The following is a 72,089-nucleotide window of genomic DNA, read 5'->3' as shown; positions in this document are numbered from 1 at the left end:
TACTGGCTTTTTAATTACTCAGAATCAAGTTTTGCTTTTTTTTTTATCTTTTTCCTTATATTGTTGCGCTGTAATAACTGTAAATGAATGAATGAGAATATTTATCAAAGGTTTACCATATGCCAAGCATTTTGTAAGTGTTGGGATTGCAAATTGAAAATTTGATACAGTCCCTGCTCTTGAGGAGCTCACACTTTAAATTCAACAGTTATTAAATATAGTCAAACAGTGAGGTGGTTGGCAATACCCAGAGGCATTAGATTATATGCAGTGTCCATAGAGGAGTTAAAAGGCAGAAGCAGGCCGGAAATGGGTGAGGCCTTCGCCTCATCGGAAGGAATGGAATTATTGACGTCCATCTTGCTAAGGAAAAAAGGCAGAGAGGGAGGCATCTCTGCTGGTGGCCAGTTTTCTTGCCTCCAGTAATCTCTAGTAGGTTCTGGGACAGAGCTAGGTCAAGGGCCCTCCCTTGCAAAGAAGGAATGGAGGGTTATGGTGTGTGGCTTCATTAATGGTGCCAGTCTTACTTTGCAAACTGGTAAAAAAGAGTTGGGAGGGCGGGACATTCAATGTTAGGTGGAGTTTGAGAAGACAGGAACAATAAGAAGGAAAGGCAATAATTTTTATGGGACAAACTGGGCTGCAGGAGAACATGAGAGGGGAATTCAAAAGAGGTAGGAAGACTCCAGTGTTTCTGCTTACTTTGTTCTGCAATAATTCTTGCAAATCTTTCCATATTTTCCTCATTCCTCATATTTGTTATTTCTTAGAATAATATTCCATTATAGAGTAATATAGTATTCCATTATATTAATAAATCATAATTTATTTAGTCATTCTTCAATCATTGGGCACTGAACTTGGTGTAATTATGCATGGTGTTTCAAAAGTCTGGACACATAGGCAAAAATGCATATTTTCAAGAAATGAATGAATGAAATTTTCAACATTTTATTTAATTGGAATATTAACAAATAACATCTTCAATATGATTTCCATCATTTGTGATACAAAGGTTGGTGTGCTTTGCAAGATTCATGTGAACTCGATGCAATAACTCCACATTGCCTTCAATTTTAGCACATTCACTCTTTATGTGTTCAATCAAGTGTGTTGTGTCTGTGATTTTCATTGAGTACACCTTCTCCTTTAGCATGCCCCCAGAAAAAGAAGTCAAGGGGGCTAATGTCTGTTAATATAACAAATATTTCAAAATATGCACTTTTGCCTGTGTGCTCAGACTTTAGGGACATCCTGTACAAGAAAACTAACTTTGTGTTTCCATTTCTTTGCTGAAACAAAGATCAGAGTGATGAATCTTGCGATATATATCAAGGTATGAGCACTTTTGTTACTTTTCTTGTATGATACCAAATTGATATTTAGGGTGATTGGACTAATTCTGTCTGAGTTCTATAATTGTTCCTGTTTTCTCAACTCCACTGAACATTGAATGTTCCCCTTTTTTTGTTATGTTTAGTTTTCAAAGTAAGTCATTTGGTATCATTGAAGCCACACACCATAAGCTTGCCACTCTTTCTATGCAATTGTAAAAGAAATCCCATCTTTTCAATTTGTAAATTTTTATCTTGTAAATTCACTTTAATACATTCTAGCAATTTATGTTAACAAGTCCATGTTTTTAATTTTGTTAACAATTTGTATATCTCCTTGTAGCAACAAGCTTACTTAGATCATTTCCACCTCAACATAATTTTAAAAAAATTCAACTAATTAGATCATGCCTTTTGGAGAATAGCAACTCTGAAGAAGATAGGAGTTTCTATCAGTGTGAAAGAACCGGTCTGGGTGGTACAGAAGACTTCAGACATCCTAGACTGTGAGAATATTTGGCACCTAGAAGCAGGGGAGTGAAAGCAGGCAAAGAGTTTAGGAAAGGAAGAGAAAGAACTATGTTCATTTCTTCTGTGCTTTCCCCTCCCTTCCCTCTCTCTTTATGATTCATATTACATTCCCAGATTTCCTTATCCTCAGGGACCTCTAGAGCCTTTACTGAATGCTGAAGATCAGCTGTCCAAACAAAACAGTCATTTAATAGCCTATCAATTGAATCTTTTGGCTCTGTGACAAGAAGCAAATCTCAACCCATCCCCATCCAGATGAGGCCCAAGCATCGTTTTGAACTAGAATTTTATTTTTTTTCCCTTGATGTCCCTCCCAGACATTTTATTTTGGAGAAAACTCCAGTGCAAATCAATGGCAGTTCCAACTACAGATAAAATTAGTCATTGAAATCTTAGTATTTCCCTCTGTTCAGTAAATATTACCTTGAATCTTTATTACTTTAATGAGTCAAACAATTGAGCATCTGTGCACTGAACAGTGCAGATCTTGGGATATAAAATCAGTTAAGATGAGGCTCTTGCTCTCAAGTAATTTACCATATCTTTGACGAAACAATACTGCTGCCTAATGACACAACAGAATGAACAATATAAACAGAATGTTAATAATAACTGATGTCTTTATAGCATTTTAAACTTCTAATGCACAGTGATTTCCAGTTCTTTCTGACTTCTACTTCAGCACTCTATCCATTCCACTATACTATATGTCTAACTGAACATAAATGTAATACAGTGTGTGGTTGGACTTTGAATGTTTTAGGAATTAGGGGGTAATTATTGAAGAGACCATTGGAAAGTTTGTACATTTTTGTTTGTTTGCTGTCTCCCTGATTAGATTGTAAGCTGCCTTGAGAACAGGGTCTGCCTTTTCCCTCTTTTTGTATCCCCTGTAAAATATAGAATCTGGCACATAATAAGGCTTAATAAATATTTATTGACTGACTGAAGACTGGAGTGGGTAGACATCAGACATGGAAGAGGTAAGACTTAGGTTTTATCTTAAAGGATAGGTATGATTTACATGAGATTGGGAAATATTTTAAGTTGGGTGGAAAAAGACAAACCATGACTGAAGAATGAAAATGGGAATGAGTATGCTATGATTATAAGGAGGTTGTCCTGATCTGGACTACTCAGGCTGCGTGTTGGAGATTCAAAGAACATAAGGTTCACTTGGTAATGTCCTAAGATGATCGACAAACTCTAGACTTCTGACTGTATACTTCCCTACTAAATAACAGAGGCTATGGGGAAAAGGATAAGAGAATACTCACTTAGTCTGTAATCAAAGACTTTATAGCTGTAAATGACCCGAGAGATCATCTAGTTCAGGGGTGGGGAACCTGCGACCTCAAGGCCACATGTGGCCTTCTAGGTCCTTGGGTGCAGCCTTTTGACTGAGTCCAAATTTTACAGAGCAAATCCTTTCCTCAAGAGGATTTGTTCTGTGAAGTCTGGGGTCAGTCAAAGGGCTTTATTTGAGGACCTAGGGAGCCACATGTGGCCTTGAGGCTGCAGGTTCCCCACCCCTGATCTAGTTCAACCCTCCCACTTTATAGATGAATAAGTTTATAGGTAAATTGACTTGCGAAGATTTTTATCATAGTAAATGGTAGAACTGAGGTCCTCTCATTCAAAATTAAGGGATCTTTTCACCTCACTATTCTGTCAAGTTAACTTTAATAGGAACTGTTTCCCTTTTTTGGCCCCTATAAAAATGAATAAAAAATATACTGATAAAGTTTTCCCTAGAGTACTTTGGTTGATTTATTGCATGAGGGAAAATAGTCAAAAAATAGATTATCATTGGAGCTCCAAATGATTAATACATAGTTTGAGTTCTTATTTTTATTTATTATTTACTTAGTTACCATTTTTATCCTGGGTCACTTTTCTTTGAACACAGAAGATGAAAACTAAATAAGCTTCAGAAACAGGAACAGTCTCAGCAGAGCTATAAATAGAAATTCTTATATTTGAGGAGGAGGGGGGAACAATTCATAGTATTTCAAGACTATCGGTCTTCAGTGGTGGAAGTGTGAAAGATAGTCTGACAACAGGAGTATTTGAACTGAGAGAAAGTGACCCATCCCTCACAGAATCCGACCTATACCCCTAAGGGGATTGAAGCTGAAGTTTGGACCTTGGAGAAGGATATTTTAGTGATAGGATTCTGGGAGTGACAACCTGAACTGGGAGAGGAAATGGGGTTGTGCCTAGGCTGGTGAAGGACTATAAGGTATAGGGAAGACAGACTCTGGACTGCTATGGGAACAAAATACGCACACTAGGATGTCTGCATCCTGAGGCAAAGCCACAGTTACCTCACCCCAGATAGAGCTCTGGCCATAAGGAAAGACTATGAAGTTTGTGTCTTGGTCTACTTCTTCTAGGTCAGGCCTGTAATATCTCTGGGTACACCTAGGATGCACCTCTAGATCTGACCTTTTCAGGGGAGTTTCATTATAGGACTTCTTCTCTTCTCAAATTTTAAGACCTTTTGAAAAATACCACTCGTCCAAATAAAAAATTTTCTAGAGTCCTAATTTCCCTGAGGATCTTCAGACCGCTAATAAATCTGATAAATCAGTCTGTGTTGATAAGATAATCAGTGATTTAAAAAGCATTACCCTTCCTAAACAGTGTGTTTGTATTTTTTGATAGGCCTTTTAGAGACAATGTCCTAACTCCAAAGAATAATTTTAATTACATGAATTTCACTTGCTATGCTTTGGGTGTAGGATGCCTACTCTATTAAACACACTGGACAACAAGTCAAGTTAACAAGCATTTATTAAGTTTCTATGATGAGCCACATGCTATGCTGAGCTTTGGAGATACAAAGATGGGCAAACAACAGTGCCAGCTCTCAAGGAGCTCACTGTGCAATGGGCAAGACAACAAGCAAGCAGCTATGTATAAACAAGATATATAAAGGACAAATGAAAGGAGTATTCCAAGGGGGAGGACATAAGATTAAGGAGGATTGGTGTGATAGGGCCAGTTTCCCTTTTATCCACAACATATCAGGAGGGGGGGCAAAAGAAGACAAAGCTGCCCCCACCTCCCAGAACTTAATTGTTTCTGGTTTTCCTGAAGCATCTTACTGGTCATGTTAGGGCACACAAAGTCTGAGTCATGTGAAATCTAGGCTTCTCAGACTTGGTGGAATTCTGAAGATCACATGAGTCACCATGTCCTTTATCATATCCTACCCTGATGACTCGACACATTTCCATTTGGAAATGGGAATGAAAGGGCTTCTGGAGAAGCTAAGTGCCACTGCATCCTTGTTGCAGAACCTTGCTGTGTTAGGGCAAAGTGAACCTCCTTTTGTTAGCTGTTCAAAGATTCCTGAGTGCCTCATTTCATACCACATCAAATTTAAACTTAGTGAGTGCTAGTGTTAGAACCACCTCAAAGACCGTGGAAAGTTTCTTTTAGAAGTTAGGATTTTATTCCCTAATTGATAAATGGTCAAAGAATATGAACAGGCAGTTTTCAGAAGAAGAAATTAGAGACATCTATAGTCATATGAAAAAAATGCTCTAAATCGCTATTGATTAGAGAAATGCAAATCAAAACAACTTTTAGATATCATATTTTTCCTGTCAGATTGGCTAACATGACAAAACAAGAAAATTATAAATGCTGGAGAAGATGTGGGAAAATAGGAACACTGTTGCATTGATAGTGGAGCTGTGAACTGATCCAGCCATTCTGGAGAGAAATTTGGAACTATGCCCAAAGGGCTATAAAAATGTGCATACCCTTTGACCCAGCAGTACCACTTCTAGGGCTATATCCCAAAGAGATCATACAAGTGGGAAAAAGACCCATATGTACAAAAATATTTATAGAAGCTCTTTTTGTGGTGGCAAAGGATTGGAAATCAAGGGGATGCCCATCAATTGGGGAATGGCTAAACAAATTGTGGTATATGAATGTAATGGAATACCATTGTGCTATGAGAAAATGAGGAACAGACAGACTTCATAATAACCTGGAAAGACTTATATGAACTGATGCTGAGTGAGGGGAGCAGAGCCAGGAGGTCAATATATACGATCACACACACATAGTATCTGTGATGACTAACTTTGATAGACTTGGCTCCTCTCAGCAATACAAGGTTCTAAGACAGCTCCAAAGGACTCTTGATGGAAAGAGCTGTCCACCTCCAGAGAAAGAACTTTGGAGTTTGAATGCATATAGAGGAAAACTATTTGCTCTCTTTTTTCCCTCTTTTTGGATTTTGTTTCTTCTTTCTCATGGTTCGTTCCATTGGTTATAATTCTTTACAATTTGACTACTGTGAAAGCAAGTTTAGTGTGAAGGTATATGTAGAACCTATATCAGATTGCATGCCTTCTTGGGGGGAGAGAGAAGACAAGGGGAGAGGAAGGGGGAGAAAATTTGGAATTCAAAACCTTGTGGAACTGAGTGCTATAAACTAAAAAAATAAATTAAAAAAAGTTAGGATTTTAGCTGGGACTTGAACGAAGCCAGGGAGGCCAAGAGACCATGGTCAGAAGGGAGAAAATTCCAGGCTTTGGGCACAGCTTTTGAAACTGCTTGGCATAGGAAGGTGGAATGTTTTGTATGAAGAACAGTAAAGAGGCTGGTTTAGTTGGTTCAACCAGGTCATTGGTTCAGCATTTGTAAAAGGGGGTAGAGAGAGAGGAGAATAATATTCATGAAGACTGGAAAGACAGGAAGGCACCAGGTTATGAAGAACTTTGAAAGGCAGAGGATTTTATATTTCTTCCTAGAGGTGATAGGTAGTCATTGGAGTTTATTGAGTGGGGATGGGGTGATATTGTGAGATCCTTACTTCACAAAGATCAGATTGTTAGCTGAACAAAGGATAGACAAGAGTGGTAGGACATTTAAGGCAGGGAGACCCATCAACAGGCTATTGCAATGAAGTTATTGCAACAGTCTAGCTGTGAGGAGATGAGGGCCTGCGCCTTGGTGGTGGTAGTGTAATAAGAGAAAGATAGGTACATTACTTTTTTGAAATGAATGATGCTACAAAGGTAGAATTAACAGGATATAGTAAAAGCTTGGATATGGGGGGAGGGATGGGCCAGGAACGGTCAGAGAGTTGAGTCAAGAGTGACACCAAAGTTGTGAGCCTGGCTAACTAGAAGGATGGTAGTGTCCTTTATTGTCATTAGGTGGAAGGGAGGATTTTGATGAAAAGATAATAAATTCTGTGTTAGGAATGTTGAGTTTAAAGAGGTATATGGGTCATCCAGTAAGAGATGTCCTATAGTCAGTTGGAAATGTGAGAATAGGGGTAAGGTGAAAGGTGGAGATGGATAAACAGACATGATAATCTTCAGCATAAAGATGATAATGGAATCTATACGAGCTAATGAACTCACCAAGAGCAGCAGTATGTGCCAAGGGTTGGCAAATAAAGACATGTGTACTAAATGTAGCCTGTGGTCAATTTTTGTATGGCCCTCAAAATGAAAATGATTTTTTACATTTTTAGAGCTTTATTAAAGATAACAGTCGAAAACCATATGGGGGCAACGGGCCCTACTTTGCTGAGCCCTGGTATAGACTCAGAAGAGAAGAGGGGTCCAGAGAGAGGTTGTTAGGATGTAGGAGTGACTTAGATGAAGATCTAGAAAAGGAGACTGAGAAGGGTATGATCATCTCTGTGCATCTGAGGAGGGGTGGAGGAGTAGGTCATGGGAACTAAGTAAGTGAGGAACTGGGAGGGTAGGGTGTTTGAATGAGTATTATTATGTGTGTTGAAATCTCCAAGTATGAGGGCAGGAGTTGAAGAGGAAAAAAGACTCTGAGCCAGGCACTGAATTCCTTGAGGAAGGAAAGATAGTGTCCAAAAGGTAGATGGACATTAATTACTTGTGATAGGGGTAGAAAAAAAGCCTTTGGGTGGGGGTGAGAGAGGCAAGAAATAGCATATAAAGCAGCTATTTGATTATTGGGGAATTAGCATAGGGTCAGGTAGAACACCCTGATTACAAAGGGGAACAGTAAGTGGCAGTGGAATGATGGTTTACCTGATGTATTTGCTTTGCCCAGGCTCATATTAATTTATAGGGGTGGGATGCCCTCCATGACTCATCTTTGCAATACTTTTTCAGTGCTGCTATTCAATATGCTCATGGTAGCATATTGGCCAGAGGACTAGACTTCGGGTCAGAAAAACCTGAATTTGAATCCTGACTAAGAGGTTTTCTAGCTAAGAGGACTTAAGGTAAGTTCTTAATCTCTCTGCCTCAGTTTCCTCATTTATAAGGGAAAAAATAATAATATCACCTACCTCACAGGGATGTTGTGAGGGTCAAATGAAATAATATGTATAAAGTTCTTTGCTCTTTAATGATCTATGTGGCTACCTACTGCTATTATTATCAGGCACAACTTGTTAACTTCATGTATATGTAAGTATAAGACTAATGAAGTGAATTTGGAATGTTGTAACAGTTCAGGATTATTTGCTATTTAATGCAAAATATCATAGATCACTTAAATATTGTGAACAGTTAAAAATAAAATCCACCTAATATGATGGGTCATCAATGTGAAAAATATGTTGTTAATTTAAGCAAATGTAAATAGTTAATACATCAAGAATATTCATATTTTTAAAAATAAAATTTGGAATCTGAATAAAAAAAGCCTTTTCCCCTCCAAAAAAAAGAAAGAAAGCCTTTGAATAGCAACAGGTTTTAAGAGGAAGCTTCAAAAAACACACCCAGGACAAGAGGCATCAAAAATGCTCTAAAATTAATTGATTTCATGAAAAATTCAGTAGTGGGGGAAGAAACCCCCCAAAAATTCCCAGCCGGCAGTGATGAAGTGTAAGCCAGAGACCCTGGTTTATTTAAAATGTGTGGCTGGAGCAGCTTCCATGAGAGCTAGAACAGGCCAGGAAGGAGATCATGGAGGGTGTGGTTGATGGAGGAAGCTTCCCCTTCCAATAAATTAAGCTAAGTGCTAAACTCAGTTGTTTCTATGATGATGAAAGGGTATAAGTGCTGTGAGTAATCTTCATATTTTCTTACACTGGAATAAAACCCAGGATTCCCCTCCCTAAGTAATCCTTTAGATCCTATGACGTGTATCTATTTATTCATATATGTATATATGCATGTATGTATGTATCTTGTAAACAATTAGCTGTAACACATTCACCATAATAAATACTCACGTAGCCTCTTTATTTAATGAGTTGGCTATGAATATAGTATTTCATTAAATTGAATCATAAAAGTTTGTGGAGGAAATGGCATTTCCATTTCCATACATCTGTTTCAAATGACACTGTCTTTGGCCCCTGTGACTGGGCCACTTGGTCATAAACCACTTCAGGCAGCATCCTCACCAAATGCAGCTCACTGTCTAATCATTTCCATCCCAACTTGTTGGAATTTTAAATCAGGAAGGTTTCTGTGGTGATCCCATAAAATGGTCTGAAGCCAAGGTTTACTTTGCAGAGCTAGAAGGGGCTCCAGAGGTCACATAGTCCAACTCCTAATTTTTTAGATGAGAAAACTGAAGCCCACAGAAGCCAAGTAACTAATTTGTCCAAGGTAACCCACACAGTAAGCATCAGATAGATTTTAATCCCAGGTCTTCTGGTTCCAGAGCCAGTGAATTTTTTCCCCTTTCTGTACCATTTTATATCCAGGGCCAGCAATTTTATGCATGCTTACCTTTTGTTGTTGTTGAGTCATTTCAGTCATATCTGACCCTTCATGACCCCTTTTGAGGATTTCTTGGCAAAGATACTGGAGTGGTTTTCCATTTCCTTCTCCAGCTCATTTTACAAATGAGGAAACTGAGGCAGATTTCAGTGACTTACTCAGGGTCACAAAACTAATAAGTACCTGAGGCTGGATTTGAACTCATGAAGATGAGTCTCAGTGCTCTATCTATTGTACCACCACTGCCCCTTTATACATACATACATACATACATACATACATACATATGTATATGTATAAAATTATGTAACTATTTGTGTAGGTATACATATACATAGATGTGTGTGAATCGGAAAAAGATGTGTGAATTTTTCAGAGTATATTTAATGAGTTGGCACATCAGTATAAAGGAGATGAAGAAAAATGTAGTTGGTAGTTATCTCACTTCTTTAAAATATACACACACACGTGTGTAAAAGGGCTTTAGTTAGGATATATTTGGCTTCTTTATAGCACTGAATAGTAATACTCATCAAAGTCTCCAAGAGCAGTCAGATATTTATGTGCTCTGCCTCCTAAATATCACAGCGAGCCTAATGAAGAATTTGAAAAAAAATCTTTTGAAAGAACAGAGAGATTCATAACTTCAGAGTCGTTCTCGACTTTCGACCCTTTTACGGCCTCTTCTCTCACCACCTGTAACTTCTCAGGTGCCAAGTCCTGTGGATGTTTCCACTCTATCACCTCTTCCATATGCTCGCTTTTCTCCCCTCTTATGGGTATTATCCTAATTCAGTGTTTCATGGGCCTCTCACCTAAACCAATAGCCCCTTATTGGTCTCTTAGTCTTTCCCTTCTCCTATTCATCCTCTACTTCTGCCAAATCGCTATTCCTCTGGCCCCCATCTAGCTGTGACACTACCCTTCTAAACAAGCTTCAGTGGCTCCCTGTGTCTTTAGTGGTCTCTAGGACAAAATACAAAATCCTCAACAGGGTATTTAAAACCTTTCACAGTCTGGCTCCAGCTTCTCTTTCCAGACTGATTTCTCGTTATCACTCTTCACACGCTCTATGTTTCAGCCATGCTGGCTGATTTGATGTTCTTTGTATAGAACATTTCTTTTCCCACTTCTGAAAGTTTGCATGGGCTATCTTCCATGTCTAGAATGTTCTCTCTCCTACCTTCCAACTCTCAGAATTCTAAGCTCCATTTAAAGCTTAGCTCAGATGCTACCTCCTTCATCAGGCCTCTCTCTATTCCACTCCAGTTCTGTGAGTGCTTTCTCCCACACACTTATTTAAAATAAAATATTAATTACTTTGCATATATTTGTATTTACTTATCTGTGTATATATTGTCTACACCACCCTGGCAGAACTGCAAGATCCTGGAAGGCAGTGATTATTTCATTTCTGTCCTATTTCCAGTACCTAGAACCAAAGAGTAAGTAGCACACTGCATAGAGAGTGCTGGATTGGATTTTGGGAATATCTGCATCCAAGTCCTACCTCAGACACTTATTAGCTGTGTGGCTTTGGGCAAGTAACTTAACATATCTCCATTTTCTCATTCCTCTAAATGGAGATAAATAATTGCAACCTCAGAGGGTCATTGTGAAGATAGAATGAAGATAACACATGGAGAATGCTTTGCAAACCCTGAAGCATTATATAAATGCTAGCTATTATTATGAATAAATGGTTGTTAAATAGATTTGAAAGATCAGAAAAATAAAGAGTTGAAAGGAATCGACTATCTGTAGAAGCAGCTGGGTTTAATTCTGGACCATCTCCAACTTTGCCAAATCTCTGACTATCGCACAAAGAAACATTTTTATGTTTAACATTGTGTACATGTATGTATCTGTGTGGTAGGTGCACCCACGTTCTTTATCCATAGATGGAGTTCTGCAGAATGAAGTAAATCTATGAGTAAGAGTAAGCTGGTGGTTCTCATCCATAGGCATGGATACATTTACCCAAACCCTTAGACAATGTGGTTATATGGTCACGGATTTTTTTAGACAGTTGCCAGTAGCACATCTGTCATCGTAGACTTTGTAAGGTATGAAAACAATATATTTTAATATATTCACATGAGGCTAAATCTATATGTGTTTACAGACATGCTACATCTCCTGTCTTTTGTGCTTTGGCAAGAGTTTTCAGGATTTTAGTGTTCTACTAAGTGACTTGCATCAAATTATCTTTTAAAATTACATACATAATATATATTATTTTCACTATGCACTTTAATATGCATGAAGGATAATACTATAAAGACTAGTCAAGGCTGGAATTTGTGCAGATGGGGCCTTTTATCTTCCTGCACTTCATTAGTCATGAATAACACATGCCCATCTAGGCTTTTGGCTTCTCTCATATTTTAAAGGGCTCCCAAACATACACACACTACTATTTTGTGAGCGCTAATGAACTGTCATTTTATATTCATGAAAACTGTCATTTGTCCCCTACATCAGTAGTGTCAAGTAAGTAGGTGTCAAATAAATAGAAATGAATACCTGCAGCTGTGTATTGACTTAGAAAGCCACAAATTATTATTATTTATATTTTACTGCATTTTTAATTATTTTGTTAGACCTTTAAACTAAAATTTCCATTTTGCATCTGCTGTCCTGCCTAGCTGCAGCTCCATGGAACTAGATACCCCTCCCAAGATAGGCTCATCACTTTTAAACTCATCACCGTGCTACCAACTCAAGCCTTGATGGACAACACATCCCTCAAGCCTCTCTCCCCTCTGGCTGGGGGGTTGGGGGCAGAGGACCTAACTCCTGGATGCCCTCCTCTTTATTTTTTTTTTACAGCCTACACAATTTCTCTTTATTGCAGCATCTATTTCGTTTAAAGAGGGCAGAAACTGACCTCAGCTCATTCCACTTTGCATTGGCTACCCTGCCTGGTCTCAGCTCCATAGAAGATGCCCCAGTGATGGGTACCACCTGGTGTCCTGTCCTTCCCACTTCCACTCCTGTCTCCTTTTGTGTGTTGTCTCCTCCCTTTCATTATAAGCTTCCTGAAGGTAGAGTGTCTTTGTTTTTACCAATCATATCCTCAGCACGTAGCACAGTGACTGGCACAGTGCTTAATAAATGTTTATTGGATTGGATTTCCTAATTACATTTTAATCTGGTTTAGCCCATTCTAGGGAGTTTTGCAGGCCAGGAAACTGTGAGATAGAAAATTCTGTCTATACTTTTTGAGTTGAGGCAATCACTCAAGTCACTTTAACAATGAATAATACAAAGGATTCTGAGTAGCATGGTAAGATATTATGAACTGGTATAGAGTGAAGTGATCAGAGCCAGAGAAACAACATACACAATGACTATAGTAAAGTAAATGGAAAGGACAAAAATAATCCAAATGAGTGCTGGGATATTATATAGACTAATGACCTTATCCTTGCAGAAGAGATGGGAAAATACACCTCATTCCCTTCTTTAAAAAAGGTGAAAGATTATGCATATGGAAAATTGCATATATTATCAGTCTCTGTGGATGTGTTGATTAGTTTTGCTAATATTTTTCCTTCCCTCTCTAAAAAAATTGTCACAAGGGCTGGCTAAATAGATATAAGATGAAGGAGGCATATTTTTAGAAATCAAGATAATATAAAAGTATATCAAAATTTTTTGAAAGGAACTGAATTTTCTTATTTTTGTACATTAAAAGTTTGAATCCTTCTAATGGATAAACTGAACATTATTTATATGACAAAGCTAAACTTTGAAAAATAATTTTTGTAACACTATTTCCAGGAATATCAGAATCTTTATCCTATACATTCCAATAAAAATGCTAGATCATGACTATTGCCTCTTGTTAATAGATGTTCAAATTTCTTTTTAGCTGTATGGATAGCATATAATCAAGCTAAAAACATTAAAAATCAAGATGTTAGAATAGAAACAAAAACTCCTTAAACATATTTTTCTTTTTCATAAGCTATTTTGCAGAATAATAACTTAGTAGGAAAGCATGCAATTATTAGATATTTATTTTTTATAAAATGACAGACTTTCTTACATACCTTATACTTAATTAACCAGATAATTGCTTTAGTTGATTTTGTTTTGACCATGGAGAACTGATCATAGAGTTTTAAGTTTCTTTCATTACATTTAGGATAAGGTTGCAGCTGAGGATAGAGTAGCTAATATACAATCTCCATAACAAAGACACACATATATTCTAGTTTTACTTATAGAGATGATGAATTAACGTTCTAGATTTTAAGGTTAGAAGTTTGAGATGGCTTTCTTTTTTTGTTTTGTTTTGTTGTATTGTTAAAAAAGCAATCACTTCAAATTACTGAATGTGAAGTGGAAATTCTTTTAATTTACAATAGTAATGTGTCCATTTGTGTAGCGGGTAAAAGATGAAATGACTGAGGTAATAAAAGTTCAATCTTCCAAGCATATTGATTTATTAATCAATGCAGGCCAATTGCCTAACAAACTGGGACCAGATCTCCTCAGCTGAGGCTTGGACCCTGAATACAGAGGGAGACAGATTTTTATACATTAAAAACAATAAGGCCAGTTAATTAAAAGGAAGCAATACAGCATTAGGTGATCTGCCCTCTAATTAGATGAAAGATTAGGGACTTTCCAAGTTGGGAGGGGAAGAGTAAACAGGTGTAATTCCGCGAATTCAGAAAAAGAGGGCTGCACTTGCCCGAAGTATCTGTAAATAATTAAAAGACCATGGGAACGATTATTGGTTGAATAGTACAGGGCCAGTTTTCAGATAAGACATATGGGCTACTTGAGATATACAATTATGAGAAAGTTCCTTGCGTCAATCTTTTGGGTCTGACTGGGTTTTTGGTCAGCATGACCTACGTCCTTAGTTAAGGGTCACTAAGCAGCAGGTGGAGTCAGTTCAGCTTCCCAGCCACAAAGGGCTAGGTTCCAACAATATAACAAGGTTTTCTCCTAATTTGCACAATGGAATAAACTTTTCTCACAAGACAGAATTCGGACTAGATCCATAACTGAATAGAAATGGAACTGAGCTAGCTCCAGAATTGAGTCACAAGATGTAGTAAGGATGGTTCACTCAATTCCCACAAGTAACCACTTGCTCACCTAATCCCCTCAATTTTCTTTAATTTTACCTCACATGGGACATTAACAGGCATCTAATTTTCAAACTTCAAATCCTGAGTTTTTTTCCTAAAATGACTGGTTTTTATTGAACACTTAGAGATACCTATGTCTCTAAGCAGCAACTTCCTGGAGCCACCTCAATCTAGCTCCCAAGAGCTGATTTTCAAATTTTCAGTGTGACCAGTGTAACCACGCTTTAGAAATTAGCAAGCACTACAAATTAAGAGATGATTGACTGTATTATTGATTGTTTAGACTTAAGAAAGTGATGGAGAAAGTGTTAGTGATAAAGATTAAACTTAAAAGTGTTTGACATACTTTTGGGGGGTGAAAGCAGTTGTTCATTCATTTTAGTTGGGTTTAATTCTTCATGACCCCATCTGAGGTTTTCTTGGCAAAGACACTAGAGTGGTTTGATATTTTCTTTTCCAGTTCATTTTATAGATGAGATACCTGAAGCAAATAGGGTTAAGTTACTTGCCCAGGGTCACATGACTAGTAAGTATCTGAGGCCAGACTTGAACTCAGGTCTGTCTGACTTTAGGCCCAGTGATCTATCCACAGTACCACCTAGGTGGTAGTACTGGTGGTTGTGGTGATAGTGGAGAAGGAATTGATTCTTAAACATTTATCAACTCACCACTTTCTATAAGTCATATTTTATCAGAAAAATATGTCAACAACTGTTAACACCGGTAGAACAGGCTTGTCAATGTTCCTCTTTTCTACTGTCCATTAGTCTATAATTCTTTTGCTCTGAATTCTTTCTTTTCCAGAACTCTAGTTTGTCTAATTTGTTATACTTCTGTCTTGCTTCTGTATCAGCACTTTTCATGCTACTTCCTTCACATATATTTTATAAAGATATTTTGCTGGAAGATTGTGGCTTGGATTTATCAAGGACATACAACCTAGTTTATTTCTTAGTTACTCTCAGCCACATTGTCCTTCTCCAACGTTAACCTTTTTCTCTTTTCCCACCAACAGAAACTCACTACCTTCAAGACTCCAAACACAACTCCACCAATTATCTGGCAGTGGTAACATGTAATTTCCTTCCATTATAGAATAATATACTCGAGTCTTTTTTTTTCTTCCAGTTTTTTAAGGTTTTAAAGTTTTGAGTTCCAAACTCTACACATCCTCGCTTCCTCCCTTCTCCTCTCCCTGAGCAATCAGATATAGGTTATACATGTGCAATTAGGTAAAACATTTCTCTTTTAGTCACTTTGTACAAGAAGATTCAAATAAAAGAAAAAAATGAAAGAAAAAGTGAAAAATAGCATGCTTCAATCTGTATTCAATCTAGAGTCATAAAATGCTTCATCGTTAGTACTTTGGGATTGTCTTAGATCATTGTATTATTGAGAATAGCTAATTCATCCACAATTCTTCATCAAACAATATTGCCATTACTATGTACAACATACTCCTGGTTCTGTTTACTTTACTACACATCAGTTCATGTAAGTCTTTTCAGTTTCTTTTTTTCTGAACTGACCTGCTTGTCATTTCTTATAGCCCAATAATATTCCATTACAATTTTATACCACAGTTTGCTTAGCCATTCCCCAATTGATGGGAATCACTTTGATTTCCAGTTCTTAGCCACCACAAAAAAAGAGCTGCTATAAATATTTTTGTATATATAGATCCTTTTAATTTCTTTGGGTGGGGAGGGGATGTCTTAGGGATCTAGACCTAGCAGTGGTTTTGCTGGATCAAAAGTGTACACAGTTTCTAACCCTTTGGCCATAGTTCAAAATTGCTCTCTGGAATTGGATCAGTTCATATTTCCACCAACAATGCATTAGTGTCCCAGTTTTCCTACATTCCCACCAACATCCAACATTTTCCTTTTTCTCATATTAGCCACTCTGATAGGTGTGAGGTGATACCTCAGAGTTGTTTTAATTTGCATTTTTCTGAAATATAGTGATTTTGAGCATTTTTTTCATGTGACTATGGATACCTTTAATTTTTTTTTGTCTAAAAACTACCTGTTCATATCTTTTGACCAATTGGGGAATGACTAGTACTTTTATAAATTTGACTCAGTTCTCTATATATTTGAGAAATGAGGCCTTTGTCAGAGATACTTGTTGCAAAAAATTCCCCCCCCCAGTTTTCTGCTTTCTTTATTATTTTGGTTGCATTGGTTTTGTTTGTGCAAAAACTTTTTAAATTTTATATAATCAAACTTCTCTTTTACATTTTGTAATGCTCTCTATATCTTCTTTGGTCCTAAATTTTTCCCTTATCCACAAATCTAACGGATAAACTATTCAATGCTCTTTTAATTTGCTTATGATATTGCTTTTTATGTATAAATTATATACCCATTTTGACCTTATCTTGGTATATGGTATTATATGTTGATCTATACCTAGTTTCTCTCATACTGTTTTCCAGTTTTCCTATTAGTCTTTGTCAAATAATGAGTTTTTGTTCCAAAAATTCAGATCTTTGGGTTTATCATATACTAGATTACTATGGTCACTTACTATAATTTGTATCTAATCTATTCCACTGATCCATCACTCTATTTCTTAGGCAGTAGCAGATTGTTTGGATAATTAGCACTTTATAATACAGTTTGAGAGCTGGTATGGCTAGACAACCTTCTTTCTCATTTTTTTATTGATTCCCTTGATATCCTTGAGCTTTTGTTCTTCCAGATGAATTTTGTTATTATTTTTTCTAGCCCTATATAATTTTTGATTTTATACACACTGAATAAATACATTAGGTAACATGATCATTTTTATTGTATTGATTCAGCCTACCCGTGAGCAATTATTATTTTCCCAATTGTTTAGATGTTTGTTCATCTGTGTATATATAGTTGTGTTCCTGGGTTTTTCTTCCACAGATAGACTCCCAAGTATTTTATATTGTTTACAGTTATTTCAAATGGAATTTCTCTTTTTATCTCTTACTGCTGGATTTTGTTGGTAATATATAGAATGCTGCTGATTTATGTGGGTTTATTTTGTGTCTTGCAACTTTGCTAAAATTGTTAATAATATCAAATCATTTTTTTAGTTGATTCTTTAGGATTTTCTAAGTATAGCATATCATCTGCAAAGAGTGATAGCTTTGTTTCCTCATTGACTATTCTAATTCTTTTAATTTCCTTTTCTTCTCATTTTCCTATAGCTAACATTTCTGGTATGGCAGTAAATAACAGAGGTGATAACGGGCATCCTTGCTCCACCCCTGATTGTATTGGGAAGACTTCTAGCTTATCCCCATTACAGATAATGCTTGCTGATGGTTTTAGATAAATATTACTTATCATTTTAAAGTAAGTTCCATTTATTCCCATGCTCACTAGTATTTTTAATAGGAATGGGTACTGTATTTTGTCAAAGACTTTTTCTGTATCTATTGAGATAATCATTTGATTTCTGTTGGTTTTATTTTTGATATGGTCAATTATGCTCATGGTTTTCCTAATACTGACCCAGCTTTCATTCCTGTTATAAATCCTACCTGGTCATAGTATATGATCTTTGTGATATATTGTTGTACTCTTTGCTAGCATTTTGTTTAAAATTTTTGCCTCAATAATCACTCATTTGGTCCACAATTTTCTTTTTCTGCTTTGGCTCTTCCTGATTTAGATATCAGCACCATATTTGTGTCACAAAATGAATTTGGTAGGATTCCTATTTCACCTATTTTTTCAAATAGTTTAGTATTGGGGTTAATTGTTTTTTAAATGTTTGGTAGAATTCTCTCATGAATTCATCTGATCCTGGGAATATTTTCCTCAGGAAGTTCATTGATGACTTATTCAATTTCTTAAGTATTTTGTTTCCTCTTCTGTTAATTTGAGTAACTTATATTTTTGTAGATATTCATCCATTTAATTTAGATTGTCAAATTTGCTGATATACAATTGAGAAAAATAACTCCTAACAATTGTCTTAATTTCCTCAATGTTGCTGATGAATTCACCCCTTTCATTTCTGATAGTAGTAATTTGTTTTTCTTCTTTCCTTTTTAAAAATCAAATTAACCAATGGTTTATCTATTCTTTTCTTAAAACCATCTTCCAGTTTTACTTATTATTTCAATAATTTTCAGTTTTACTAAAATTGTCTTTGATTTTCAGGATTTCAAGTTTGGTGTTTAATTGTGGATTTTTAATTTATTATTTTCCAGTTATTTTTAGTTGCATGCCTAATTTATTAATCTGCTTTTTCAGCTTTTTATTGATGTAGACAATTAGAGATATCAAATTTTCCCCCAAGTAGCACTTTGGCTGCATCCCATAAATTTTGACATGTTGTTTCATTGTTATTTCTTTAATGAAAATATCTATTGTTTCTATTATTTATTCTTTGACTCACTTGGTTGTTTTTAGGATTAGGTTATTTAATTTCCAAATAATTTTTAATCTTCCTTTCCTTTCTCCATTATTAAAAGTAATTTTTATTGCATTATGATCTGAATAGGATACATTCTGCTTTTCTGCACTTAGTTGTAAGGTTTTTATGTGCTAATACACTGTTAATTTTTGTGTAAGTGACATGTGCTGCTGAGAAAAAGGTATATTTCTTTCTATTCCCATTCGTTTTTTCCCCAGACATCTATCATCTCTTATCTTGCAACAAAATTTTATTCACCTCCTTAACTTTTTTCTTGTTTATTTTTTGGTTAGATTTCTCTTGATCTGAGGGGGTAAAGTTGAGGTCTCCCACTAGTATAGTTTTATTATCTATTTTGTCCTGTAATTCATTCAACTTCTCCTTCAAAAATGTTGCTCTACCATTTGGTGCATATATGTTTAGTATTGATATGATTTCTTTGTCTACAGTACCTTTCAGCATGATATAGTTTCCTTTCTTATCTCATTTAATTAGATCTATTCTTGCTTTTGCTTTGTCTTTCTTTGAGATCATGCTTCCTCACTTCAGCTGAAGTATAACAGATTCTGCTCTAGCCCCTTACCTTTACTCTGTGTCTGTCTCTCTGCTTCAAATGTGTTTCTTGTAAACATATTGTGGAATTTTGGTTTTTAATCCATTCTTCTATCTACTTCTGTTTAATGGGTGAGTTCATCCCATTCACATACATAGTCATGATAAGTAACTGTGTATTTCCCTCTATGCTATTTTTTGCTTGTTTATCTCCCTCTCTCTTTTGTCACCTAACCCTTTCTCTCCTCACAAGTGTTTTGCTTCTTATCACCACCTTCCCCAAAATAACCTTCCTTTTATCAGTCCCCCCCACCCTTCTATTATCTCCATCCATTTTTACTTCCTAATATAGTAAAATAGATTTCTATATCCAACTGAGTGTGTATGTTATTCCCTCTTTGAACCAATTTTGATGAGAGTAAGGTTTAAGCTTTACCTGCCACTCCTCCCACCCCATCTTCCCCTCTATTATAATAGCTTTTTCATGCTTCTCTTATGTGGGATAATCTATCCCTTTCACTCTCCCTTCCTTCTTTCAGTTCAATTTTCTTTTTCACTCATTTATGAGGTTTTTTTGGGGGGGGGGCATCATCATCAAAGTCACCTTATAGCCACACCCTATGTATATATATACTCCTAGCTGTTCTTATAGTAATAATGTTGTTAAGAGTTATAGATATTACCTTGCCATATAGAAATATAAACAGTTTATCCTTACTGAATTTCTTATGTTTTTTTTTTCTTGTTTCTTTTTTGCCTTTTTATATGTCCCTTGAGTCTCATATTTGGAGGTCAAAATTTTTTCTTCTTCCTTTTTTTTTAATTCCATACTTTATTATTTAATATTTTTTAGTTTCAGCATCGATTTCCACAAGATTTTGAGTTAGAAATTTTCTCCCCATTTCTACCCTCCCCCCACTCCAAGATGGCATATATTCTGATCACCCCATTCCCCAGGCAGCCCTCCCTTCTGTCACCCCACTACCCCTCCCCCATCCCTTTTCCCCTTACTTTCTTGTAGGGCAAGATAGATTTCTATGCCCCATTGCCTGTATATCTTATTTCCCAGTTGCAGGCAAAACCAACTTTTTTGAGCATCTTCTTTTAAAATTATGAATTCCAAATTCTCTCCCCTCTTCCCTCCCCACTCTCTCTAAGAAGGCAAGCATTTCAGCATAGGCCAAACATGTATGATTATGCAAAACACTCCCATAAATAGTCATGTTGTGAAAGAATAACTATATTTCCCTCCATCCTATCCTGTCCCCCCTTTATTCAATTTTCTCTCTTGACCCTGTCCCTTTTCAAAAGTGTTTGCTTTTGATACTTCTTCCTTCTAACTGCCTTCCCTTCTATTGTCCCCCTTTTTTATCCCCTTCCCCCTACTTTCATGGGGGGTAAGATACCCAATTGAGTGTGTATTATTATGTATGTATTATTCCCTCCTCAAGTCAAATCTGTTGAGAGCAAGATTCACTCATTCCTCCTCACCTGTCCCCTCTTCCCTCCCAACAGAACTGCTTTTTCTTGCCACTTTTATCCCTTTCTCCCTCTCTCAATATATTCCTCTCTCATCCCTTAATTTGATTTTTTTTTAGATATCATCACTTCATATTCAACTCACCCTGTGCCCTCTGTGTATATATATGTATATCCCCTTCAACTACCCTAATACTGAGAAAGGTCTCATGAATTACATACATCATCTTTCCATGTAGGAATGTAAGCAAACCAGTTCCACTTTAGTAAGTCCCTTATGATTTATCTTTCTTGTTTACCTTTTCATGCTTCTCCTGATTCTTGTGTTTGAAAGTCATATTTTCTATTCAGCTCTGGTCTTTTCACTGAGAAAACTTGAAAGTCTTCTATTTTATTGAAAATCCATATTTTGCCTTGGAGCATGATACTCAGTTTTGCTGGGTAGGTGATTCTTGGTTTTAATCCTAACGCTTTTGACCTCTGGAATATCATATTCCAAGCCTTTCGATCCCTTAATGTAGAAGCTGCTAGATCTTGTGTTATCCTGATTGTGTTTCCACAATACTCAAATTGTTTCTTTCTGGCTGCTTGCAGTATTTTCTCCTTGACCTGGGAACCCTGGAATTTGGCAACAATATTCCTAGGAGTTTTCTTTTGGGGATCTTTTTTCAAGAGGCGACCTATGGATTCTTTCAATTTCTATTTTATCCTCTGGCTCTAGAATATCAGGGCAATTCTCCTTGATAATTTCTTGAAAGATGATATCTAGGCTCTTTTTTTGATCATGGCTTCCAGGTAGTCCAATAATTTTTAAATTCTCTCTCCTGGATGTATTTTCCAAGTCAGTGGTTTTTCCAATGAGATATTTCACATTGTCTTCCATTTTTTCATTCCTTTGGTTCTGTTTTATAATATCTTGATTTCTCATCAAGTCACTAGCTTCCACTTGCTCCAATCTAATTTTTAAGGTAGTATTTTCTTCAGTGGTCTTTTGGACCTCCTTTTCCGTTTGGCTGATTCTGCCTTTCAAGGTATTCTTCTCCTCATTGGCTTTTTGGAGCTCTTTTGCCATTTGAATTAGTCTATTTTTTAAGGTGTTATTTTCTTCAGTATTTTTTGGGGGTCTCCTTTAGCAAGTCATTGACTTGTTTTTCATGGTTTTCTTGCATCACTCTCATTTCCCTTCCCAATTTTTTCTTCTACTTCTCTTACTTGCTTTTCCAAATCCTTTTTGAGCTCTTCATGGCCTGAGACCAATTCATATTTTTCTTGGAGGCTTTTGATGTAGGCTCTTTGACTCTGTTGACTTCTTCTGGCTGTATGATTTGATCTTCTTTGTCACCAAAGAAAGATTCCAGAGTCTGAGTCTGAATCTGAGTCTGTTTTCACTGCCTGTTCATGTTCTCAGCCAACTACTTGACCCTTGAGCTTTTTGTCAGCTTATGACTGCTTGTAGAGTACAGCGTGCTTTGTCCCAAGCTTAAGGGGCTGTGCTGCTGTTTTCAGAGCTACTTCTACATAGCAAACTCTGCCACACCAGTGTTTTTCCCCCAAGAACCACCAACCCACATCTCGACCCAGATCCATGCAGGCTCTGCACTCCTGCTCTGATCTGCCACTTAATTCCTCCCACAGGGTGGGCCTGGGGCCAGAAGCAACTGCAGCTGGAGCTCTGGAAGCAGTCCTAGAGCTGCACCACTTCCACGTCCCCAGGGCTAGGGCTGACCGTGAACTCCTTTCACTCTAGCAATTTTTCCACTAACCTTCTCTGTTGTCTTTGGCGTTTGTGGGTTGAGAAGTCTGGTAACTGCCACAGCTCAATGATTCAGGGCCCTACCCTCTGTTCCACCTGGCTCCCAGTCTGGTTGGTCCTGGGATGGCCCACACTGGGCTGTGCTCCACTCTGCTCCCAGCTCCATGTGATAGACCCTTCCCAGTGACCATCCAGGCTTTCCTGGGCTGGAGCCCTGCTTCTCTCTGCTATTTTGTGGGTTCTGCAGCTCTAGAATTTTTTCAGACCCAATTTTATAGGTGTTTGGAGGGACCTGGGGGAGAGCTTAAGCAGGTCCCTGCTTTCCTGCCGCCATCTTGGCTCCCCACCACTGGAGGCCAAATTTTTTATTCAGCTCTGGTCTTTTAATTAGAAATGTTTGAAAATCCTCTTTTTCATTAAGTGCCCATTCTCCCCTTGCCCCAAAGATTTGCTTCAATTTTGCTGGGTAGTTGATTCTTGGTCATAATCTTAACTCCTTTGCCTTCTAGTATATCATATTCCAAACCCTTTGGCTCTTTAATGTGGAAGGTTCTAAATCCTATGTAATTCTGGTTTTAGCTCCATGATATTTGAATTGTTTCTTTTTGGCTTCTTGCAATACTTTCTCCTTGATCCGTGAGCACTCAAATTTGGCTCTCATATTCCTGGCAGTTTTCATTTCAGGATCTCTTTCAGGTGGTGATTGGTGGATTCTTTCAATTTCTACTTTGCCCTCTGGTTCTAATACATCAGAGTAGTTTTCTTTGATAATTTCTTGAAAGATGTCCAGGCTTTTTCCTTCATCATGGCTTTCAGGTAGTCCAATAATTCTTGGAGGAGCACTAAATGCAATTTAATTTAATTCTAATTAGGTATTTGATATTAAAATGTTGTCAAGACCCAGCTAATGCACAGTGCTTAGAAAGAAGATTATTTTCCTTCCATTGTTATTGATGTCCATTTGGGACAATATCAGTGTCTCTACTAGAGTCAGCCCTAGGCCTGGTGTTGTTTGACATTTATTTTCAGTGACCTAGAAGGGTGAAAACAGAAACATTTTCACAGAATTCATGGAAGGCATAGTAGGGGAAATTAAAAAAAAACTGGCTTTGAAGTGAGAAGACCTTGAATTCTTGTTATTCTTGCAATGTATGTGATGTTAATCATACATTCCTTGATAAATCAAATCACTTGAGACTCTGGGCCTTGTTTTCTTTGCCTGTAAAATTAGAAGGTTGGGCTAAAAACTAAATTCCCCTGTAGGTCTAATTCTTATGATTTGACATTTTTATCAATGACTTTGATTAAAAGTAACACGTTTTATTTAACAAGCATTTCTTAAGAGCTAGGCTAAACACTGGGCTAGGCTCTGAGTGGAGGATGAAATAAAATGGCCTCTAACCTCAAAGGTATGTATAGAGGAAAAGGCAATGTTAAACCCCTAGAAGAGGCTAAAGAAGTCAGCAAGTCCATAAGCATTTATCAAGTGGCTTTTATGGGACAGGCAATATGCTAAGTGTTGAAGATGTGAAAAAAGGCAAAATTAGTCTCCTCAATGAGCTCAGAGTCTAACAGAGGAGACAAGATAAAAACAACGATATACAAACCAGATAATACACGATAAGTTGAAGACAATCTCAGAGTGAAGGCACTAGCATTAAGAGGGATCTGGAAAAGCTTCAGGTAAAAGATGCAATATCAGCTGGGACTTGAAGGAAGCCAGGGAAGGTAGGAGGTGGAGATGAAGTATTTCAGGCATAGAGAACAGTCAGTGAAAATGGCTAGTATATGGGGTCTGGAGATGGAGTGTCTTGTGCAAGGAACAGCACAAGGAGTCCAGCGTCACTGAATTACAGAACAGATGGGGGTGAGGATGTAAGATATAAGAAGACTGGAAAGGTTAGAGGGGGCCTGGCTAACTGAAGTGGTACATAAACAGCATGCTATAGTGAAAAGAGAGCTGGCCCAAACCTTAGAGATTTGGGTTGTACATGGTGGGAGTTGGGCAAGCCACTCACCAGTATGATGCTGTTTCCCTATCAGACAAATAAAGATAATAATACTTCCATTACCTATCTCCTAATGCTGTTGTGAGGAAAACACCTCACTTTGAGCAACAATGCTCTGTAAAGCATCAGTGTGCTATGAAAGTGTGAATTGTATAGAAATGTATAACCTTAGGAGGTATGTAAGTAGAGAAACAAGATGAAAGTTCCATACTGTTTGTGTTTTTTTTTGTGTTTATTTGTTTTGCATTACAAATTTTTTTTAGTTCACAGAACAAAACAAGCATTTCCATAACATAGTACAATAAAAAAGATGATTGCAACGAGACTGCAAAGCTACCATGTACAACTTGCTATTCTCTCCAAACATACAACAAAGTTATCATGTAATTTTTTTTCCTTTTTCTAACCCACCCCCACCATAGAGATAGCTTCCATAAGACACACACGTGCACACACACACACACACACATATATAAACACACGCATATATGTATATAAAATTATTCTATACATAGCTTTATTTATCAGTTCTTCCTCTGAATGCAGATATCATCTTTCTTCATGTTGTTTTTAAAAAAGGAAGGAAGTGGTCCAAACAAATCAGAACAAAACTTGTGAGACCAGCAGAGATTGTACAATTATAGTATAACAAGCTGTGCCAATAAGAACTGATTAAACTTGTCATATTGATGTAGGACTTAAGAGATGAGTATGCATGAGCAAGACTGATATTGGAACTTCCCATCTAAGTTTAAAATATAGAAAGTATAAAGTATAAAATAAACTGGGCAATCGTACCATTATCCTCAGAAATTCTTAAAACATTCCCTAAAGGGTGTAGAGTAAAGAAAAAGATGCATTATTTAAGAGCAATGCTAAGAATTATAGGGAGCTTACACTAGAAAAAGAGAAAAGATAATTAAAGGCAAGAAAATCAGACTTATGAAAATTTTAAAAGAATTAGGCTCAGAACCCCTAGAGAAAAGAAAACTCAGAGGTTTCTTAAAAATAGTCATGAAAGGTTTACTAGGCAGAAAATGGTGGTAAGCTTTTCTGCATCTATAACAATAGGACAAAAGGATAATTGCTTAAATAAGCAACAGGATAGATTTTATATTATTAGTTAGAAAGTACTCCTGGCATAAAGAATTGCCAAATAGTAGATTATTTTTCAAAAGAGAATGGAGATGTGCCATCTTTTAGAGCCTCAAAGAAAGGACAAAAAGTTCAAGTGTAGCCTTGTCTAGGAGCCCAGGAATGGATTCCCACCATAGGGTTATGCTAAAGATAGGTAGTATGTTGCCGTGGGAAGTGTCCTGAACTTGCACTTTGACCTTTAACAAGATACTTAACCTCTCTGAGCCTCAGTGGCCCCATCTGTAAAAGCATGGGAATGGATGCAATTCAAGGGAAGCTAAGGTCTCTTTCAGCTCTAGATTTGCAATTCTAGGGCAATCAGAAAGTCATAGAATGTGACAATTGGATAGGACCTGAAAAACTATCTAGTTTCAGGGTTTTTAACCTGGAGGTCTATAAACTTTTTAAAAAAATGCCATTTTTCAATATAATTGGTTTCCTTGGTAATCCTGTATGCATTTAAAAATATGATTCTGAGAAGGGGTCCATTGGTTTCATCAGACTAGCAAAGAGTTTGATGAAGCAAGCAAATAACAAAAAAGGTTAAGGACCCCCTTTCTGAACCAACACCCTTCCTTTTAAGTAGAGAAACTGAGACTAAGAGAAGGTGAAGAGACTCACACAAGGTCAGAATGGAATCCCTTTGACTAAGAAAGACCAGAACACACAATGTCCTACATGTAAAAGAGCACAATGTTTTCTTCATCTTTTTTTTAAAAAAAAAATTGTACTACAGGAAACTGGAGACAAATTCTTTACCCATGTCTGGGTCAAATTTATTATAAGTCTCTGGAGAAAAATCTACATACAGTGTTCAGGACTAATTTTCCATAAAGTGCTTACTGAAAACCATAAACTACTCAGAAGCATTCTTGTTTATTAATAAATAACAAGAAACCTAAAGGATGTGGGGGAGTTTTGAAGTATGGAAATATACATGTTTTTGTTAAAAGGTCTGCTTTTGGCAGGCTACTTTATATAATAAATTCTCCACAAGTATTTGTGGGTTTGCTGCTTGCAAAAAAAAAAAGTCATAACTTCCCAGAGAGCACTAAGATGGAGTGTGCATTTTCAGTGAGAGGAATGGGTACTTTAGCCTTCACTAGAACCTTTCTTGAACTCAAATTGTTACAATTAAGGAAATACTTTTACAAAAAAAAATAAGTAGAGACATGTCCAAATGTGCATACAAATCATTTCCTTCTGTCATCAGAGAGAAGGATAACTGAAGGCTTAGACAAAGAACTGGAACGAAGGGGAGACACATTCCTCTGAAGGGACAGGCCCAGCTCTTCATAAAAGAGTCTGGTGGGGTGTTCCTACCTGGTGCAGGGCAAAGAATACTGTAATCAGATTTAGAAGATGTGGGTTCCAGTAGCTGTCTTGACATTTATAAATCATGTGTCCATATTCAAGTCATTTAAAATTTTTTGAGCCCTAGATCTTTAATCAGTGAAATGGGGTTAATAATATACCATCTATCCTGATAGTGTTGTCGAGAAGCTCAAATGAGATAATGGATATGAAGCACTTTGTAGACCTAGTGTACCTTATAAATGTAAATGAATTTTTGGATGGCATTTTCTTTTTTTTTTAACTTTTAAAAAATTAATTAACTTATTTGTAGTTTTCAACATTCACTTCCACAAGATTTTGAGTTCTAAATTTTCTCCCCCTCCCCAAGGCAGTATGTAATCTGACAGGCTCTACATATGCATTGATATTAAGCATATTTTCACATTAGTAATGTTGTAAAGAAGAATTAGAACCAATGGGAGGAACCACAAGAAAGAAGAAACAACAAAAAGAGAGAGCAAAAAATATGCTTTGATCTGCATTCAGATTCCATAGTTCTTTTTCTGGCTCTGGATAGCATTTTCCATCATAAGTCTTTTGGAGTTGTCTTAGATCCTAGCATTGCTGAGAAGAGCCAAGTCTATCAAAGTTAATCATTGTGCAATGTTGCTGTTGCTATGTAAAATGTTCTCTTGGTTCTGCTCACTTCATTCAGCATCAGTTCATGTAAGTCTTTCCAGGTTTTTTTGAAGTCCGCTTGCTTATCTTTTCTCATGGAACAATAGTATTCCATTATATTCAAATACCACCACTTGTTCAGCCATTCCCCAATTAATGGGCATCCCCTTAATTTCCAATTATTGGCCCCTACAAAGACAGCTGCTGTAAACATTTTTGTACATGTGGGTCCTTTTTCCATTGTTATGATCTCTTTGGAATATAGGCCCTAGAAGTGGTATTGCTGGGTCAAAAGGTATGCACAGTTTTATAGTCCTTTGGGCATAGTTCCAAATTGCTCTTCAGAATGGTTGGATCAGTCCACAACTCCTATTGTTCCAATTTTCCAACATCTTCTCCAACATATATCATTTTCCTGTTGTCATGTTAGCCAATCTGATAGGTGTGATGTGGTACCTAAGAGTAGTTCAGAGTGCTGACTTTTTCCTCTGACTAAGTGAATGATATATGTGTGTTTAATTAAAGTGAGATTGTTAACCCCTTAGAGTTGCTTTCCTTAGAAAAACAGATCAAAGAACCAGTGCTAGCAGCCCTCCTGTGTGCTGCTGTTATTGGTCTTACACCTCCATGGCAGCTGCTAGCAATGTTGTTGTTACACATACTATTTTACAGTTTTCCCAGCAGTTTTTGTTAGATAGTGAGTTCTTATTGCAGAAGCTGAAGTGGTGGGGTTTAACAAACTGTAGATTACTATGGTCATTGACCACTGTGTCTTTTGTGCCTAACCCATTCCACTGATCCACCACTCTATTTCTTAGCCAGTAACAACTAGTTTTGATGATTGCTGCTTTATAATACCTTTGGGATGGCATTTTCTAGGCAGGGACCACAGTTGAGTGACCATTCACCTTTTGCCCCATGGCCCACTTTCTTCCTGTCTCCCTGAGCCAGGCTGATCATGGTACCACCACCACTTTAGGGAATCAAGGAATACATTATTAAATCCTTTTCCTTTTTAATTCAGTTGAGAAAGGTTGGGATTTTTCAAAATAAACCTTTACTTGAAAACTGAAGGAAGACAATCCTCACAAAAGCATTGAAATTAGATGAGTTTACAGAAGAGAGTTTTCTGGTCCTAATCTACCTAAAGCCTAGCCACTGATGAGACTGATTTATACAGATTAGAGAACATTTCATATCCTTCCTTTTACCTCAACTTTATTTGCTCTTTTCTCACCAGGGGAGCAGCAGGGGATAAGAACTTTTCTGCTCTTCTGATAACTAGGTAGGACAGTAGATAGTTAAATGGTAATAGGTCAACAATGTTTTAATCAACAAACATTTAAATGCCTACTGCGTATAGATACTTTGCTAGGAGTTGGGTCTAGGAATTTAAAAAATTGAAACTGTCTCGGTCTTCAAGAAGGTTAGGAAGGAGGGGAAGGGAGAAGGAATAAGCATTAATATAGTGACTACTATGTGTCAGGCACTATGCCAAGCACTTTACATAAATATGATCTCATTTGATCCTTACAACCACCCTTTGAGGTAAAAGATGTGATTATTCCTATTTTACAGTTGAGGAAACTGAGGCAATCAGTGGTTAAGGGCTTACCCAGAGTCATACAGGTAGTAAATGTATGTCTGAGACTAGATTGAGATGCCGGTCTTCCTGATTCCAGGCCTAGCTCTGTATCTTTTGAACCACCTTGCTGCGCCAGAAGAAGAAAGACCATTAATTTAAGTAAGAAGTAATTACATTTCATTCCTTTTTCCAACATGTGTAGGTATGTATATGAAGACTAAATAGTGAGTGTGGTGGGGGAAGGGGATACAAAAATGAACAAGATACAGTCTCTTCCCTCATGGAGCTCTCCATCGTTATATATTACCTGATTGGAGCAGCTACTTAAGTCTACTCAGCAAATGTCTGCCTCTACTTTTTCAAAGTTCACATTTTACTTCCAACTTGGTGGAGAGATTTCCTTTACTCCTACACCCCTAAAGAGACTAAAAGAAGTGCCAATTTTGAGAGGCTTAGGGACATATGAATTTTATCGATCGAAGAGCCTCATCACACTGTGGGGCTCCCTTATCAGGGCAAAGATTCCATCAATATTGCCCTCTGAGAACTAGACTTAGGAGCATAAGGTTGACTTCCTCCTCCTGCTCTCCCAAAACACACACACACACACATACACACACACACACACACACACACACTCACTAAGGTGTCACAGCCATGGGACACTATACTGAAATTTTGAGTCTTTCAAAGCATTAGTATTTTCTAAAATCCTTTAACTTAAAATTAACATAGCCACAAATTAACAAGCTACAAATTAGGGATTTCTTTATCATTTTGTTGATTGTCTAGACTTAGGAAAATGATGCAGAAAATAGTAATAGCACTGATTAAACTTAAAAGTATGTCTTATATACACTGTATTATTTTTCTAGAAAACTGGTTGTTAATCATTTACCATCACACCCCCTGACAGTAGGTTACCACAAGGGAAAAATGAGTGTCAGCCCTTACTATTTATAATCTTCCAATAGGAGGACAGTCTTTCAGTCCTCAAATGCCAAATGGCATGTTATACCGTGGAAAAAATGACCACAAAATGTGACATTCTCTAATCTTTCGCTATCACTTTTCTCAGGCTTATCTTTGTGTTATGCAAACTGTGTGTCTCACAAAAGTAAACACGTTCATCAGTCTTGCATAAGTGTATATGCCAGGGGAGGGAACAGGTAAGGGGAGAAGAATGATCCTTCAGTAGGTCATCTCACCTTAATTAGGTAGTATGTAAACTCCATGGGGGTAGGGGCTGTTTCGTCTTTGTGTCTTTATCCCCAGTGCCTAAAATAGGGCTTGGCACATAGTAAATGCTTAATAAATGCTTGTTGACTGATTAATGACTAGAAAAATAACTCCAGGTACATAGTCTATCAATGGTAGGATATGTTAACACAATGTTTAGTTCCTACTTGGGTGCAGAGCATATAGGAGTTAATTATTTCTTGATTAATTATTAAGTCAGTAGCACCATAAAAGCAGAGACTTGCTTAATTCCCAGAATAGTCTTTGAAGTCCTTATAAAGTAAGTACTCTTAAAAAAGGGAAGACTGTAAAATAGAAACATCAGTGAAAGCAGCATAAATCAGACTAAAAAATGAAAACCTCTTCTCCTTTAGTTATTAAGATAGCAGCAGCTTGAGTTTTTCATGCTTTTCATTTATGTAGGACTAAGTTGATGCTTGGGATGTCAGTCTCTTAGGAAGGAAGGCAGTTCTAAAAGGTCTTTACACATTCATTTTGTGAGCTAGGTTTCTTGCCGTTCACTAAAGCTTTTTTTTTCATCTTTTCGTCTTTTTCTTAGTTAAACACCAACACAATACCCTAGACCGGACAGGGAAATTGAGCTGGAATTTGAAACATTAACCAGACGGATAAAGACTGGAAAACTATAGGATGGTGCATATCCCTTTTATTATCAAGAATTCTTTCCTTCTTGAAGAACATGAAACTAAAATTTGCAAAAGAAGTTTTTTTAAAAGTCCTTGAAAAGGCTGAGACACGTTGGTTGAGGCGGATAAAGAGAAACTAGATGAAGCAATAGAAGCAACTTACCATAGGCCCTCTTTAGAATTAGAACATTAATAAACTCTTTGTTGCTTGAGATTACATAGTTACATTTGCTATTCTTCTATCTGCTCCCTAATCTTTTCATGCCATCTTCTACCATCATCTTCTATCTGACTCCCTAATCTTTCCCTACCATCATTCTAGACCAGAATACTCTCAACTGTCCTGCTTCCATATCTTTGCTCATATTGTTTCCTGTCCCTGGAATGCCCCCTTCCTTCTCTCTGCAGATGGAATTTACCCTTTAAAAGTCCAACTCAAATATCCCCTCCTTAAAGCCTTTCTGATTGCACTTGCTAATAATAACCTCCCTTGGACATCACATAGCACATTAGTAAAGAGGAAAAGGACTTCTAACTGCTTCTGCTGAAGTCTAAATTAGATGCCGCATTGTGGAAGCAAACTTGGGTTCTGGAAAGTTATGACAGTGGAGAATAAGATTTCATTGATTCTACCAAGTTAGAAAAGCTTTGAGTGTGGCCCTGATTGGACTGGATGTCAGATGTTCAGGGAATAGCCTAGATAAGCTCAGAGAGGGCCATCACTAAGGCTGGTCATAGGGTAATGAATTTTTCAGCCACAGCAACTTTCAGATATCATCTATTAAGTTATAGAAGGGTTGTGAGCTGTGTGGGTGAAAATAGTATTGCACCAATAGAATTACAGGTCCTTGAAATGTTGAAGTATTAATGAAAGGCTGTCACTATGGCACAATCTGCCTATTTGTCATGGTACACTACAGGAAACCCATGGGTATAGGAGTTTCTGTGCTTGAAACAGATAGCACAAAAGGTTTCCTCAGTTGAACAGGAAGGGAGAAACACAGAAGTATTGGGAAGTGAGGAGAGACAGAGACCTTAGAACAACAGTATGAGACTGTGGCTGGGTAGTCCATCATGGCAGAAGGCTTAGTGGTAAGCTGTGGAGGAGGTGGTGGAGTGTGTCTGACAAATTCCCATTCTAACTAATCATTTTTGTGATGTATAGTGGCTTATGTGGTTAGAGGACATAGGACACAATTATTTTTGCTGACCTGTAAAAGACTATCATAGAGAAGGCAATGGAAAGGTGAATGCAGGTATGAGCTGGCTATAGCATATGACCAATAAGGATTTAGTGCCTAGGGCTCTATACTTTGGATGAATCTAAGAATTAATTCTGAACCAAGAAAGCATTAGTGAATCTATGTTCAGCAAATGGGCATTGAGATGGGGGTAAAGATACTGCATGGTGTAGCTGACTTAGTGACTTAGTGAGTTCTGAACAGTTAGCCATACAATCACCAATAAAGGCCTTACCATCAAAGACATCTTTTGAACGTGGAAGGGAGCAGCTACCAGGGCAATGACCAGATGCCTATGAGAATAACTAGTGCTTGGTCTTCCAGGGATTAGTGTGAAATCACCAGACTAAATGTTCACTGGACTGAGGAATGAGTTTTTACCCAGAGGCCAAAGTTCTCTATTGCAGTGGAGCACCAATGTGCTGGAGCCAGGTCATAATCAGCTCATGGTAGCAACTGTTAAATTTTTAGTTTGTACATTAATATTTCAGAAAAAGGCAAATGTTACAAATTAGGACTTGAATTATTGTATTGTTAATTGTCTAGATTTAAGAAAGTTATGGAGAAAATGTTAATAAATCAGATTAAACTTAAAAATGTGCATCATGAGCACTTTCCCGCCCTAGACAGCCATTTATTCAGTTACTATCATCCCTCTTACAATGAGGGAAAATGAGTGCCAGGCATTATTATTTATATGTTCTCAATAGGAGGGTAGAAGGTATAGAATTCTTCCATGGAGTAGAGATAATTTTTTCTAGCCCTTTTTTATAATGTCTGATTCTTCATGACCCCATTTGGGGTTTTCTTGGCAAAGAGACTGGAGTGGTTTGCCATTTCCTTCTCCAGCTCATTTTACAGATAAGGAAACTGAGGCAAACAGGGTTAAGTGACTTGCCCAGGGTCACACAGCTTAGTAAGTGTCTGAAACTGAATTTGGACTCAGGAAGATGAGTCTTCCATACTCTAGGCCCAACACTCTTATCAGGCCACCTAGCTGCCCCACATTAGAGATAATAACGATTAGTTAACCAGTGATCTTTCTAGCAGACCTAGAGTTTTAGGAACTCCAGATCATAGAATCATAAGGGCATAGATTTAGACCAGAAGGGACCTTTGAGAGCATCCTATTTAATTGCCTCATTTTACAGCTAAAGAAAATAAAGGCTAGGACAGATTGGGTTGTATGGCCACAGTCACACAGCTAGTGTGTCAGAATTGAGATTTGAATCCAGGCCCTTTGACTCCAAACCTATTACCCTTGGACTCTGAGCTGTAAGCAGACTCTCACTGTTTATGTTGGCAGAATGGCTTTATGGAAGGCAATATGGTTTCATGCATAAAGATTGAAATGACAAATACAAATATTGCATTCACTGACTATTAAGTCTAAATAAGTTTTTTTTTTTACTTCTAACTACAACATTGCCAATACAATGCTTCCCTATTCCTACAGTTAGGTTTCTCTTAATTTGATGAATGAAAGGCAAAGAATCACAGAAAGTCAGAGCAGAAAGGAAGGTACCAACTATTGTCATATGGTTTGGGGATTCTTAGTATTTTTTGAGTCATGGATCCCTTTGGTAGTCTGGTGAAACTTATAGACTGCTTCTCAGAATACTGTTTTTAAATGTATAAAATTAAATACATAGGATGACAAAGGAAATAATTTCTATTAAAATATAATCATTTCTCTCTCTCTCTCTCTCTCTCTCTCTGTTTTTCTCTGTCTCTCTCTCTGTCTCTTTCTCTCTGTCTCTGTCTCTCTCTTTCTGTCTGTCTCTGTCTCTCTCTGGCTCTCTCTCTCCCTCCCTCTCTCTCTCTCTCTCTCTCTCTCTGGCTCTAGCTCTTTCTCTATCTATCTAAACAACTTCATAGACCCCAGTCTAAATCTTGATCTAGACTAATCCCACATTTTAAAGATAAGGGAATTGGCCAGTAGCTTCAAAAGCCCTAAGAGAAAAGCACAGAGCCTTGTCATGGTCTGGGTCAGATCTCTGTTTTTTCATGGAGATTGTTATTGGGATTCTCTTTTAATATGTCTGAAAACTACAGCAAGTAAAACTCTCCCTGGAAACAGAATAAATGACCTTAAAGCAGCTGGCCCAGTAGGCGATCTCTCCTTGGCTGGTTTGCTCATTAGGTTATCTCACTCTTCCCAATCAGTCAGCCATCCCAGGGGCTCTTACAGGGTTTTGATGCTACATCAATCACATAAATTGGCCTTTTTAGAAAGGTCTGGGCAACTAACCAGTTAAATTGAAGATAAAAATAGGGTTATTTGTGTATGTATAGTCATACCTAGTGTTCAGGTATTAAAGCAGGTTTTATGTTATTTAAATAGCTATTAGGTTAATGCCCTCAAATAAGTATAACATTTTAACTTCTTTCAATGAGATTTTGTAATCTAGCAATTCAGTTCATTCTACTGGGCTCTCCAGTCTTTGAATGTAGGGTACCTATATTGAAAATTGTCCATGTCCAAGTTTTACCACATCTGGAGTTTGAGCAGAATAAATGCATATAACCTCAAACACTTACTAGCCATGTGACCCTGGGAAAGTCAATTGATGTTTTTCTGCCTCAGTTTCCTCATATGGATGCTAATAACACCTACCTCACAGGGTTGTGAAGATCAAAGGAGATAACACTTAAAGTGTTCTGCATACCTTAAAGTGTTATATAAATGCTAGTTGTTACTATTGCTGTTATTCATTGGGATTTTAAAATGTTACTGAAAAGTTAAAGGCAGCCTGATGATAGAAGTCTGGCATTAGAAACAGGAAAAACTCAATTTATCCTGCCTTAGACAATGTGAAGGATCCTTCCCTTTACTTCCAATCAGAGGAGCACGAGGTTTCAGAGGGAAGCACCCTACCACCAATTCTGTTGTCAAACGGAAAGGTGAAGTGTTCTTGTTGTTGGGTCAGGAATACTATCTTCCCAACTTTGCTCTCTTCTTTCTAATGAGTTTGAGAAGTAGATGTGGCTGCTGAGAAGGCTTCATCCAGTCCTAGGAAATAGCGAATGATCCATGGGAAGGTTTCCTGATGCAAACCCAGGAATTTTAGTTTCTGACACCAGTGGGGTCAAGAGAGAAAAGGATACAGAGAGGGGATCAGGTTATAAGCAAAGTACAGTATTTATTAGCAATGCTCACAGGTTGTGGGGCTATAGGGACATGGCACTAGGGTCTTTAGACCTGGGCTAAAACACTGAATGGTAGAAAGGCCTCTCCTTTATTTCTTGTTTTCTCTAGGTCAACTAAAAGTTGGAGTTTCTCTGAGGGAGACCAGTTGGCTGTGTCCCCGTTGTTCAATCTTTCTTCTCAAAGAGGACCAATGATATCAGGAAGGTGATGCCTTGACTTGCAAGTAAATTAGATTTAAGTGAGGCAGTGCTGTTCAAAGTCATCATCCCCACTCTCTCCTCCAGGGTCATCTCAGTCCAGTGGCAAGACATAGGTCAGGACAACTGGTGATGGCCCAGGATGAGGAGGGAGAAGTGGCCTTTTAAAACTAAGGTCTTTCTCAGGTCTTAGACTGTCTGAGGCAACATCCATTGAGGAGTTAAAAGCTAGTTAAGAATTGAGGTAAAAGAAGGCCTATTTCCCCTCCACAAAAGAATCAGGGAGGGGAAGACCCTCAGAGTTTCTGGCCAGAACGGAAGCAGGAGCTTTTTACACTCACTCTGAGCCATAGAAACCAAAACAATGGGCAAGTGAGGTTTGGGCTGGGGCCTATTATTAACCAATCAGTGAGAGCCAGAGTGATTTGGGTTTAAAGGCATAGTCAAGTCAAGTTGCTCCATTTGAATCTCAATGGACTTTATCAAAGCCTGGTTTTTCAGAGCTATATTTCAAAGAATCATAAATAAAAACTACATGCGACAATAGAATTAATTGTCCCAGTTAAAAACAGTAGAAAATAAAATAATGATAAAATAAATAAGTAGAGAAGAAAAAGAATCTAGCCCCCAAACTCCAAGATATCACATGAAGTATAAGTGATCAAAATTAACGTTTCTTAGGACAGAGCACTCACATGTAAAGGTATAATTCCCCATGTGGAAGGAGGAAAAGGAAGAAAAGGAGGAAGAGGAGGAGAAAGAGGAAGAAGAGGAGGAGGAGATGGTAGCATTGTCCACCTGGAACTGGCCTGTTGGGTTCCCTGGAGGGGGCAGCTACTACTACTCACAGATTGTTGAATGAGGAGCAGCTAGGTGGCACAGTGAGTAGAGCACCGGCCCTGGAGTCAGCAGTACCTGACTTCAAATCCAACCTCAGACACTTGACACTTTTACTAGCTATGTGACCTTGGGCAAGTCGCTTAACCCCAATTGCCCTGCCTTCCCCCCTGCAAAAACAAACAAACAAACAAACAAACAAAGAGGACCAATGAAATCTGGAGGGAAATATCTTGACTTGCAAGTGAAACTAAATTTAAGTGAGGCAGAAATGGGAAAAATCATTAGCCTTACCCTCTTCTCCAGAGTCCTCAGGGGTCCAGTGGTGAGATACAGGTCAGGACAACTCCTTGAGGGAGACCAGTAATGATTCAGGGGACTACAGGTGGGGTGATTGCTTGCCTTGGGGTCTTCCAACCTACTCATGATAACTTGATATTACACATACCAACTAGTTGTATTCACATTAGTAGGTTGTTTAGCTTCTTAGTTGCTCCAAGAAACTCTTAAAGTGCCAGTTCTATCAGTTACATATGAGTTATAGGTCTGCCTTAATGGAGACAGTCTTCATATTGAATTCATAAGATCATAGATCTGGAGTTGAATGGGACCTTAAATGGCATCATGTCCTACTCCTTCATTTTTCAGAGGAGAAAACTGAGGCTGAGAGAGTTAAAATGGCTTACTTAGGGTCACACAGCTAGTCAGTGCCTAAGACAGGATTTGAATTCAAGTCTTCTTGTCTCCAAGTCCAACAATCTACCCAGAGCACTCTTAAGCTTCCCATACTGAAAAGGCCTTAGGCTGAAAATGTCAGAGTCTCCCATTGCATCCTGAGCCATCTCCAGTCATCCTGATGAATATCTGGCCCCTGGACCCAGATGGCTCTGGAGGAGAAATTGAGGTTGGTGACCTTGCATAGGTCTCCCTCACTGAAATCAAAGTCAGCTGCAAGTCATGTCATCATTTCCCTGATGTCTTGGTCCTCTTCGAAAACGAGGACAAACACAACAACAACAACCAATAAAATCAAAGTTCTGAACTAAAATTAAAAAAAATATTGTTGAGATGAAAAGCTGTTGGAATCATGAATTTGAAAGTAAATAAGAAATAAGACCATTTCAAGGCCACACAGTAAGTTGAGTAGTGATCCTGATGGTAGCCTCCACTATTCACTAAATGAAATAGTTCCAGGGAATCTCAAAACCCTGAGTCATTTTGTCAGAGTAAGACTGGCAGCAGTAATGGCAGAAACTGGAGAGTGTGAATATCAACCAGACACTAATTCCTCAGGAATCTCCATTCCCTTATTAGTGTGAATCAGTACCAAACCGTAGGTCCATGGTCTTTGCTCCCTTCTCCAATTCCCGGTCCTGCTAGACCCAGATAAAAACCCAGTCAAAATGTACCATACTGTACTGGTAGAAACGTTCCATTCTGTGGGACCCAAATGGAGTGCACTTAATACCAACACTGTTCCCAGCAGACCTGATGATTTCCCATCATCCTCCATGATCACTCTTCATATTGTAAGTATGTCCATTCAATAGCACTGGTTTGTTAATTTATTGTGCTTTTATGTTTTCAATGTTTCCTTTTTCTGCTTCTTGGAATCCTGAACCTTCTTCAGTCTGTGTTAAGATAGCTTGAGACACCTTACTGTTGTTGTTGTTCAGTTGTTTCAGTCACATCTGACTCTGTGTGACCCCATTTGGGGTTTTCTTGGCAAAGATATTAGAGAGGTTTGCCATTTCCTTCTCCAGCTCATTTTACAGATGAGGAAACTGAGGCAAATAAGATTAAGTGACTTGCCCAGGGCCATATAGCTAATGTATCAGGCTAATTTTGAACTCATGTCTTCCTGATAATATATTGTCCTTTAACTAAACCAAAAAAAAAAAGTAGAGAAATAAGTATGTATACCTACATATTGCCTTTTTTCCCCTTTAAATTCAAAGAAGCAAATAGTTCAGGTTGAAAATTTTCTTTCTGAGCTAGGCACTGTCATGGAGAACACATTGAATGGGCATGAAGAAGACCTATTCTACCTTCTGATCCTAATTACCTTGGCCAAGTCACTCTTAACCTTAATTTCCTCATTTTTAAAATAACAAGCTGGACTAAATGATCTATGTGGTACCTTCAACTCTACTGATGTATGACTGTGTGCTATTGGGAAGGAGAAGACTAACTTGAACCAAAACTTTTTGACATGGTATCTGTGGAACCCTGGAGTGCCTAGAAACTGATTTTCATCCCTTGGCAGGGAGTGGTCCCTGAATTTATTGGTCTGGGTCAGAAATGAGCATTCCTATTCCCAAGTCTTTTTAGTTCAATTCAATAAATGTCTATTAAGCACTTAAAATCTACAAGGCGCTGTGCTGATAATATAGTGCATAAAACAAAATAGTCCCTGCCTTCAGGGATCTTACATTCTACTGGATGGCAGTGGGAAGAAGACAATCCACTAAGTAATGTGAGGAGGCAGAGAGCATTAGCAACTAAGTGATTAGGAAAAGCACCTGAACTGAACTTTTAAAGAGAATAAAGATTCTTAGAGTCAAAAATGATAAGGGAGTGCCTTACAGGCTTGAAAGACAGTTCATGCAAATACATGGAGATGTTGATGAAATTCAAATGAGAGGAGCAGCTAGCAGTCCAGGTGGGCGAGAACTAAGAGTACAGGAGAAGAATGATGTGAGATGAAATAGAAAATGTAGATTCTAGGCAGTCTAGGCAGCTCGTGGAGGGCTTTGAATGCCAGGCTGAAGAATTTACATTTTGTTCTGGAGATAATAGGAGGGCACTGAAGTTTTCTTTTTTTTTTTTAATAGGAGAGTAACATAGTCAAACCTGTGCTTTTGGGAAACTCCTTTAACAAATATGTGCAAGATGGATTAGAGAGGGGAGAGACTAGAAATAGGGAGGCTGGTTAGGAGCCTGTTATAGGCAGTTAAGTGGTGCAGTGGATAGAATGCTGGGCTTGGAGTCAAGAAGACCCAAGTTCAAATCCAACATCTGGCATTTACTACCTGTATGAATCTGAGCAAGTCATTTAACCTCTGTTTGCCTCAGTTTTTTCAATGGTAAAATGGTGATAGCACCTGTATATTAGCCTTGTTCTGAAGGTCAAATGAGATAATATTTGTATAGCATTTTGCAGTATCTGGCACATAGTAAGCACTTAATAAATGTTTCCTTCCTCCCTCCCTCTCTCCCTCCCTTCCTTCCTTCCTTCCTTCCTTCCTTCCTTCCTTCCTTCCTTCCTTCCTTCCTTCCTTCCTTCCTTCCTTCCTGTAGTTTAGGCAAGGATGATGAAAAACTGAATTAACATGGAAACCATATAAGTGGAGGGAAAGGGAAAGATGCTGCTCAACCTTCTGGCTTCCCTGCCTTCCTTCAAGACTCAGCTTAAGGCTTCAAGATCCCACCTTTTTCTTTTTTTTTTGATTCTTTTAAATTTTCTTTTCTTTTTTTTATTTTTAGTTTACAACATTCAGTTCTACATAATTTTGAGTTCCAGATTTTCTTCCCTCTCTCCCCCCGTCCCTCCCCTAGACAGCATGGAATCCCATATAACTTTCACGTATAACTTAGCATTGAATTAATTTACACACTAGTCAAGTTATGGAGAAGAACTGTGATCAATGAAATGAATCATGTGAGAGAAGAAACAGGACCAAAAAAAAAACCGACCCAAAAACAAAAACAGAAGAGAGAAAAGGAAAAAAAATGGGGGGGGGGAAGGCTATCATGAAGCGTGCCTCAATCTACATTCATACTTCATAGTTCTTTCTCTGGATGTAGATAGCATTCTCCATCGTGAGTGCTTTGGAGTTGTCTTTGAACCTTGCGTTGCTGAGAAGAGCGAAGTATGTCAGGGTTGGTCCTCACAGAATCCATATATCTGTGGTTGTGTACAATGTTCTCCTGGCTCTGCTCCGCTCACTCAGCATTATGTCGTGTAGGTTTTTCCAGGTTGTTACGAAGTCCGTATCATCCCCATTTCTTATGGCATAGTAGTATTCCATTACCTTCATATACCACAGCTTGTTCAGCCATTCGCCAATTGATGGGCATCCCTTTGATTTCCAATTCTTAGCTACCACAAAAAGAGCTGCTATAAATATTTTTGTACATATGGGTTCTTTTCCTGCTTGTGTGATTTCTTTGGGATACAACCCTAGAAGTGGTATTGCTGGGTCAACAGGTATGAACATTTTTATAGCCCTTTGGGCGTAGTTCCAAATTACTCTCCAAAATGGCTGGATCATCTCACAACTCCACCAGCAATGTAACAATGTTCCAATTTTCCCACATCCTCTCAAGCATTTATCATTTTCCTGTTTTGTTATTTTAGCCAATCTGACAGGAGAGATTTGGTATCTAAGAGTTGTTTTGATTTGCATTTCTCTAATCAGTAGTGATTTAGAGCATTTTTTCATATGCCTATAGATAGCTTTAATTTCTTCCTCTGAAAACTGTCTGTTCATATCCTTTGACCATTTCTCTATTGGGGAGTGGCTTGTATTCCTATGTATTTGGCTCAGTTCCCTGTATATTTTAGAAATGAGGCCTTTATCAGATACACTAGTTGTAAAGATTTTCTCCCAATTTTCTGCTTCCCTCCTAATTTTTGTTGCATTGGTTTTTTTGTACAAAAACATTTCAATTTAACATAATCAAAATTATCCATTTTGCATTTTGTAATGCTCTCTATCTCTTGTTGCATCATGAATTCTTTTCTTTTCCATAAATCTGATAAGTAAACTATTCCTTGCTCTCCCAAATGACTTATAGTATCAGCCTTTACTCCTAAATCATGAACCCATTTTGACTTTATTTTGGTATATGGTGTAAGATATTGGTCTATGCCCGGTTTCTGCCCTACCATTTTCCAATTTTCCCAACAGTTTTTGTGAAATAGTGAATTATTAGCCCAGAAGCTGGCCTCTTTGGGTTTATCAAAGAGTAGATTGCTATAGTTGTTGACTTCTCCATCTTGTGTTCCTATCCTATTCCACTGATCCACAACTCTGTTTCTTACCCAGTACCAGGTAGTTTTGATGACTGCTGCTCTATAGTACAGTTTAATATCTGGTATGGCTAGGCTACCTTCTCTAGCATTTCTTTTCATTAATACCCTACATATTCTAGACCTCTTGTTCTTCCAGATGAATTTTGCTATTATTTTATCCAGCTCAGTAAAATAATTTTTTGGTAGTTCAATTGGTATGGCACTGAATAGATAGATTAATTTAGGTAAAATTGTCATTTTTATTATATTAGCTTGGCCTAACCATGAGCAACAAGATCCCACCTTTTTCAAAAGGCCTTTCCTGGTCTACCCACTCACCTCAGCCCTCCTTTCCCTTTGAGATTAGCTCCCTTTTATCAGGGCCATGCCAGGAAACTAAATCGCTTTCATTCAAATTGTTTTAGGAAGATTCTGAAGATCACCTGGCAGGATGGGGTACCAGACACTGAGGCCCTTACTCAAACTGAACTGTCAAGCATTCAAATTCTGCTTCAGAGAGTGCAACTCTGATGGGCTGGCCACGTTGTTTAATGCAAAATGTATGCTTGCCAAAAAGACTGTTTTATGGAGAACTCACACAGGGCGTGCATTCACATGGAGGTCAGAAGAAGTGATACAAGGATCCTCTCAAGGTCTTTCTCAAGAACTTTGGAATTGATTGTGTGACATGGGATTCACTGGCACAGGACCCTTCAGCATGGCTTGCCCACATCAGAGAAGGTGCTGCGCTCTATGAGCAAAGCATTGAAACAGCTCAAAGGAAACGCAGGATGTACAAGTTTGGAGTATCGGCCCCAAATGTTCACGTGGACTATTTGTGCCTGAACTGTGATAGAGCATTCTGAGCTCTTGTTGGCCTGATCAGCCACGGTTAGACACATTGAATCTTGACTCAAGCATAGTGATGTCATTTCAGTCCTCTATGAGAACCAAGGACACCAACCAACCAACTACCATACATATGTGTGTATGTGTGTGCATATGTGTGTATACATATGTGTGTGTATGTGTGTATATATATATAATGTGTATGTGTATATATATACATATATATGTATATATACACACATATGCACACACACATAATTGTTTGTATGTTATCTCCCCCTTAGAATGTGACCTCCTCAAGGTCAGTAACTCTTTGCCTTTCTTTGTATTTCCTAGCATTTAGCACAATGGCTGCTACCTAGTTGGTGCTTAATACATGTTTGCTGGCTGACCAGCTGACGGCAGTCCACTCTTGAATCAGATCTCTCTGAGCTGTCCTGAGGGCCTAGAAGTTTTCGCCTAAAGTGGTCTGCCCAGCATCTTTGGACAGCAAGGAAAATTACACCCAGGTTCTTTCCAAGTAGCTATAGCTGATCTGTGAATGGATAACATGTTTATTAGAAACCAGAGCCACACTGACTGCCTTTCAAACTGAAAGTTCCCAATTTTTTTAACCTTATTTTATCTCCCTTGCATTAATCCTGTGATAGCATCTCTCAGAGGTCACCATCTAGGCTGCCAGTTCTTTTTATCCCACTTCCCTGACTCATCTCACCAGCCTTGTGGAGAGATTCTTGGCTATCTTGGCAATCATCAGGGATAAACAATCCTGGCCTTAATCCTCTTAAAATAAAGTTTCTCTTATCTGTGGCTGTAAGCAAAGATCTCCCATGAAAGGCAGGGCTAGAAATAGGCCACCATGCTTGGACTTTTACTTCCTTGAATACCTGAACTCTCTATGACCCTCATAAGCAACTCCAGGACAGCCTTGCTAGTTGTTCCCCTCATCAGATGGGCAGGAAGCCCATCTCCTCTATAAGTAAGTCCTCAGTAAACATAGGCTTCCTTTACCTTAACTTTTGCCTGTCACTCAAGCTCCCTTGCTTATATTAACAACCACATCCTAGATAGGAGATTTAATCAAAGTTTTTCTTTCCTTTTTCTTTCTTTCTTTTTAAAATCAGCATAGGCAAGAACAGTCTATCATTTCTTTATTCATCCACTTTGCATAAGAATGATATTCTATTTCTTTTGAAGCCATTTTGATTTGGATGGATGGTTTTCTTAGATAAGCCTCATCTCTCCTCAAAAATGCCCAAGAAAACTAAAGAAAGTTGTCTCATTGCTATCAAAAGCCTACAGATCTTCTGTGAGGAAAACTAATTCGTAATACACCAATAGATTACTCTTCACGTGAAGAAATGAATGACACTAGGGACCCATCATTAGGAAGTCTAGCACTTTGAGTCATTTTTATCAATCAATCAATCAACAAGCATTTACTAAGCACCTTTAGGAAACCTTTCACAGCCCCTCTTAATTCTGGAACATTAAACATAATGCATATATACATATGTTGTTCTTTAGTCATTTTCAGTCATAGCCATCTCTTTGTGCCCCCTGGAGGGGTTGTCTTGGCAAAGATACTGAAGTGGTTTGCCATTTGTTTCTCCAGCTCATTTTGCAGATGAGAAAACTGAAGCAAACAGGGTTAAGTGATTTGCCCAGGGTCAAGCAGGTAGTAAGTATTTGAATTCAGATTTGAACTAATGTCTTCCTGATTTTAGGCATGGCACTCTGTGTACTGTGCCACCCAGCTTCCCTTGCCTCTGTTGATTATTTCCTTTTATGGATAGCTTGTCTGTACATATTTATTCTCTTGTTGTGTCTTACATTAGATTGTAAGTTCCTTGAGGTAGGGTCCATCTTTTGTTTCCTTTACTATCCCCAGAACTTAGCACAGTGCCTGGCACATCAGTAGGCACTTAATAAATGCTTATTAACTAAAGGAACAATCTACTATGTTCCAGACCCTTGAGACAAAAAATATAATCCCTACCCTCAAAGGAGCTTGTATTCTATTGGGAAATAGCATGTGTATGTAAGTATGGTGTACCTATGTGTATACACACAAGCATATGCACACACACACGTGTGTGTGTGTGCATATATATATATATATGTATGTATGTATGTATGTATGTATGTATGTATGTATGTATATATACACACCCAGTCTCTGCCTTTGTCTCTGAAGTCTATGTTAATTGAAGCCTTAATTATAGAGGAGAGGACTACCAAAGCCATTCTGGAGTTACCTATGAAGGTAACAAAAGCAGCTCTCTCTCTCTTTCTTCTTTTGCAACTCTGGCAACTCTGACTACTATGGAAATCAGGGCTGTCCAAAATAATGCCTGCAGTCCACATGCAGCCCACTATGTGATTTTATGCAGCATGCCTGTGGGTTTTAATTTTCACAAGGGAAAAAAATAAAATAATTTGCATGGAATGCGTATTAGATTTTTTAATAAATCTAATAAATCTCATTGATGTCAATTTTCTTTAGTGTTTTTAAGCAATATTACAGACAGAACATATAGCATGGAATTTTCAGTTGATCTGTGGGATGCATTCCATCTGTACAATGCAGACTAGTCACTATGCACCTACCTTCATACCTTTCTGCTGTCGCTTTGTTCTTTTGTGTTTGCTTTTGTGCTTCACGCCTTCGCCTGTCATATCGATGACATGCATTCCCCCACTTTCTATTAGTGTACTGTATTTTTTATTCTGGGTGCTGCCCTCAAATAATTATTTTAATATGACCCTAAGATAACCTAAGGTTGGACAGCCCTGTTTTACATGTCCACACATATATAACCTATGTCAAATTGCTTACCATTTTAGGAAGAGGGGAAGTAAGGAAGGAAGGGACAAAATTTAGAACTCAAAATTGTGTAAAAATGAATGCTAAAAATTGTCTTTACATATAATTGGAAAAAAATAAAATACTCTAAAATAGTTAAAAAATAAAAAAGAAAGGCTCCACCAATTCCTAAGTTTTCTAGTGTCTTTTTTTTTCAACAGAAATGATTGTTCTATTTTGTCAAAGGCTTTTTCTGCAACTATTGACATGAGCATACAACTTAAAAAAAACAACATTTTTATTTAAAGTTTTGAGTCCCAAATTCTATCCTTCCCTCCCCCCCAAGATAGTAAACAGTCAGATATAGGTTATATATGTGCAATTATGTAAAACATTTCCTTATTAGTAATTTTATATAAGAAGACTAACACAAGAAAAAGAAAGAAAGTGAAAAATGGCATTCTTCAGTCTGTACTCAATCAATATCAGTTCTTTCTCTGGAAATGGATAGCAGGCTTCATCATTAGTCCTTTGGGATTGTCTTTGATCCTTGTATTGTTGAGAAGAGCTAAGCCACTACAATTCTTCATCAAACAATACTGTTGTTACTGTGTACAATGTTTTCCTGGTTGTGTTCACTTTACTATGTATCTGTTCATATAAATCTGTCCAGGTTTTTCTGAAACCATCCTGCTTGTCATTTCTTATATCACAATAATATTCCACTACAATCATATGCCACAGCTTTTTTAGTCATTCCCCAATTGATGGGCATCTCTTTGATTTCCAATTCTTGGCCATCACAAAAAAAGAGCTGCTATAAAATATGTTTCTACAAATAGGTCCTTTCCCTTTTATGGATATCTTGGGGATATAGACCTAACAATGGCATTGCTGGATCAAAGGGTATGCAGTTTTATAGCCCTTTGGGCATAGTTCCAAATTGTTCTCCAGAGTGCTTGGGTCAGTTCACGACTCCACCAACAATGCATTATTGTTCCACTTTTCCAACATCCAATATTTTCCTTTTTTGTCGTATTAGCCACTCTGATAGGTATGAGGTGACAGCTCAGAGTTTCATGAATTTGTGTTTTTCTGATCAATAGCGATTTAGATAATTTTTTCATTGCATGGTCAATTTTTGTGAAGGACACGTGTACAGCTGAGAAAAAGATGTACTCTTTTCTATTTCCCTTCAATTTTCTCCAGATTTCTATATCTAAATTCTTTAAGATTCTATTCTTGTCCTTGACTTCTTCATTTATTTTATGGCTAGATTTATTTAGCTCTCAGAGGGGAAAGTAGAGGTCCCCTATTGGTATAGGTTTACTGTCTATTTCCTCTTGTAATTATTTAACTTTTCTTTCAAGAACTTGGATGCTAAGCCATTTGCCGCATATGTGTTTAGTATTGATATTACTTCATTGCTTATTGTTCCTTTTAACAAAATGTAGTTTCCCTACTTATCCCTTTTAATTAGGTCTATTTTTGCTTTTGCTTTGTCTGAGCTTATGTTTGCTACCACTGACTTTTTTACTTTAGCTGAAGCATAAGGGACTCTGCTGTAGTCCCTTATTTTAAGTCTGTGTATGTGTTTCTGTTTCAAGTGTATTTTTTGAAAAAAAAACATATTGTTGGATTATTGTTTGTGACCAATCCTGTATTTCACTTCCATTTTATGAGTGAGTTCATCCCACATTCACAGTGATGATTACTTATTTTGCATTTGCCTCCATCTTATTTTCTTTTTCTTGTTCTCTCTTTTTATCCCGTTTCTCCTCTAAAGTCCATCTTGCTTCTGACAACTGCCTTCTTTTATATGCCCTCCCTTTTATTACATCCCACTTTCCTAAGAAAGGCACTTTCAGAGATGTGGACCCAGGTTGAATGCAGTAGGAAAAAGCATAGGTCAGCATGTACGCAAGGACACCTGGGGAGAGGACAACTAGAAGTAGAAAAGGATACAGAAAGAGGTGAAAAGCTGTCTGAGACAAACTTTGCCAATATCAGATTTTTGCCTAATCTTGGCTCTACATTCAGAAAAAAAAAGCAGGTGTGGTTCAGTGGAAGAGCACTGACTCTGAGGTCATGGACCTTGGGTTCTGACACCTTCTGAGGCTTACTATCTGTGTGATATTATCAAGTAACTTAATCTTCCCAGACCTCAGTTTCCTCATCTGTAAAATGAAGGGATTGGACTAATTGGCCCCTGACATTTTCTTTCAGCTCAGTAAGTCTGATCCTATTTTATTTTAATTTGGGGGGGGGGGTTGCACAAGAACACCTTGGTTCAAATCTTTGCTTGATTGCTTGCCACCTATGTGATTTTGAGCAAGTTGTTTATCTTCTCTGTAAAGTGAGGAGATGGGATGGATAAATCTCTAAGGTCTCTTTCAATTTTCAATCTAGGATGTTGAGGAAGCTCTCTTTCTATCCACCTCTTCCTTACTCCATCTCATGATTCACTGCCCCCAAAGCACAGCCTTCTACTTTCCTACAGCTGTTTTTGATTTGTAGTTCACCTCTGAACACTTCTATGTTTTCTCCTCCCCTCCCTTACCCTCTTCATGGATTCTTTTCTTTAATAATCTTATTTTCTTCCACAACTTTAGCTATCACCATGTACATTATTCTCAATTCTATATCTCCTGCTATATCAAGGCTTCATCCTTGAGGCACAGACCTGTATTTTAAAATTTCTGATGAGATCCAACCAGAACATCATGTTCAACAAACATAAAATCAAACCTATCATCATTCTCCAGCAATTATATCTGGATAATAATGATCTTTTCACTATTGGTTTTCACATAACATTTTGTTTACGTGATATTTTAGTGCATTTGTTATGTTATGTTATTATAATATATATTTATATACTATATATACATGTAAAATATCTATTATATTTATTATGTATTGAGAAGTAGCATGACATAGAGGATAGGGAACCAACAAGACTTGGAGGCCAGAAGATCCACGTTCAAATTCTTCCTCTGACACTTACTCTCTGTGTGACCATGGACAAGTCATTTAACTTCTCTATAATATAAAAGTGTTGGACTTGATGACCCCTAAGGTGTAAATATAATCTATGATCTTATGTACTATGTTTTACTGACATCGTTTTTGCATATATCATCCATCACTTATACTATAACCAACATGAGAGCTTTGTCTTATCCATACTTTTTACTTTTACTAGCAGCTAGCACAGTGCTAACACATGGTAGATCTTCAATAAATGTTTGTCAAATTATATTGTATAGGTTTTTGTGGGCTATACCCAGAGCTTAACCTTCACTTAAAACATTTTTGTTATAAAAGATATGAGTTACACAATCTGACTTTCAAAATACAGCATATTGCTAAATTGCGGATTGCCTGCAATTCCTTTATGCATGGTTCAATTTGTCCATTTGGTAACCCCAAAGTAATTCTGCAGAATTCTGAGTTCCTGAGGATTATAGGGAGTGGAATGAATGACTTCATTATGGGAGCTGGGGACTACTACAGAAACCACAAAAAAAACCTAATCAAATTGGGTGGAAAATATTCTCATCAAAAGCCAAAGGACAGCAGATTTTCAAGTCTATGTTTCACAATTGGATCTTAGTACAATGCTTTTCACCTAGTAATTGTTTGGTTTTTTTTTCATTTTTCCATCCATTCATCGTCACAATCTGAGTTTTTGAGGGCCAAGGTTCATCTTTAACTATTTCATAAATCATACTCTGTATATCTCTGAATTAAGAGTGTTATGTCCAGAAATCTATTTCCTTTTTTAGATCATTAGATTAGATTATTAGATTTTTATCTAATTAGGTTATAGATTTTTAAATTTTTTTATTTATTTAAAACATTATTTTCTTTTTGAACGTTGAATTCCAAATTCTTTCCCTTCCTGACAACTCTCCCCCACCCACTGAGAAGGCAAGCAATATATCAATTATGAATGTAAAATCATGCAAAACATATTTGCCAAAAAACAAAAAAGTAAGAAAATTTTATTTCAGTTGCACTTAGAAAATCTCAGTTCTCTCTCTGGAAGTTGACTGACAGCATTTTTCATCATGAGTCCTTTGGAATTGTCTTTAATCATCATATTTGTCAGAGTAGCCAAATCTTTCACAGTTGACCATCATTACAACATTGTTGTTACTGTGCATGGTGACCTCCCACTTCTTCTTGCCTCACTTTGCATCAGTCATATAGGTCTTGCCATGTTTTTCTGAAACTACTCCCACTCTCTGTCATGTTTCATTATCACAATCATGCTACAACTTGTTCAGTCATTTCCCAATTGCTGATCATCCTCTCAATTTCCAATAATTTACCACCACAAAAAGAGCTGATATAAAGTTTTTGTACATGTATGTTCTTTTTCTTTTCTTCTGACCTCTTTGGGATGCAAGATTGGTAGAAGTATTTCTAGTTAAAAGAGTATGCACAGTTTTTTAGCCCTTTGGGAATAATTCCAAATTGTTCTCCAGCATGGTTGGACCAGTTCATTACTTCACCAACAGCCTATTTCTATTTCTATTTCCCCATCTCCCTTAGCATTTGTCATTTCTGATACGTGTGAAATGGTACCTCGGTTGTTTTAATTTGTATTTCTATAATCAATAGTTATTTAGAGCACTTATTTATATGACTATAGATAGCTTTGATTTCTTCTTCTGAAAAGTGCCGTGTTCCTGTTGTTCAGTTGTTTCAGTTGTGTCTGACTCTTGGTGTCCTCATTTGTAATTTTCTTGGCAAATACACTGAAGTGGTTTGTATTCCTTCTCCAGATCATTTTGCAGATGAGGAAACTGAGGCTACCAAGGTTAAGTGACTTGTTCAGGGTCACATACATAGTAAGTGTCTGAGGCCAATTTTGAATAAAGGAAAATGAGTCTTCCTGACTCCAGGCTCAGCACTCTATCTACTGACCATAAAAACTGCCTGTTCATATCCTTTGACCATTTGTCAATTGGGGAATTGCTCTTTTTATTTTTTATTTTTTTACAAATTTGACTCAATTCTCTATATATTTGAGGAATGAGACCTTTATCAGAGAAACAGAAACTTGCTATGAAATTTTTTGATATTACTTCATGTGTCAACAACCCGGCTGGCAGCTTCTGTGGGGGTATAAGATTCACCCACAGCCAACACCCAGAAAGCTGCCAACAGCACAGGTTCTTTCGATCTGCTTAATTAAGGAAAGCAAGGTGAAGGGATTGACAAGCTTACTTTTAATTCAAATATCATTCAGTTAGTTCAGGGGAAAAAAACCAGCACCCTGAACTTCAAAACAAAATGCAAATTACAGACATCAATAGACTTTGTCTGATTCAAGTCCCAACAGATAGTTACCACAGTTCAACAAAGTTTCAACATCCGGGTTTACAAGCTGGAGGGCTCCTTAGCTACAGCTGCCCGGAGTCTCCTCATCAACACCATCTCCAGAGCCCCACACCAATAGCTCTGTCCTCCCTTCTTATAGGGCTTTAGACATCAGACATCATCTGAATCACCAGAGCTCAGGCTCTGGTGATTGGTTCTTGAGTTGGCCCCTCCCCTTAGGACCCTGGGATGTTCACATCCACATGGATTACATTAACACCTAATGGGGTTTGGGCCTGGGGCTTAGCACCTAGTAAAGCTCACTGAGATAAATTGAGTCACTCAAAGAAAACAAAGACAATTCTGGTTACACTTCATTGTCTACCTTTTAGCAAAATGTAGTTTCTCTGATTACCACTTATAATTAGGCTGATTTTTGCTTTGTCTGAGATAATGATTACTACCCTTACCTTTTTTACTTTAGATGAAACAGATTAGTTCTGCTCCAGCCTTTTTTTTTAATGCTGTGTGTGTTTCTGTTTCAACTGTGTCTCTTATAAATAATATATTGTTGGATTCTTGTTTCTAATCCATTCTGCTATCTGCTTCTGTTTTATGGGTGCGTTTATTCCATTTACATTCACAGTTATGATTACTGTGCATTTCTGTCTTTTATCCTGTCCCTCCTCAGAAGTCTATTCTGCTTCTAACCACTGCCTCCATTAATCTTCCCTCCATTTTATGATCCCCCTCCACTTTTTCTTATCTCCTTTCCTTTCTATTTCCCTATTGGGTAATAAAGATTTCTATATAGATCTGATTATGTATATGTATTCTTTGAAACAATTCTAATGAGAGTGAGACTCAAGGATTTCCCTCCACCCCTCTCATTTTCTCCTCTACTGTAAGAGCTCTTCCTTGCACATTTCTTTTATGTGAGAAAAATTTCCTCTTTCTGCCTCTGCCTCCCTCCCTCTTCCAGTGCATCTATCTTTCTCACCCTCCCCCCTTTTTTTTGAGATCATTGCAACATAATCAACTCACACTCAGGCCTTCTGTCTTGGTAAAGTCCTTTCAACTGTCCTAATAATGATAAAGTTTTTAGGAGTTACTCAAATCATCTTCCTATAAAGAATGTAAATAGTTCAACCTCATTGAATCCCTTATGATTTCTCTTTCACGTTTACTTTTTTATACTTGAGGCCTGTGTTTGTCAGATTTTCTATTCAGTTCTGGTCTTTGCATCAGGATGCTCGACAATTCTCTATTTCATTAGATATTCTTTTTATTCCTTGAAGAATCATATTTAGTTTTACTGGGTAGCTTATTTTTGGTTGTATTCCTAACTCCTTTGCTTTCCAAAATATCATATTTTTTCACTCCTTTAACATGGAAGATGATAAATGTTGTGTGACCTTAATTGTGGTGAGTTGTTTCTTTCTATTTGCAATCCTTTCTCCTTGACCTGGGATTTCTGGAATTTGGCTACAATGTTTCTCAGAATTTTCACTTTGGGATCTCTTTCTGGAGGTGATAAATGGATTATTTCCATTGTTATTTTACTCTCCAGATTTAAGATATAGGGCAGTTTTCCTTTATGATTTCTTGAAATATTACGTGCAGGCTCTATTTTTGATGATGGCTTTCTACTAGTCCAATAATTCTTAAATATCTCCTCAATATATTTTCCAGGTCAGTTGTTTTTCTAATGAGATATTTCACATTTATTTCTACATTTTTTTCTTTATTTTGACTTTGTATTTTTCTTGATGTTCCATAGGGTCATTAAATTCCAGTTGCCCAATTCTAATTTTTAAGGAATTATTTTCTTCAGTGAATTTTTGTACCTTTCCATTTGGTCAATTCTGTTTTTTAAGGAGTTGCTCTCTTCAGTGAATTTGTGTGTGTGTGCATGTGTGTGCATGCATGCGTGTGTGTGTGTGTGTGTGTGTGTGTGTGTGTGTGTGTTGTTTTTTATTTTGTTCTTACCATTAGGCCAAATTTTTTAAAGGTATTTTTTTCAGAATTCATTTGTGCCTCTTTTAACAAGCTTAGTTGTCTTTTCGTAATTTTCTTGCATCACTCTCATTTATTTCCCCAATTATTCCTCTTCCACTTTTATCTCTTTCCTTAAGTCTTTCTGAAATTCTTGTTGGACTTGTGTCCAACTAGCATTTTTTTGAGAATTTGTTTGTAGTCGTTTTACTTTATTGTCTTTTCCTGAGTTTGTATCTCGTTCTTCTCTGTACTGTAATAGCTTTTTATGGCCAAGTTATTTTGTTGTTGCAGTTTGTTCATTTCTTCAGCCTATTTCTTAAATTTCAACTTTATGTTAAAATTGTGCTCTGCTCACCTGGGACTTGGGAGTCGTTGCCACAAGCTTCAGGCTTTTTTGCTGCTATTTTCAGAGCAAGTTCTGGGAGTCTGCAAGTTTTTGGTCCTTCCAAGGTGGTTTGATCTAGGGAGAGGTGTATTCACTGTTCTCCTGGTCTCATCTCCAGTCTTTTCCCAGAAAGGGCCTCTTCTTCCCTACAGCCACAAGTACTGGCACTCCTCTTGGCCCTGGAACTGTGACTGGGCCCCTACTCCCTTGTGACTGATCACAAATGCCTCTCTATACCTTGGAACTGTAGAGCAGAACTGTGTATGGGCAATAGAATTTCTAATCAGTGCCAGGTGTGCCCAATGCCAGCAATGTGTCCTCTGCAATCTCTCTCTAGCCAGCTGAGTTGAGAGCTTCAGAAGCTACTGTTACTACTGCGGTGGCTGCTGCTGCTGCCTAAGTTGTCTTAGACAGGAAAAATATCTCACCCACATCCTTTGTTGGCTCTACTGCTCCAAAACTTGATTTGAAGCTTTATTTTAAAGTTATGAGGTGGGGAATATTTAGGGAGTTCAGCTAGGTTACAGCCTCTAATCCACCATCTTCAGTCTATTTCCCTTTTATTTTATTTTATTTTTGACTGGGTCTCCTTTCAACTGACCTTACCCCTTCTTAGGCAGCCTGGTGGTCCTCTGCTCTTGGGTATTACAAATTGGTGCCAGAATTAATGTGTGCAATTGGCTTAGGCCACTGCAGAACTCCTCAGCTCAAATCCAGCCTCAGCCTCCCCAGGTGCAGGGATAACAGGTGTGCACCAATATCATTTACTTCAAAAAGGCTGGAGTTTGAATAACTCTTCCCCTACCAGGATCCTTATTCACTTCTTACAACAAAGCTAAATGAGTGAAAATATGTAATAGGTTCACTGTGAGCGTTCCCTCTAAGCATTTTGGGCAGATTATAGACTTGAGGTGTCCATCAGAAGTAATGAAGGGGTAACACAAAAAGGGAATTTGATACCATTTTAATTCATGACACAGTTTGTATTGGAGTACTCTCTGGTCAGGACATCAAACAGATCTAGCTAGCCTCTTAGAGCAAAAATAAAATGTGAGAGAACTATACAATGTAAGAAAAGGCTCCCTTTGGTCTAACATGAGGTTAGAAAGACTTCCTTCTGAGATAGAAAGGAAAGGGTGAATAATTCTTAGTAGAGAGGGCAGAAGAAAAATGACAAAATAGCAAGTGATCACCAGCAAAACCTCCCAAATAAGGAGTCATTTGGAGGTCATAGGTTTCAAGAGAAATCTTGAATCTATGAACTTGGAATTCATCCTTAACACTAAGATTCTTGGCATGTAAGAGTAAAATGATTAGAGGAACATGGAAATGAGTGAGCTTTATTTTTTTTAATCTTCACTTTAGAAGTCATTCTACCAACATAGAGCTATCTTTACAGTAAGATGAGATTATTATCTTTACTACTTTCAACATAAAGCTTTTTCTGACCATACTGAATCCCTTACCCCCTAACTGTTCTTTCTTCTCTTGTATTTATTTTGTTTTTGTTCTGCATTTCAGTATATGTTGTCTGTGTCACTAGGACATAAATTCCTTGAGAGCAGAGAATTTCTTTTTTGTATTTGTATCTTCAAAGCCTAGCAGAGCACATTTTTTGTTCAGTTTCAGTTGTGTCCAACTTTTCATGACTCCCCTTGGGAGTTTTCTTGGAGTGGTTTACCATTTTCTTGTCCAGCTCATTTTGTAGGTGAAGAAATTGAGGCAAACAGGGTTATGTGAGTTGCCCAGGGTCACACAGCTAGTAAGTGTCTGAGGCCAGATTTGAAGTCAGGAAGATAAGTCTTCTTGAATTCGGGTCCAGTGCTCCGTCTACTGCACCATCTAGCTGATCTGTATTAATTAAGTTTAAAATAAATGTCTTAAAATTGTTATGCCAGTAAGTCAACAAACCTAGTTGACAAATATTTACTTTTATGGGTATAATCCCCTTAATGGCATTCATTATTTCCAAAAGTACATAATACAAGGCAAAAAAAATATTACAGAGAGCAGTTCCTTTCACAGGAAAAAATATAGTGCTGTTAGACAATTAGTTGAAATGGTACAGATAGGTTCCATGATCTTAGAGTAACTTAACAGGACTTTGAAGCAACCTCATACAAAGCTGCCTGTGCTATATTTAAAGTGTCCAGCACTAGGCAAGGTGTTGTTGAAATTACAAAACTAGAATGCATGGTCTTAGTTATTAAGGAAGTGTCAAATGCTTAGTCAGAGAGATAGCTAAGCAATATGAACCAAGGACTGGTATAAAGGACAGCTGTACATAAGGAAGACAATTGTAGTCAAAAAGTGAGATACAAGTGTCTGATTAGAGTAGAAAGCCATGAGCCAACCCAAATAATCAAATCGAATCAAAATCAATGAACACAAATTCGTTAAGAATCTACTGCAGACATAATCAGTGTCTATAGATATTTTTCAAACGCTGTGCTAGCTGCTGGCAATGTTACATAATATGCATGCGAGAGACTTACCAAACAATAGACAATGTGATATCTGAAGGCAACATCCTTTACGGGGAGGATCAGTAATAGCTTTGTGGAGGAGATGGCCTTTTGTTTATGTTTTAAAGCCTGGGTGTTCTTCAAATTGAAAGAGGAAGGTTGTGGCATATATCTGACCATGTCACTCCTCATTCAAAAACTTTCCATAGCTCCCCACTGCCTATCACATTAAAAAATAAGAACACTGCAGTTTAGTGCTTAAGATTCTGAACAGTTCTCACATATTTTTTCAGATTTATTTCATATTCTTCCCTTTTATGAATTCTGTTTCTAAAGATAGTGAGAATTGTGTTGCTGTTGAGTCTGGTACCTTATCTTGCCAGGCAGTTTTCAGAATCTTCCTAAGACAATTCATATGGAAGTAGTTCAGTTTCCTGGCATGGCACTAGTGTACTGTCCAGTTTTCATAGACATATAACAATGAGGTCAGCACAACAGCTCTGTAGGTTAGCTTGATACCCCTTCTCTCCCACACTTTCCTTCGAAGCCTCCCAAACGTTGAGGTGGCCTTGGCAATTTGTATGTCAGCCTCATTATCTATGTGTACATCCCTGGAAAGTGTACTGCCAAGGTAAGTGAACTTATCCACAGTATTCAAAATTTCTCCATTTGCTGTAACTGATGGTTCCATGTATGGATGGTATGGTGCTGGCTGGTGGAAAACCTTTTTTTTCTTGGTGTTCATTTTTAGGCCAAAATTAGCACAAGCAGCAGGTAGTTGATCCTGAGTTGCATCTCAGTTTTAGAGGCTGCACTGACTACACAATCATTAGCAAAAATAAAAAATCATGCACCAACTCTCCCTCTACTTTAGTCTTGGTTCTAGTGCAGAGAGAAATCACTGACATTAAGGAGAACCAAGAAAGGATTCTTACAGAAGATGAGATTTTAGCAGAAACTTGAAGGAAATCCAGGAAGGCAGGAGTCAGAAGTAAGAAAGAAAAGAGTTCCAGCTATGATTTCCTATGTGTCATCTTTAATAGTGAATCCTTTTCTATTTTTTGATGCTGACAAATTGGTTTTTCTTTCTCTTTAAAAGTGTCAGACTGGCTCTTTTATTAATTCTTTAAACAGTACCTTTTCTAGCTTTTTTTTAATTTCCATGTCCAATTAATGGATTTGTTCTTTCTTTTGTTGATAAAAACATTCAGAGATTAAAGTTTTCCCTTCAGAACTAGTTTATCTGTATTTCAAAAGTTGCAATATGTTGTGTCATTGTTTTCATTTTCTTTGATGAAATTCTTGTTTCTCTGATTTGTTCCTTGATTCAGTATTTCTTTAGGATTAAGTTATTTAGTCTTCAATTAATTTTGATCCTTTCTGCACAAACTCTATTGAAAATAATTTTATTTTATTGTGGTCGGCAAACAATACGCTTAAAATTTCTGATTTTTTTTGGCATTTATTTGTGAGATTTTTATACCCAATATTGTTGTTTTTTGGAAAAAGTTCTATCCACAATTGAAATATATATATATATATATATATATATATATATATACCTTTCTGTTCTTATTACCATTCAGTAAGTACCAGAGATCTGTGATGTGTAATTTTTTTTATCATTCTAATCATGTTCTTAATTACTTTTTGTTTATATTTTTGTTGGATTTGTCTAGGTTCTTAACTTCTTGAATATCTTTGTTAGCTTTGTAAGTAGTATATACACACATATGTATGGATGTATCTATATGGCTTGTGATTTTACTGTTGTAGTTTTATTATTCTCTATTTAATTGGATAAGTTTTAAGTGTTTAGATGCTATGCAATTTTCCAAATATATATTAAGTATCGGTATTGATTATCTATGGTGTCTTTAAGCATAATGTAGTATCCTATTTATCCCTTTTAATGATGTCTGTTTTGACTATCACCCTGTCCAAGATAATGATTGCTACTCCTGGATTTTTTAGTTCAGTTGATGGTAATTGATTTTGCTTCAGCACCTCATTTTAACTCTGTGAATATTTATGTTTTAAAATTATTTCTTGTAAGCCACATATTATTGAATTCTGCTTTCTAATCTATTCTGTTTTAAAAAAGTGATAAAAAGGGAAAGTGCTTAACAGAAATGATCTATAATTGAATGGATCTTTCCTTCTTTCCCCTTGCCTTGCCCCATGATCATAGGTTTTTACTCTTTATTTCTTTCCTTTTACTTCCTCTTCACACTCTACCCTCCAGCACTGGAGTTTGTCTTGAATATGACTAATACCCCACTTACATTATACCTTAAATTCTCCCAATTCTCCCTGTATCATATCCTGTTGAGTTTAATGTATTCATATACTAAAGTGTTGTGTTTGTTTACGTGCATCTGTGTGTCTGTGTTTAAACTTATGTCTGGTTTGGATGAAAATATTTATGTGGTACACATCCACTCCCTCCCATCCCCTTCCTCTGTGTATGCATACCCTTCATCTTGTACACTCCAAGTGTGTGAGATAGTAAATTCTCTTACCTCCCTTCTCCTTTCTTCTCTGGTATACTTCCTATGTCTTCATCTTTTTCCTTCTCTTATGACCATCGAGACAGAAGAGAACCCACCACAGGCCCTCTGGTTTAACTCCCTCTATGACTTTGGAAAAACTTTGGTTCTGAATGTTTTCTCTCACTATTTTGAATATAAGCACTTTATCATCATATACTCCCTTCCGAATGCTCAAATGTATTGACCTTGGTAGTTTTTGTTTTTATTTTAAAATATGTTTTATTTATTTTACTAAATATTTCTTAATTGCATCAAAAATATATTCATTTTTTAAAATTTGATGTTCCAAATTTTCTACCCCTTGAGAAGTTAAGTGATATGGTATCAGTTATACATGTGAAGTCATGAAAAACATATGTCCATATTAACCATGTTACAAAAGAAAACACAAAAAAGTCCCAAGAAAAACAGAGAAAATGAAAAAAAGTACACTTCAGTCCGAAGTCAGAGTTCATCAGTTCTTTCTCTGGAGGTGGATAGCATTTTTCATCATGGACTAGTTTTATCTTGGTTCAAGTGTTTGTATTTCAAAGCTTCCATTCAGCTATGTTGTTTTCATGAAGAATGCTTTAAAGTCCTCTGTTATATTAAATTTACATTGTTTTTCCTCCATGGTATCATGTTGAATTTTCCAAGCTAGGTTGTTACTCTGAAGTTATTCTTGATGGTAAGCCTTTAACTTTATGTTTTGTGGGGGAGGGGAGGAGGAGGGGGAAGGGAAGGGGTTCGATATTGTTTTTAAAGATCTCTCCAAGTCTTTTGTGATCTCAACTGTAATTCATTAGTACTTGAACAATTTTTTTTTTCTGTGAATTTATGGTATTTTTCTCTGTCCTGGAAACTTTGTGTTTTGGCTTTGACATTCCTTGTAATTTTCATTTTGTGATTATTTTCAGGGAACAACTGTTAGAGTATATTTTCACTTCATCCTCTGATTCTAAAAGACCTGGGTAGTTTTCTCTTACTATTTCTTCAAAGATAGCATCTAGATTTTTTTTTTAATGATTAAGGTTTTCAAGTAGTCTAATCATTCTTAGATTCTCTCTTCTTGACCTGTTTTCTAGGAGAGTTGTTTTTGAAGTGTATACCATACATTATCTTCAATACATTTTCATTACACCTTCTTCATCTTTATACATCTTCACCACATTTTTTCCCTTAAGTATTTTGTTTTCATTTTAGTATATCTATTTCTGTGTCTATGTATATATGTATGAGTGTATGTATGTATATGTACATATGTATATGCACCTATATATATGTATGTATATATCTGTCCATATTCTGCATGGATATATATGCATACATATGTACACATCCATGTGTAGTATGCATATACATATATATGCGTGTATATTACACATACATGCATACAAGTACACATGTGTATATAGTCTATTCCATATATTCCATATTCTATTCCATATATATTCCATAGTCATTCTAATTTTCAAGGAAATCCTTTCTTTAGTAAGGATTTTTCTTAGAGCTTTCTGCCCTAAGCTATTGCCTCTTTCCTCCATAACTATCATTTAATTTGAAATTAGATTTTGCATATTTTTTTTTATCTAGGTACTCTTCCAAGACTTGTGACCAAGCAATTTTTTTTTTAAAGAAATCTATTTGGAATTTTTCTGGATTTATTCTCCTCCTCCTTGTTTCCTCTTAGGATTCTTTTAATCTATAATATATCTTCGTTGTGGTTAGCACTTTCTTCTGTTTACTCATACCTCCAGCCTCAGTTTCTGGATTGTGAATTTGTGATTGGATCAGACTCTTGGATGGATAGGCAGTTCTGTTTGGTTTTAGATATTATATTGAAGACTAGGTCCCACCTTTCATAGGAATCCCTGGGTTTTGATTCAGACTCCTGGTGGCTCATCTTAGATTATGTCCTTGGTCTCTCCTCTGTCTCCTTCTTGAAAAATTCTAGGCCTAGAGTGGGCTATGTCTTTTGTTGTGGCCCTGGCAGGCCTCCACTAGGTCTTGGAAATTTTTCTGGTAAAAGGTCTCCTTAAAGGCCCCAGGAATTTTGCTTCCCAGGTGCTTTTTTCTGTTTTGGCTCCTGCCTTAGCTCAGGCTTGAGCTGCCTGGATGTTGAGTTGCCCAAGCACTAGTTTGGCCCTGAATCCTGCTGTGGTTCAGGTGCAGAATGATGAGTCACTGGGGTACTAGGGTATTTGTCTGGCCCTTCCTCCTGCTGTAGCTCAGAGATAGACTGCTGGGCAGCTATGCTGCCTGAGAATCATTTTAACTTTGTCTCCTGCTTGGCTCAGGCCCAGGCTACCTGAGCTATGCTCTGTTTTAGTCATGTGCTAGGCTGTCTGGGTATTGTAGCATTATACTGAGGGCTAGTCTGGACCTGAACATTGATATTCCATAATAACATAGCTTTTATTTCATTTATCTTTGGATTCATATAACTTCTAGGTTCAGTGTGTGATATCTTACTTGCCTATAACACTGAAGTGGCCAGAACCAGATGAAATGTAATTTGGAACTATTTAACAAAATATTAAAAAAATACAATAGAACACAGGTAATATTAATATGTGGTTTTCTAAGTTAATATGCAGTCTGCAGGAGTCCTTATGAACAGTTGAGTGGCCCTTGTTTTTGAGGTCACCACTGTCTTACATGACTCAAGTACCCACCCTAGATTAGCTGAGATCATCTAACTTGCTTCCATCAGATAATAAGAGCAGACAAAGAATATACATTTGAAAAGTAAGACATTAAATCAGGATCAAGCCAATTACCCAAGAAAAAGAGAAAGAAGGAACAAAGTGTGAAACTGTGGGTTCATTGACAACCTCTAATGCAACCTGGCTGTTTGGCCCAGGAAAGTTACTTCCCCTCTCAGTGGCCTAGGAAAACTCCTAATACTAAATGTTGCCAAATATTTGTGAATCTCCCCTGGTAGAGGGAGTTTCCTACATCAGTAAAAGCACAAGTCTGAAGAAAAATAAAATAAAATAGTGAAACATAAAACAATAGGTGTGGAAAGGAAGTTGTGATTTTGTTACTGGTGGGAAAGCTAGGCAAAATAGGCTGCATCTGTGGAGATGATGTCCACAATGACTATTTGAGTCCCGAGTATTAAGCTGAAAGTGTAAGCTTGAAGTATAAATGAATTCAGAGAATGGCAGGTGAGAGAATATACCAGCAGAGGAATCTAATAGCTTACCAGACTGTATCACCTGCCTGATGATAATACAGATGATATCATGGGAGCTCTGTGGGAAAACTAACTGCATCAGACACATATAAGGACCCCAGGGGTGACAAAGCCCTATAAGCATTAGTTGCTCAGGCTACGTGCATCAGTGAAGTCATATGTATTGTCTATTCATGGGCTTTCTCCATATGCCATCTATCTGCACATTTTCTATATATGGCCCCATAAGAGGTCATGGAAACTTCAAGGTAGTATAGCTCTGTGCATGCGACAGCTAGATGGCTCAATGGATAGAGCACTGGGCCTGTAGTCAGGAAGACCTGAGTTCAAATGTGGCCTCAGATACTTACTAACTATGTGACCCTGGCCAACTCACTCCGTTTACCTTAACCCACTGGAGAAGGAAATGGAAAATCACTCCAGTATCTTTTCCAGGAGGATCCCATGGACCATCCATGGAGTCACAAAGAGTCATACGTGACTGAACAACAACAACAAACTATGTGTATGAGATAGAGTGGGAGTGTAGGAGAGATTTTTCTTTATTTATCTGGCTATGTAGTTTAGATTTGTTTTGCTTTGATCTTACATTGGTGAGGGCCTGTGAGTCATGGTCTGAAATAGATGACAAAGAGATTTTTTTCCTGTTTTACCCAGGTAATAGTTGGGAGCCCAAAGGAAGCTTCTTTCTTATGCTGGAGAAGAGAGGAGTGAAGGGTACTCATTTAAGGAATGGGCATTAGTAATACTTCTGTGGCCTGGGCCTCTCTAAATTGCATGCCTCAGAAAGCTAATCCAGGTTTTAGATACATAATTCCAAAGGACCGAGATTATAGAAGCATTATCAATGCCCTTTCCTTAAATGAATGCCTTTCCACTCTTCTCTTCCCTACCACAGTTCACAAAAGAAGTCTCCTCTTTGGGTTACCAACTGTTAACTAAGGAAAATGGAAAAACCCCTTCCATTTCAGTGTCCTTCAACACTAGAACCTGGGCTGCATACTTAATAGGCTTGGATCTAGGTGGTATCTGCTCCCACCTGCTCTCAATTACTGGACTGCGCCTAGCTCTTGGCTGTTTCTCTCTTCCTGGATGTATTTTTCTGGAAACTTCATATGGCTCTGGATGATCCTGGTGGTTTCTCCAGCTCAGTTAGTTCACATTCTCCTCATTTGGAAGACTACTCTTGTCTCTTTGTGGTCTGTGTCTCTTCAACACCATCGAATGGGACCTGTTGTCATCCCTGAAGTGTGCCTTGACATCTATTTCTTCCTTTCTATGTCTTCTAGCCATGATTATATGCCCTGTACTACTGATGCAGCTTGTCACAGTAATGTGAAGTCTTAGCCCTCTTCAAATGGAGGCCTTCTGTTGGGGCCTGGGACCTCATGGGAAATGTAATTACTTGGCCTAATCAAGCCCTTATTAGAGCAATGGTAAAAAAGCGCATATTTAACTCTCTACCTTATTTTATAAATGACAAAAGAGTAATTTCTTGAGTGCCTTGAATTCTGTAGAAGTAAGCTACTTTCGGACAAGCTGAGTATTTATTTTTATTATTATTTTCTTTTCTGTTATATTTCTGCATCATAGCTATTATGGCAATAAACTGTTCTTAGGAAGGCCACAAATAAAATATAGAGGGGGGTCATTAAACAGTCAAGAGCAGGAACAAAACACAGAGGCATTGCATGTGGAGAGTCGCCAACAAATATAATGTTAGGTCTGGTCCCGGCAAACATAAAGGTAAAGACTAGTGGCATTCACTAGATGCACAAATACTTTTAAATAATGATGACTGTGTACAAAGCGGTAATGCAAAAGTCTCTTTCCAAATAAGAAACAGACATGATGTTATGGTTTTTAGCTCTAAAAGGATTTTTTTTAGCACTTTGTAGGAAAAAGATTTAAGTTTTAAAAATATAGTCGATCATCCATCAAAAATATTTTCTGATAGAAAGGAGGCTACATGTCTGGGAGAAAAAGCCATAATGTACTGGATTTTACTTTATGCCTAAGGATAATTCATAACTGCCAAGTCTGGAGCCTACTATTGTTATATTTTGAAAAATGAAATTAAATAATATTCACAACCATAAACATTCTATGTGAATGCCCTTGGGTTAGTAGAGCTTATTTGTATTAGTTATGGGGGTGGGGAATCACATACAGGGTCGAGATAGAAAGAGCTGCTGCTTTATCTATCTTATTGTGCATTCTTGAGACAAAGATTAGGCCTGCTCTTTCTCTTCTTCCTCACCTTCCTCACACCTATTTGTAAATGAAGCGTATCATATGTGGCCTGTCAACATAGCATTATATCTTTTAAAATTAGTTTCTACAATATAAACAGGCCTAGGGTGAACATATAAAAGTGAGAGTAGTAAGAAATAACAGTAGGTGCTTCATACAGATTCGTTGAATTAAAAAAAAAATGAGTTGGATTGAGATAAGAGCCTTCTTTCATCCATCCACCAAAAGTCCCGAACCTATCTATATAAGCATGCAGGGAAATAACTGAGAGGCGCTGTGGTACACAAGAAATAGGGTTGGATTTAGAACAGAGACAGACTAGAGTTGGAATTCTAGTATAGTTTCTTAGTACAATTTGGTGTGTTAATTTAGTTTCAGTGAGCTTTAATTCCTTCATCTGTTAAGTGAGGATAATTAATAAATTTAGGATTGAAAAAGACATGGTGTAGTAGGTAGAGTGAAGGACTTGAAATCAGGAAGACTTGAGTTTGGATTCTATCTCAAGTGCTTGTTCACTGTGTAACCTCAGACAAGTAACTTAACCTCTCAGTCTTAGTTTTATTATTTGTAAGAGGCAGATAATAATGCCTGGAGTATTTAATTCACAACATTGTTCTGAGGCTCAAATGAGATAAGGTAGGTTGCTCATTGGAGTGCTCTCTGTCTCTCTTTCTCTTTCTCCCTCTCTCTCTTCCAGAAACCCACACTCTTGCACTCATGAACATGGTTCTTCATTTTGTATTAGTGGCTTAATGGTCTCTAGCAAATAATTAATTATAATTAATTAATAATAATTATAATATATATTAATAAATTAATAAATAATTAATAATAGTATTTAAGTAGTGCTTTAAAGTTCACGATGCACTTAACACATTCATTCATTTGTTTCTACAACTCTGTATTCTAGGTGCTATTGGTATGCTCATTTTACAGATGAGCAAACTGAGGTTAAGAAAGTTGAAGTGATTTACTCAGGGTCACAAAGCTAATAAGTGTCTGTGGCAGGGGCTGACCTCAGGTCTTCTGACTCTAGGTTCATCAACCTATCCATGTTAGCACCTACCGGCCTAGTAGGAGAATTTGGCTGTGTCAAATATAAAAGAAGTTTTAGGGACGGTTGCAGTACATTCATAAACTCACAGATTTAGAACTAGAAGCATCCTGGAACGTCATCTAATCCAATCCCTTTACTTTTGAGGAACTGAATGAAATCCAAGGATGTTAGATGAATTGTCCTTCTGTCTTACAGCAAATAAGTATCATAGAAGTCAGCTGAACCCAGGTCTTTCTGATGACAAAGCTAACATATCCACTATTTTATGCTACCTCTTTCTTTCTCCCATCCTGTATCCTTCACATCATTCTTGATTGAACATCAAAGTTAACAATTTTTAATAGAATATGAGGATAAATTCAATATTACTACCCTGAAATTCAGGCCAGTTATCAGGCCATTCCTCACCAGACAAAAATAAGGTGGAACATCTCATTTGCATCAAGGACTTAAATACATCTCCTGGGAAATGGACATAAAACAAACATCTTAGTCAAGAAACATCTGTTATCCAAAATAAATGATAAATAATACAAGAATCTGTCAGGGAGGTAAACTTTGTAATACAACTCCTCCCCCCAAAAGATTCAGACATTGTCTATATTAATCATTTTAAACATCCTGTCTTGTTTCTTCTTCTTCCACATCTCCAAAACAGAATGGGGCAGGAGCAAAGAAATTAGATGGAGTAGGAGGGAGAATTGCTCAACAATATTGATGAGCTCTTAACTACTACTGGAAAATTACATAAACTGAGAAAGATTTGGTAGGAGGACGTATAACTTTACATCAATCTCCTGACACAAGTTAGGAGCAGTGGTCTACATGCTATAAAGATGATGGAAGAATTAAAACATTGGAAAATCTTAGGAAGAATGAACACAAATTGAGCCATGATCATTGAATTGACCTAAGAAATTTTGAAGACTTTGAGAACAGATTCTCCATGGAGATGTTACAAATGCAAGACATTCTACTGAATTAAATTTGGAAAGTAGATCCAAAATACATTGCTATAGTCTGTGGAGGTTTCCAACAGGGTTCAGAGTCAAACAGATATATGAATATTCTCCTTACCCATCCTGGTTTCATTTCCAAGTTATTTAAGCTTCCACAGCTGTTGCATCAAGGTATAGAACAACTATGGAAGGTTTAATTCATCATAAATAGTCTATCAAAGGGTGACATTAAGTCCATGAGTGTTTGTCAGACAGTGAGTGAAGATAATAAAGTTGCATGTCCATATGGAAGAAATTATATCACATTGATTCCCAAGGACCCGTATATTATAGTTATGCTATTGTTCTGTCCTTTCAGCCATGTCTGACTCTTCATTTGGGCTTTTCTTGGCAAAGATACTGGAGTGGTTTGCCATTTGCTTCTCCAGCTCATTTTACAGATGAGGAACTGAGGTAAACAGGGTTAAGTGACTTGCCTAGGGTCACACAGCTAGTAAGTGTCTGAGGCCAGATTTGAACTTAGGAAGATGAGTCTTCTTGACTCCAGATCCAGCACTCTATGCACTATGGTGCCACCTAGCTATTATAGTTATGTCGTTTCTCTATTTGATTGACACGAATATTTTTTTAATATTATGAGGACCAATATCCTAGAACATTGGTTCTCATTTAGTGGTTCATGAACCTGTTACAAGTTTGCCAAAATGATCTAAGGGAATCATACTAAAATTGTCTAATGGCACTTAAAAGAGTAAATAATTGCGGCTTATTGTGAATTGTATATTAAGTGACTGCGGTAGCTTAGCACAGATTTTTTATCATCATTGTTGAAAAGGGCTCAATGCCCTGGAAAAGGGCTTCATAATCAATAAATATACAGTCTAGGCCTTAGGAGATCCTGGAGCTGCGGGATAACCCATCCTAGAGAAAAGTGAGAGTGAAAATATATCAAGTAAAAATACTGAGAAACCACAGACAGAAGCCAGCAATAACCCTGTCAATTCTAAGAACCACCATGAAGTAATATTTCTTTATTTCTTAAATGTATTGTGTGTCTTTATTTTTTATAATATAGCTTCTTATTCATTCTTTCTCCTTGTTATTATTAAAATACTCCAGCATGGAAAACAAAGCCCATGAATTTTCTCATGACACAATATTATTTCCTTTTAATTACAATGAACACATAGAACATTTCAAGAATTTTTAAACCATTTTAATATGTTTGATTGCCACTGCAACCCAAAAATCTGACGTTCCTTAAAAATGTACAATGATGATTTGTTTGACCTTTGACCACAAGCCTTTAATATACACCCTTGTGCTTCTTATTTTTGTTTTTTACTTTATGTATCTGCATTGATTAGTTTTAACTATGATACTATTTGAACCTATGATTTTAGTTTTATCCTATTAGAAACTCCCACATACACCAACTGTAACAATAGTCTTGCTAGCAGCTGCTGTGGTTGTGTAAAACCAACAACAAACAGCACACAGAGGGCTGCCACCACAGGTTCTTTGATCTGCTGTACTAAGGAAAGCAATGTTAAGGGGTTAGCAATCTTATTTCAATCCAACATGCAAATATCATTCACTTAATTCAGGAGGAAAAGCCAGCAACCTGAACTTCAGAGTAAATACAAACAAATTGCAAACATACACAATATAAACAGACCAAACCACAGTTCATAGTTACTAGAAAGCATCAACATCTGGGTTTATTAGCCAGTGGGCTCTTAAAGCAGCTGTCCAGAGTCCTACATCACTCTTCCAGTGACTGAGAGCCCCAAGGGAAGACGCCAACCTCTTGAGTTTATATGTGCTGTTCAGAGTCAAAGGACTTCAACATGGGACTCACCCATGAGACCTAAAAGCTTCACAAACATGTGTCTTAAACCTATGTGGCCTAGGCTTTCCCTTGAGGGAAGGAAGTCATCCAAGACTCCTGATTTAATCAAAGAAACAAAGTCCAGACTCAAGGGTACTTGATTTAAATAAGTGCTAAAAGAGAAAATAGTAAAAATTCCCTCCTCAATTACCATTACATCAACATGAAGAGCCTGGGCATACTTTGGTGAATTACTTGTATCTCTGATTTCTTGCCCCTGCCCAAAATTTTAGGATTTTACTACATTACTTCAGACATTGTTTTGTTGCCAATTTCCCTTGCAAGGATGCATTTCATCAAGTTCAAAGAAAATGTTTATTTGAAAGGCAAAAACCAGAAATCTTATCAGAGTTCCTACAAAATATGACAACTTGCTTGGAGAGAAGATATGCAAATATGGTGTATTGAAGTAACCATTAAATTATAAAGAATCCTGGACTTGGAATAAGGAGGGCTGTTTTTGAATTTCATCTTGCTTCTTATGAGCTTCATAGCCTTGAGTTCTAAGTCATTTAACTTATCTAAGTTTCCTCATCTATATAATGGACAAAATTATCTCTGTCTTGGTGTAAAGGCAATCAGTAAATAAAAAGATCTTTCCCACCCATTTGAATAGGCTTTAGAGGGGGCTCTCAGAGTCCTAGGGGCAGTGGCTAAGACCAGAACCAATGGTAGGCACCTGAGTTCTGGTCGCTCAGACGATGTTCTAGTTGATGGGATGACATCTGGCAACTATATAAAAGGAGAGAACACAGCTTGGAGACTGAGACGTACAGGAGGCAGGAGAAGAAGAAGTGGTGGTGGTGGCAGCAGTAGTGGAAGCGGCAGCGGCGGCAGCAGGAGCTACTGAAAGCAGTACTGACCCTTATGCAGACTGGAGAGTGCTGAGCAAGGGCTTGAGGCCAGTGGGCAGTCTTCTTACTGGAGGGCCCTAGCATTGGGGGTAAGCACCAGTATGGCTTGGCTTGCTGCCGTAATATTTTTCTGTAATCTCCTGGTCACTATTGTGATATGGGCATATTGGTTTTGGAAGGTTCTTGCCAGGATATCGAACTGGGGACACTGGTCCTTGGGTCTGCTACTTTGGAGCTTGAATAAATGCTTTAACTCTTCTGTCTTCTACTTAGAGAATTCCTTACATCTTGCAATTCTGGACCATTCAGGCATATTCATGATTTTCTTTGAAATCATGAATTCTGCCTTAATGATATACCTGGGTTCAAATCTATGTCTCCCACATGCTAGCTATATAACTATGGTCTTCTAGATTCTACTGCTTGTGAATGAGATCATGTTGGTTGCATTAAGTCCTGGAACACTGTAGGTCCCTTGGGAGAGAGATAAATAACCACTTGCCATACACACAGGAAAATCCAAATGGATGAAGAATACCTGCTTTCAAATTATGACATGTAATTTGATGGGCATGTTATAAAGCTGGTAAGTCTATCTATCTGTCTGTCTGTCTTCTATATATATAAATACAGTGCATATTTCATATAAAGTGAAGATACATTAAAAGAAAATAGGGCATCCATATTGGGATATAATTTGATTTTAAAATTTAAACCCATGCTTGTCTAGCTTTTATCTTTGCAAATGCACTAGTTATCTTAATATATTTCATTGACTCTCTTCATTTTTTACCACATAATAATTTCAACATCCTAACCTCAAATGAATCTTCCCTTGAAATGTATTAATGTTTTTCTCCTTAAAAATTGGTATTACATATTTTGCATCCCTTTAATTTCCAAATACTTCTTTCCCTCTTCTATCACACAGTGATCCATCCATTATAAAAATAATAAATTAGTGAGAGAGAAAGAAAACCAACAAACCAGCAAAACCACCAACACATCAATCATATCTGAAAGTATATATAATATTCTCTACCCACAGTCCTCCACCTCCGCCAAGAAAGGACCAAGGCTGAAATGCATTTATTATCAATTCAGATCTAGCTTCTGGGAATTGCCCCAGTTGATATTAAGGCCATCTCTAGTTGTCCTGATGAATATCAGGCCACTGGACCCAGATGGCTCTGGAGGAGAAAGTGAGGCCAGTGACCTTGCAGAGCCCTCCCTCTCAAATCAAACTCAACTGCAAGTCATTTTCCTGATGTCATGGTCCTCTTCAAAAATGAAGGAGGAACACAACCTATGAGTGAGACCTTCCAAATGTTCTTCCCTTGTGGTTAAATGACAATAGAGTTTTACCTACAGAATTTGAAAATCCTTTTGAGTTTGAGGCCCTGGGCCAGACACACATCTTAATCCCTTGCTCAAATTAAGCCTGATGTGACTGGTGGCTCTATATTATACATATTTGAAAAAAATCTTTTAGGTGATAGGTATTCTTTTCATATATATTACTATGTTGATTGTTCTAACTTATTCAGTCTCAATGCTTGTAGAGTGGAGCTCTTCAGATGGAAGCTCTATTTACTAAAAAAAAAAAAAAAAAAAAGGTTTCACAGGGTATAGCCTCATCTGCATTATCTAAGTAGATAGTACATTTTCCAAGGTACCCAATTGTTAGCGCACCCAAGTATTGCAATTTGTAGTGCTCTTTTTCCCCCTCTGTACGTGTTCTTGAACGTATTGAAGCCTTGGTCCTCCTCTCCACCCCATCCCAAAGTCAAGTCATTGAGAATAACACTCTTGAAATGGTATAATGATTTCTAAAAAGAAGATGAAAAAGAAGAAAAAAATCACAAAAGAAGAAGTTAATGGCCACAGCTGCTATTATAGACTCCATGTCCATCAGCTCAGCAGGGTCCATAGTGTCAAAAGACAGCTCAGCAAAGGGGAGAGTCTGCCATTGCAGCTGCTACTGAGCATTTGGGCAGCTTACCTTTTTGACACTGACTCAGGCAAGCATGGTGGAGGATACTCATTATCCTTCTGTTTCATTGGGAAATACATCTCCCCATGGAATTAAAATGAATACCTATTAATCAGGCACCAGCTGGAAGCTGGATAGCCCTCCTGAGGTAGGTTTTCAATCAGGAGAAAGAGTGCAATAGAAGCCCTAGTTAGGGAAACACATTACAATACTATCCAGGTTTGCTGATTATCTTCAAGAAACTTATAGAATAGTGCACAGAGGTCCAGTCTCATAGTCAAGATGAATGTAACTCAAGTTCTATTTCTGAGTTACTGGTTGGGTGACTTTGCCAAATCATTTAACCTCTCAATGACCAAGGCAACATTCCAAGAGTATATTTCTGAAAAAGTTCTGGCCTTCATTGTTAGAGAGAGTTTCTTCATCTATTGAGTTCCTCATATCCATGAAATCACAGGTCTTGTCACTATTTGTCCAATAGTATGACAGAAGTTAAGAAACATTTTGAAGGAGGGAATAGGATATAACTGTGAGGAAGACAGAATCATTAAGGAGTCAAAAGTACCCCGAAGCACATGTGGAAGAATGGAAAAAGGAAACTGTTTGCTATCAGTCAGGAAGGACAAATAAGAGAAAAACAAAGGCTTGACACAGAAAAGAAGGCCCAAATGTGGAGGGATGATAATAAACTTTAAAAGCAAGTCAAGGATATCTAAATTTCCTTTGACCGTGTAACCTACAATTTGCACAAATTTAAATATTTAGCACTTATGGGTTATTAAATTGCACTGGATCCATGATCATCATTTCAGAAAGGAGCATGCTAGCCTTTTCCTCAGAGGAAACTTGAAATACACTTTCCTAAATCTCCATAATTGAAAGAATTCTGATAGCGTAAGAGTCATAGGGGTTCTCTGTTCTTGTAGGCAGAGAAGCTACCTGTAACACAGGAAATGATAATTCAAGGTTATGATGGTAATTTTAGTTCTTTTTTCCCCCAACCCCAAAACTGATGACAGCTGTGTGCCAGCATAAAGTAGCTATGTGCTGAATCTCAAATACTCACAATTCACTTTCTAGTTTTCAAGGGCAAATGGAATTTTGGGTTTTTTTTCCCTCTACATTATTAAACTGACAAGGAGGAGAATAGTTCAATTTTAAAGGGATTTTAAGGCTTAAAATTCAAAGTAGTTAAGGAAGAAAAGGAGAAAAGAAAGAAAAAGAAATAAAGGAAGAGAGAGAGAAAGGAAAGAAAGAAGGAAAGAAAGAAAGGAAGGAAGGAAGGAAGAAAGAAGGAAAGGAAAGAAAGAAGGAAGGAAGGAAGGAAGGAAGGAAGGAAGGAAGGAAGGAAGGAAGGAAGGAAGGAAGGAAGGAAGGAAGGAAAGAAGGAAGGAAGGAAAGAAGGAAGAAAAAGAAAGAAAGAATGAGTGAATGAATTGAGGGAGGGAGGGAAGGAGGAAGGAAGGAAGAAATGGGAATGAGTCAAGGTAAGGAGGGAATTATGGAGGGAGAGTGGAAGGAAGAAATGATGAGTAATCCCTCTTCCAGTGTCCCATGAAGGCTCAGGTCTGCTAGTATGCAGATATTATTCAGACTTTTCCAGGCATCCGGGACTTTTGGCTCTTG

The 72,089-nt window shown here is 37.4% G+C and overlaps 1 pseudogene; it reads left to right on the top strand.

Moving 5' to 3' along the window:
- The first annotated feature begins 38,278 nt into the window (after positions 1-38,278).
- LOC118837162 lies at positions 38,279-66,093 on the top strand (annotated as a pseudogene).
- The last annotated feature ends 5,996 nt before the right edge of the window (positions 66,094-72,089 follow it).

This window comes from Trichosurus vulpecula, chromosome 2, assembly GCF_011100635.1.
Source record: "Trichosurus vulpecula isolate mTriVul1 chromosome 2, mTriVul1.pri, whole genome shotgun sequence".
Lineage (NCBI taxonomy): Eukaryota > Metazoa > Chordata > Mammalia > Diprotodontia > Phalangeridae > Trichosurus > Trichosurus vulpecula.
This window is presented reverse-complemented; position numbering and strand designations above follow the sequence as displayed.